This window comes from Phasianus colchicus, chromosome 2 (assembly GCF_987193195.1).
Source record: "Phasianus colchicus chromosome 2, bPhaCol1.hap1.1, whole genome shotgun sequence".
Taxonomy (NCBI): Eukaryota; Metazoa; Chordata; class Aves; order Galliformes; family Phasianidae; genus Phasianus; species Phasianus colchicus.
Window position 1 is genome coordinate 96,414,615 of NC_143437.1, and position 60,948 is coordinate 96,475,562.

At 41.8% G+C, this 60,948-nt stretch overlaps 1 long non-coding RNA gene across 4 annotated transcripts; it reads left to right on the forward strand.

The window, feature by feature from the left end:
- Nucleotides 1-36,617: 36,617 nt before the first annotated feature.
- LOC149919204 (uncharacterized) lies at nt 36,618-57,769 on the forward strand. 4 transcript variants are annotated; one of them, XR_016464526.1, is made up of 3 exons: nt 36,618-36,716; nt 39,248-39,402; nt 45,528-57,769. It is a non-coding gene; the product is annotated as an uncharacterized LOC149919204 (long non-coding RNA). The 4 variants fall into 4 exon arrangements; XR_016464528.1 differs by lacking the exon at nt 45,528-57,769 and adding an exon at nt 42,879-45,519 and having other exon boundaries at nt 39,248-39,416; XR_016464527.1 differs by lacking the exon at nt 45,528-57,769 and adding an exon at nt 42,879-45,519.
- Nucleotides 57,770-60,948: the final 3,179 nt, after the last annotated feature.

Genomic DNA, 60,948 nt, shown 5'->3' on the forward strand with positions numbered 1-60,948 from the left:
GCCCCATTTGGTTTAAAGGGAGCTTGAAAGGGGTTTACCTCAACAGCTGGAGGTTTCCTCCGGGAATGGTGGTGTTATTAGGTAGTAAACATATGTTGCAGGTGACATTTAGAGGAGGAATGGAAGGGAAGGTACTTAAAACCCCTCTTGTAATTTCTGCTTTTTTCCAGTTATATGTGAAAGAATTGTATATTGATGCAAAGGGAGATGCAGGGGAAATAATAAAGCTGACACCTCCATGTTGATCATTTAGATTATCAAGTTTTGGCAGCACAAGAGATCATCTTGCAGTGCATATAATATAATAGTGAATTCCCCATAGTGGGATCTTTCAGTAGGAAGTACTGACATGCAAAAGCTGAGATAACTTTTCCTAAGACTTTACCTTCTTACCACGTAAAACAGAAGTTAAAAGGGTACTGTGGGAGAGTATAAACAAGTGTGTTTATTTGTGCCTGTGAAGATTCAAAGAGAGTGGAGACAGTAGTTGTATGTGAGAGCTGCTTCAAAAACATAGGATGAAATCTTACCCTTACTGAAGGCAGTGGGCTCTCTGATGAGAATTGGAGAGGAACGCTGCTGCTGGTGCTACTTAGATCACTAGTGAGAGAGGGAAAGGGTTTGCCTTTACTTGCCAGCCTGTTCCAACATGAAAGCAAATTTCCCCTACCACAGGTACTCAAGGTCCAATGGTAGTAACTTCTTTTACTGTTCAAAAGATTTATTTTAAGATTACTAGCTATGATAACTTTGCAAAGCAGTGCAATTCTTGAAGAGTGTTCTATTTTAAAAGCAAGGAAGTAAACAAAAAATTCACATGAGTGTAGTTTAGGTTTGAGTCTCAGTGAACAATACTGGATGTAGAAAGCTCAAGAAGGAAACAAACTGACAAATTTTGCATGAAGGGGTTGAATTATTCATGCACTGATCAGTAAATGAGGTTACAGTGCCAGGAGTGCACTGGCCCGCACATAATAAATATAATCAGTGGGTGTTACCATTTTTCCTGTTTTTTTTTTTTCAAGGGTAAACAACTCAGCAGCATTCTAAAACTAAAGCTTTTGTGATGAGATGCTAAAGCTTGCCCTACTGGTAGCTACCAAACAGTCATGGAGTGATCTGGAAAGTGTTGAGAGGTGATGGATTGTTACGACACATTATGCACAATTTTCTGTGGCTCAGGGGACTGATGCTGGGAAAAATCCAATGTTTTCCAGAAACCAGGGATATTAAGTGCACCCATACACTTCTCTGAATGTGTACACAGCATAGGTGTGACTAGGCTATGCATGTGTTTGAAAGCCTTTGAGTGTCTCTATTTGATTGAAAACCATGGCCAGTACTCCCTTATGTCTAAGCCTAGGGATCCAACCAGTTTTAGTGACTGGTTGTGGAAAGTTATCATCAGAGCAGTGGTTCCGAGCACACAGGTGAATAGAGCAGTGTTGTGCCTGGAGAAGGGGCAGGTTGGTGTGTAATCATTTAGGTAATGCTACTATTGCTTGGTCAGGCAGTGCTGATGGGAAGGAGAGGAGCCTTTTCTGTTTTCCTTTCTTTTATTTGTAGGTTTAACCTTGGTGACTTGCATAAACTTCACTTTGTGATGGTTCAAGTGTCCACTGGATGTGAGCAGCAGAGAGGAGTAGTGTGTTTCTAATGAATCAGCATATTTTGATTTTTGTTTGTCTTTCTTGTTTTGTTTTTAATCTTTGTGGTTTTTTTGAATGTCATCAGAGAATCTTCATTCAGGTCCAGATCAGGGATGTCCATGTCCCACCATAGTGGTGGACAGGGAGCCGGGGAGTTTAGCCTGGCTCGTGCCATTGTGCCATGGTTCCATGGTTTCCCCTTGATGATTAGCAGTTGTATGAGAGGAGCAAATTAGGGGAAGTAAAGGTATCTGATATATTCAGATAGGCTATCAGTGTGGAGGTAGGTGCCAGGGCTGCTGTTGCAGGTGCAGGATTTTTCACCAGAAGCTCAAATCTTGAGGGGAAAAACAACAATAGATATGAGTGAGCAGGAAATGTGATTATTTGTATTACTTTCCATTGTGGAATGAAAACTTAGACAGTTCTGTAGGCAAGTCTCATTTCTGGATCTTCTGAATAGTCATAGCTGTATTTATACAGTAACACAGAGGGCTTGCATATTGGAGGGCAAAATGTGTGCACATACACACTGCTGTTCCCATTTGAGACCACTAAGTCCATTAGATAACACTGCTGCTGCAATAAACCCTTATCAGCCAGCTGTGATTTAAGGAGCTTTACTCTCCTTTTGCTGTAACTACAGCTGGTGGGTGGAAGCCTTGCCTTTCCCTGGAAGTGTGCGTGGGAATGGTGAGTTGATCCAGCAGTGCTGACATATGCAGCTGGAATGCCAGCTAACAGTGGTGTTTGTGTGCTTGCTGTGCTTTGCCTGCATCATCATGGTGGTGATTTCTCCCATTTCCTTTTTTTAAGGTAAAATATTAAATGCTTTTGTGCTGTGAGCGTCAACTTCTCTTGCTGGTCTAGTTGTAGCACTGAGGTGGACACCCTTAAATTACAAAATAATCAAAGTTGATGAGTGGAAGGACTTTTAATGTGCTAAGAGAAAGGCACTTTGTTGGTAATAGTTTTGAAGAGCCTACCACTCGTCTGAGTTACATAGAAAAAAAAATATTGCTGCCACAAAACGTGGAAGGTTAAAAGGTTCTTTTTCTCCAGAAATCAGATTCGCATAAGGGGATATTATGCTTCAGCTGTCTGTGCCAAGTCTGTGTCCTCAGATTCCTTTTACTGAGAGACGAAGCATTAGCTGGGCCTGGATCTGAGCCTGGAGATGCTGCCAGTCTCATCCAGGAACAGCAGCAGATACAATGGGATGACACCAGCTCAGGAAAGCTGTTTGCAGGCCTAGGACAGGCACCTGAGCTGGGCTTTTGATGGGATTGACTGGGAGCCTGTGTGTGGATGGGATGCCCCTATGGAATACCCCCACAGTGGTTTGTGGGAGCCCACTGAGTGAATCGCTGAGTGAATTTTGATTCTGTATGCATATTGGCATCAGCTCATGTTGGTTTTCACCATTTTGGGGTGGTCTATCTGTTTTCCCTCAAATCTTCTTACCTTACGAAAAAATAAAAAGCTGAAATACGAACATCTTGAAAGAGGTTTTAAATGAAGAGGGAATTAATAGCTGAGTAAGTCCATGAATAATTATACGTAGCAATTCCAACACGCAGCTACCCTTGGGAATTAGGTAACACCATCTGTAGGAGGGAGAGAGGGCTGAGGGGAACAGAAGACAGACACACAGTCAGGCAGGGATTTAGACAAGGGATGAGACAGTTCTGGTGAAATCAGGTAGCATCAGTCAAAATACTTCCAAAAGCTCCAGGGAAGTAAGTTGGTGTGATTCACAGCTGATGAAGACAGAGCTGAGGCCGAGGTGCCAGCCCACCCTCTCTGCTAATGCAGAATGCAGCACTGCTCAGCTGAAGGCAGCACATGTTGCACACCTGTTTTTTGCCTTTGAGCACCAGGAATACACTTAGGAGCAGCTATATGAAGGTGTCTCATTTTTCTGGCAATGAGTATACGGGCAGGAAAAATAGAAAGGAAGAGGAGGTATGGAATGTGTTATTTTGAAAAGCTTCTCAAACACCTTAGATGTCTGCAGCTTACATGTGAGTACTCATTCTTTATTCTACTGGGATTGGTAAATGTTGACCTGAAATGGCTGTGCTTCTAACTCCAAAGCAGTGCTCAATAGTGGTGAAGCATGCACTTCAATTTCTGCCTCAGAGGAAACTGAAGAAATAGCTCTGGGTACAAAACCAACATCACACCATCAGTGACAGTGATTGCAAGTGGTAAGTAGAATGAAAGGACATCAAAATCCTGAAGAGCAGGATGGAAACTCAGGAGCTGTGCAGAGCTGCAGAGCTCTTCAAAATGCTTCCAAGCTTTTCAGAAGTGCTTCAGAAGACTGACAGTTTCAACAAACGTGCTGTGGTTTTTTTTTTGTTTTTTTTTTTTTGTTTTTTTTTTTGTTTTTTTTTGTTTTTTTTGATTCAGAAGCTGTGATCAACACTGGAGAAATACAAAAGATGCTCTATCTTTAATGCTATTCATAGATAGACTGGCCAGGCTGAAGAAGTAGGCATAAGAGCTAATTTGTTTGTTAACGTTGGCTTCAACGTGAGGCTGATACATCATTCTTCTTCTGAAGCCCCATCATCACAACATCCAAGTGTCCCTGAAGCAAGCTTTAGTGAATATATCTGCAAAGCAGCACTCTAATCATCCACTGCAGATGGGGAGCTGAGAGGAAGAGACTCAGTGATTTAACAAAGGTCATGGAGACAGCTGATTTAAATCCTGGTACTGAAGCTTGGATTGACTAAGAACCATTAATGATCTATGTAATCATATTAGTTCAGCTGAGAAGTACGCTTCAGAGTGAACCTCCTGTTTGTCCCCACCTCTGGGGACTTGGCTGCAGTCGATGGATAATGCTCATTGGATCACATGAACTGCCCTTCTTTTGCACTGACCTAACCCCGGAGTGGGTGTCCAGTCCTCAGAAGCAAAATAAAACCCCTCAAATGTGGATGTGCTCTTCCTGTGCTTGCGCTGTTTGCTAATGAAGATAGCCCCAGTGGCCCACAGTGCCAACTCCGTAAGTGCAAGCTGTCTTTGAGGATGAAATGAAATCCAGACATAATGAAATCACTGTGAAATACACCAGTTCTGCCTCAACTAACAGCTGGTTGTTGGAAGCACAGCATGTTCCATGCCTTTGATCTTGCTGAGGGATCACCAGCAAGCAAAGCCATGTTCAGTGAGTGCCAGGGCTGCTCCTGGCAGAGCATGGGTTTCGTGTTAACAGTGATGCAGAACCAGTGATCTGGTGAATTTGCTTGAGCAGAGCCTAAACCACAAAGCACATAAATGAAATTAGTGTATGTTTCCTGGATAAATGCCGTTTAATCAATATGGAAACCAAAGCTCTGCCAATTTAATAGGATTCATAAAGATGATTTGCTTTGTGTAGCTTGGAGCTGAAGTCAGGATGTCTGGGCTTTAGCCATGTTTTTGACAGTGAATATGTGGTCAGAAGAAACCAAACCAAATTCAATTGATACATTTTTGAGCATTTTTGCATGTTGTACCCAGATATGATATGCTAGATACCTACATATAGTATGATACATCTCTGAGGAAGGGTAGTATTTCCCCCATCTCCTTCACATTGCTTATGTTGTATAATTCTTGGATCCTTTTGAATGGCAAATAACAAACCCTGATTTCAGAATCAGACTGTGATGTTGCAGTGCTTTAGATACCATCTTTAGCATGATGCAGCTCTAATTTGCAAAGCCTTTGAGCAAGTTGTGGGGGCATAAGGGAGCATAATCAGCTGCCATTGGGCTGGATTTGAAATCTTACAGGAGCAGAGGCTTTACTTGTCCAGCTCACCAAGTTTTCTCCTTTTATAATTGGACTTTGTGATCAGGGAAATGGTTGATGTACTTTTGCTAGACAGCAACTACAAAGAAAAGTAATAGGCTGCCTAGGGCCAAAGTGACAGTTTTCTCCAGCTAAAATGCCAGTGTAACAAAGGGATCAAGATTTCCAAAGTCAGACTGTGAAATTATGGTTTCGTGATATCGTTGGCAAGTTTCCTGATGACTTCAAGAAAACTGAATTTCACCCAAATCTTTCAGTACAAATGGGAACTTCTTGAGCAAAGAATGTTTAATACTGTCTGTGCCTGTGCTGAGTGGACTTTTAGATCATGAGATTATGTTCTTTATTTGTCTGTCAGCAGCTGCATAATTTATGGCCACATCTTCAATTTTATTGTGATTGAAGCCTGTCTACGCGGCAGTGTTAATAGCACTGCTGGGAGAAGGCCATAATAAGTACATCTGCCCAAAAGGCTCCTCATGGTACCCATAGCCATAGCTGATGTGCAAGGCAGCACTGAGAGCTTCTCTTTTCTTTCTCCTTTTCCTTTTCTTTGCTACCACAAACAGCAGTTTCAGATTTAGTTCCCACAGTATGTTCTCAACTAATTGTCCTGAAGTAGTAGTCCCATTGAATTTCTATGAGAATTTAACATTAAGACATTAGATGTTTCTGTCCTCTCTGTAGCTTTCTTGTCCTTGCACAGAGATGAGTTTGCAGTCAGATCCAGTACACAAACAAATAGTTGCATTACCCCTGAACAAGTGTGCAAACTGTCTGACTAGAGGAGAGCACAGATGTGCCCATTTGTTTTTGCTTTAGGTTCTGCCAGTCAAAGCTAATCTAGTTTGCAGAAGCCTGCTGAGTGCAAAGGTGTACATGAATATAGGGCCTGTACATTATTACTCCAGTATTTCCAGCACTACCTCTGGAATCATCTTGAATTACAAGCTGTTTTTTGTATGTGATGAGTAGCATATTTCACTGAACCTTTTCAAGTGAGGCAGCATTCCTTTACATTTTGACAAATGGGTAGGAAGGAAGTGCAAAAATGTCTAGAACTTCTTGAAGTCTTCCTTAGTTACAAGTGTTACAATAAGGTGACAAGCAAGCAGAGAATATTTAGTCAGTGCTTGTGTCCAAGTACCACAGCATGTTAAAGCTCTTGGGATTGCCCAGTGAGAATATACTCAAGGAAGTGACAAACGATGGAGGCAACTCACTCTCCATGTGGAGCTTGTGTAGTGTTTTCATTAGGTACATAGCAAATGGCTTCTCTGCAGAATCCTGAATTGCATTGTGAGTTATTCTCAAGGTGTCTTGCCATTTCCGAATCACAGAATCATAAGGGATGGAAGGGACCTCTGGACATCCTCTAGTCCAACCCCCTGCTAAAGCAGTTCCCTATAGTAGGTTACACAGGGAAGCATCCAGGTGGGCTTTGAATCCTTCCAGAGAATGAGACTCCACAACCTCTCTGGGCAGCCTGTACCAGTGCACTGACACTTCACAGTGAGTAAGTTTTTCCTCCAGTCTTCTCCAGTGAGCATGTGTGTATATGAGTAAATCATACTTTGATAGTTATTGCTATTTAACTCAGAGAGGATTTCTCTGCTGTTATTTCTGCTGTCATTTCATCCAAGGAGGATGAACTGTAAAGTTCAGCGTGTTACAGGATGTCCTGTGGCATAACAAAGCAGAAACCACCACACTGGTGTGCTCCTCCCACCTGCATCCACAGTGATTCACCTCTCAAGGGTTGTAGGGGAAGACCATTGCTCACCATATCAATGATCTTATATGTTGATAGTTCCCATCTGTCACCAAGTCGTACACAGGGACAGATCTGCATGCATTTCATCTGCAAGTTGGGCTGTGAGGGTTAACTCAGGCACACTGCAAGACATTTCTAAGAGAAGTAAATCCTGCTTTTCTGAAGTCAGAAAGATTGTTTTTGAAGATTTCAAGCATAAAATGCCAAGGATTTTATCCTCCCCGTTAGTTCTTACAATACCAGCACAAGGCCAGTCAAAGTTTAGGTAGAATGATTAAGATGATTCATTGGTAAAGGCATTGGCAAGAGCCTAATTTTGTATCTCCCTCCTGCTAGTTTCAAATTATGTATTTTGAGACATTCAGATCACTAATTAGTCTTACAAATATTGTGTGAATTAAAAGCTTAGAAAATTATATTATTTACTTACCATGTTATTCATATTTCCTTTAAGCTTCTTGAAAATTAGCCTGCATTTTGAGGAGAAATTGTGAAATTCTACTTATTTTCACTTGAAAAATAGGATCCTTTAAAAACATTGATTGCCTCATTTTCATTTAAAAATGGCTCTCTCTGTGAATGAAAGCCAGTTTTTAAATGGAGTGTTCTGAAACATTAGAGTAATTATTGACAGGAGAAAATAAATATTCGCATATTGAAATGCAAACATAAAAGAGGAGCATTCATTCTTTCCCATGAAATAACTTAGCACATTCTTGCATGCGAATTGGCTGCGCCAGCCCGTGGTGAGACCACACACACCGAGATTCATCTGTGCAGAACAGTTTTTAAAAACTCCTAAGTGCAGGGTGTGGAGTGAGGGAGGGATGGGTTCATGAAGACAGCATGTACACAGGGTGTATTTTTGCCTCTGTGCAGGAGCTCTGGAGCATGTGTTCAGTGGGCTGCAAAATCACTCAACAAAAACATTTTCCTTCTTACATTTTGGGAAGCGACATTAGTCCCTTTTAGTCTGAATGCGGAAACTGTGCTTATCCTACTGAAATTGTACTTTTTAGACCTTTCAAATGCATGAATCATATCCACATATGGGGTTTCTGCCTCAGCACAGGGTTTCACTTCATTAATAGCTTCGTTATCTCGCTAGCACGTAGACTTTTCTCAATGTTAAAGCAGGTCAGGAGTCATGGTTCTTCTGTCAACCCACTGGAGGTCTCTGCTCTATCTGAGTCGTTCACTCATTCACTCCCAAGATGGCATAGACCCAGGACAGAGGGGGTCAAGAATGGAATTAATCACAGATGAGCTGGAGCTGTCCCTTTCTCAGCCAAAGGAAAGGATGCTATATGGAGGTGCTCCTGCAGGTCTCCCGCAGCTGGAGAGGGCTTTACCATTACTATTACCTCAGACCAATATGCAGTGGTTCTTTGCTAAAAAATTGTTTTGTTATTGTTTATGCATTTTTTTAGAAGAGAATTTAGTAGGAAATATTCTGTCTGGTCAAAACAAAGCCATCCTGCAGAACTGTGCAAACCTTGATTTGAAGTTGTGGGGTCCAGAGCAGGGTTTCTGCTGAAGACAGGGAAAGCCCAGTGGTTAGGGATTTCTGACTCAAGTCTCTGCTTTAACCTGTTGTTGACTGTCACTTATTGATAACTTGAATCTAAATCACAGAATCACAGAATCACTGAGGTTGGAAAAGACCTATAAGATCATCCAGTCCAACCATCCACCTATCACCAATGGTTCTCTCTAAACCATATCCCTCAACACAACATCCAAACGTTCCTTGAACACCTCCAGGGAAAGGGACTCCACCACCTCCCTGGGCAGCCCATTCCAGTGCCTGACCACCCTTTCAGAGAAGTCCATGTCTTGGACTGATGACCAAAACTAAGTGGCTAAGGAGTCAGAGGGACTGTCTGTCCCTCTCTCTGTGTTGGTTTTATTAAAATAAAAGCAGCGAGAAGTCTCAGGTTTGTCCCAGTGTGGAAGATGTCCACTGAAATTAATAACTGCTGAATCTAAGGTCTAAAGTTCACTTGACCAGGGTGTTCTAAATCAATTTAAAAAAAAATAACTTTAATACAAAGGTAGCTTTTCATCACTTTATGTCACTAAAAAATTCAATGTCAGGACACTCCACAACAGAACATACTGAGACACTTGTCTCCTAGGAGGAAGGTTTTCTACTGTATCTTCCTATTCCTGCTGTACCCTTGGCAAACTGTCCTGTTAGCTCTGCAATCCAGTGACCTCATTGGCAGTTGCAGCTGAGTTGCCTGCAGTGGCATACAGCAACCACCAGCAGACACACTCAGAAAAAACACTTTGAAAGTTCCAGGGGCCTCCATGCCTCCCCTAAAACTTTTGCATCTCACAGAGCTGGGAAGACAAAACCCAGATAAGTTACATATATATACATATATATGTACGTATATTTTGCAATCACCTGGCAACAACTTTTTGTAAAAGTAATAGATGTGCGTTGACTTTCCTGATGGCATATCGCTATGATGTATCACCCAGGGACACCAGCAGTGGTGGCCTGTCTTCTCCAGCTGGCTCCTGTAGGCCTCAGTCTCTCAGAAGAACTGCTTAGCAACCCAACAGATGGTTGTCACACAATTAATTAGGCACAGACATGGGAAGATGGGGGTCTGGCAGGAGCCAGCACTGCCAGCATTTCCTCTCATGAGCACTTGTTTAACAACAACTCAAGTTGTTTTCTCACGAGATAAGAACTGGCGTGGTTGTGGGTAGGCTGGGTTTGGGTAGTCTTGCAGTAAAACTTTTCACATGTTTTAAGCACTCTGTTTGGGACAAGCTGACACCACTTGAAGTCCCCAGGCGTGGGTGGGTTGGCAAGGCCCTTACTTTGTTGACACATTGGATTATATAAGCAGCCGGCAGCTTTCTTGAGTGTGCATGGGTGTGTGTGTGCATGTGTAGGAGAAGAATAGTGATGGTCCAGACCAGAGACCGTGATGCATATGCATCCCATAATAACTTCCATACGCTGAACTGTCATGTTTAGCTGTATGAGACGGGGGGGCGGAGGAGGGAGGCACAGCTTGATTTTTACCTCCAGCAAAATTCCACACTGGTGTGCGTGGGTGGACCTGCCATTTAGTTGAATGCAACAGGGTTGTACTCGTTTCCCTCAGTTCCTGGGTGGTATCTCACTGGCTGGTACTGGTGATAACGCTTAATGGGAGTAGGTTTAATATCAACAGAACCAGAAAATAAGCTTCAGAAATTGTGCTTCTTATCCATATCAGTGGGATTTTAAAGTAAGCACAGGAGGCAATTCCCATCTGAGTGACTAAAGGTGAGGGAGAACCTACTTAGCTGTGTCTCCATGCCCACGGGGTATGGAGTGTCTGGTTGGACTCAGCGCCTGATCTTGATGATGAACACAATACTTAGAGGTGCTTTGTCAGATGAGGCCTCACATGTTACAGGGTTTGTGGGTGCCCTGTTTTAGGCAGCTGGGCCTTGTTTTCATTGCAGGTACTGTATGGGCACAGCCTGAGTTGGAGGTGAGAGGATGTTCAGCCAGGGACTTGGCACTGCCAAGCAGTGGTCTCAGCACTGATGGAAATGAGAGACTACTGTGGAGAATTCTGCCCTTCAACTTCTTGGGCTCAGATTCTTTGAGCTTAAGTGAGGATTTATTTTCATCTATCTGCCAGGCTCATTGTGATTAAATGGTTTTGAAGGTGTTTAAGGGATTAGAGCATTTTCAAGGTGGAAATCACCAGGCTTCATTACCTCTCTGACAAAATCTTTGAGGATCAAGTGTGAGAATAACATGGGATTTTGCTGCAATGCTCTAAGAAGCAAAACAAAGCAACGAGTCAGAAGCCTGGAAATTTGAGATGAATGTAATATTTCAGAAGTACCTTGTGGTGAAACCTCCCAGATCTTCTTTGGTAATGAAAGAAACCTAAGGGATGATGTCCCCACATGTCCCCAAGACATGATTATATGGATGTTATATTTGTTATAATGTTATATTAAGGGTAATGCATTCTCAGGTAACAGTATGTCCTGGTAGAGCAGCTCTCCTTTGGCTCCTTTTTCATGGCCAGTGGATGTGCATCTAGGGTCTGTGTTTCAGAGCTGGGATCAATCACAGATGCAGTTCACAGCAAAGGTACCCCACCCCTGAAAACCAAGCCCGTGGCAGCTGAGCCCAATGTACCTGGGGTTTGCTGGTGACTGCAATGAGTCTTGGATGTGAATCCCTCTAAGCTAAACTAAAGAAACACGCTTAACTGAGAACTGCCTCTCTTTGGTAATCTCAGCACTGAAGCATGAAGTCATCATGGCAGGACCCTCCTGGAAGTCAAAGGTATGCCTTTTTCTTGCCATTTTTAGATTGTCTGAGATAGATAGGAACCTCCTGAGAGTAATTCATCATGTACTAGGAGAAACATCTCAAACAGTTGATCATATTGCCCAATTTTCTCTCTACTACTGTGGAAGAAGCCTAGATGAACAATTTAGGCTGAAGAAACAGCTTTTTAGTACAGAACTATCTGAGATGAAGCATCTAAAATCCTGGCCCTGAGACTGTTCATGTTGATAAGTGGTTCATGTAGATGAGAGGTAGCAGAAGAATCTTCAGCAAGTTTAAAATCTTTGCCAGCACTCTCAGATTGCCCAAACCTGATAAATGTTTTACTTGGATTCACGTTGATCACAGTGTCAATTCTTAGGCTCCATGAAACACAGAAAGCAGATGATTTAAAGGCCTTCTACAAGCTTGTGTAGAGGAACCTTATTTGTATAGCTTGACTTTCTGTTTGTAAAATATCTACAGTATTTGTTCACAAAAGAGGAAGAACTTGGGAGAAGAAAAGTTCAGGATAGTGATATTACTCATACACATTTCTCGTGGACTTCTTAATTTAAAAAAAGCTACTAAAGGTATTTTAGGTTACTCAGGAGGTGTGTGGAGGAGGTGTACAGCTATCCGGGTTACAGGCCTCTCACACAGTGACAGTGCCAGTATCTGGAAAAACAAGTTTAAAATCTCCTCTTCTACTTTGCCCTGCCACACAAGTCAGAGAAACACCAAAGTTTTTTGGCTTCCCTCCTGCTGGTCTGCACTTGTTATAACTGTGATTTTAATGGAGGTGGCTGGTTATAAAGATTTTTTTGTCACTCCTTCTGATTCAAGCCAACAATAAAACCTTGTTAGCTTGACAGGGACTCAGTCTTGAGTTGATTGAAGAAGTTGTATTTATTGATAATCGCCCCTAAGGTCTTCTTCAGCTTTCTCAACCCCTCATTATGAAATAGGCATTGTGAGAAACTCAGAGACTCGAAAAACCCCCATAATTGTTTTATACTCAAGAGATTTACAGCAGACGTTTGCTATCTTACATACCCCACATCATATTCAGAAGAGATGCTACATCCTTCTGCGACTCAGTGTCATTTTAGATTGTGGTTGGTATTGATTATATTTCACATCATGTTCTACTTTAATAATCCTCTTTCTTTGGGATCTTGTGATTATACAATAGCAGAGTTTATCCAGTCCTTTTTTTTTTTCAGCACAGAATGGGGATTTTCTTGTGATATTACACTGTGCTTAAGAGAGCTGAGCAAATGGATCTAATCTCCATAACATTAATTTTTCTGCACATTGAGGAAACAAAGCAACAATTAATCTGCACATCCGAGCTTTTGTTTAGTTTGTTTTTTTTTCTTCTGTTCAGATATCCCAATTTATGTAAGGAATTCCTGGGCAGGGGGAGGAGTGATGCAGCCAAAGGTCTCTAGTTAACTATGAGTCATAATATATTTAGCAAGGGATAATGCAAATGCTGAAAAAGTAGAGGAAGGGAGAAGAGGGAGAAAAGTGCTTTTCCTGATAGGAAAGCCATTAATCATTTAGCTCAAGAGACATCGTGGTTTGTGCTTCCTCCCTGGACTTTCCTTTATAAGGAGGAGCTCTGGAAGATTCAGGGTAAGAGAAGAGGGGATCATTAGAGGATGCTAAAGGCTTGGAAGGTGGTGGACCTGTTTGAAGTCTAGATATCAAACTGAATGCAGATGTGTGTCCGAGGGAGCAATGCTTGGGAGCAGAGCACCCTTTCCCATTCAATGCAAAACTTGTTTTCCAGACCTTTTCTGATAAGAAAAGTTGCTGCTCCTGATTCTTCAAGCAAACCTTTCCTTACTGGAGGGAAAGGCAGGTGGCAGCTGCTGCCTGGGTGCATGGCAGGAACATGAATCAGGGACCAATGGAGCTGAAAGCTTCAGTGCTTAGAGGCTGTGCTAATTGTGTTTTCCTGTCTTGTTCCCTATGGTACAGATGAGGCCAGACACACACAACCCAACCCAAGCACTGCACTGGCCACACATCTCCATCACAGAACCAGTGTGACTGCAAGGACACTGTGTGCACTTGGTCTGGTTTGTGTCCCTGTGCAGCCCCCACTGGCCATGTCTCCTGGGCTGAAGGTCAACCTGACTCTGCCTGCACTGCCTGTGTGATTTTTTTTTTCTTTTCCCTTTAATGTAATTGTATTTCCATATAATACCTTTGCCATATCTAACTTGTCTGCTATCCAAACAATGGATCCTAGAAGCCCCAAAGGACAAGGAGGCAGAGCTGTGATGCAGGCCTGGGAACAGTGTCAGTCCCTTAGTCACCCTAGGACTGGTCACCCAGGAGTGTGAGCCACAGCCTGGGATTGATGGCGTGCCTCTTCTTAGGAATGCAGCATCTGTGTACTCTCCCAAGCCAGGGTTGAGCTCAACACGCAGACAGCGTGATCCTGCATCCCTTATCTGCTCTGTCAGGTGGTCATGTACCCACGGGGGGATGTCTTCTGAGGAAATCCAGCAGCAAAGCTCGGGCCTCTGTGTCCCAGAGGAGCAGTCATTGCTTGCTTGCATGCTCTTCTGGGCATCTCTTGAGTATCAAGGGTGTATGGGTGCACATGCTGTACTTTTCTGGGGCATAGCAAGAAAAATAAGTGCCCAAAGGAGGTGCTGTTGCTTCTAGAGTTGTTGCTGTATCTCACAATAGGGTTAACAGAACACAGACTCATTTCCAAGGGATAAGAGCTGAGAATAAACTCCTGAAAAGATCTGCAGATGAGGCTTAATGTGGTTGTGGATGCTGCGATTAATAATGCAGTAGAGAGATGGATCTGAGACATCTGAAGGAAAGCTACTGAGACAGGCTCATGGATGTGTGAGCAGAGCCACCATCAGACTGCTGCCCAGCTGTGGGCCAGCACCACAGCCCTGCTTTGCACTGCAGGATGGCCATCAGGGGCTCAGCAAGAACAGCCTCAGTATCCTAAAGCAGGTATCTTAAAAAAATAATTATGTCATCACATAATTCACATTACTCTAAGTATTTCTTCTACTGTCCTGCATATGTATATCCTACATATACTTACATTTTGCCATTTTTCTCGTTTTCTTGTCTGCCCAATATTGCTTTCACATTCTGTGCTCTGCAGATGTTCTTCAGCCCATTGCTGATGCTTTCCTCTCATTCCTCTCCTGCCTCTAGGCACAAACTGCTTAGCTGTGCTTGGTACAGAGGAGTCTCTGTAGAGACTCAGTAGGGTGAAGATGGCTCTGGTGTCTCCTGTAAGCTTAGCCCACAAAGTGAGGAGTTGAAGAGGGAGATTTTCTTGCTGCTACATTGCTCCATTAAATGCCGTTATGTTATCCATCCATTCCATTGCTTACATTTGTCCTTTCTTCAGCCCTGCTGCCTTTCAGATGTTTCCTCCGAATCCTTGTTAGAGCAACCTCTCTCAACTGCTTTGAGTAATGGTGACTTCATTTTCATCTCAATTATTAAAAATCTGATGCTGTGTAATGACGGTATTTATCAAACTGGTGTAAACAGAGTAAAACAGAGTAAACCAACAGTTAATCTGCAATTACAGTGAAAGCAAAATTTGCCCTTCTTTTTGGCTGAACTGAAGACAACATTTGGACAAAAGCTAAGCTATGTCAGGCAATCCTTATGCCCCTCCAGAGCTGAAGAGATCTGCACCAGCACGGATCAGAAGCGGAACAGAGTGGCAGCTTTGAGAAGCTGTTTTAATTACTCAGGGATTACACAGCTGTGCTAAAATAATGGGGGAAGGATGTCCGCAGAAATGATCCTGGATTGCTTTCAGTATAGCTTGTTCAGAAGTCAGATAGGCAGCGTCTTTTTTCTTGGCTTCAGAATGGGAAAACTGCAGTTTGAAGGAGATACCACCTCAGTGCAGCAGAGCCTGATTAATTGAGAAAGGCACATCTGTCATTCATTTCTGTCTCTCTTACGAGTCCCTGACGTCTTTATGGAGAGCTGAACAATGGAAAGGTGTGTTCATCTCTTTGCTTTCTGTTCTCTTTCCCACCTCCCTCTGCTGTTGCATCCAGCCCTGACTTCACTGGGCAGCACAGTGGTCTCTTACTGAACCAAGCAGTTTGGGCCCAGCTTGTTTGGGTGTGCCCTGAGCCCTGCAGAGGACCCTTGGTCCCCAGCTGTCTTGGAACTGCCGAGTGTCTTCTGCTGTGTGGTGATGGTTGGGTACAAGCCCACTGCTGGCTGGGGTCTGCACCACTGACATGCCCTGAGAGGCTTTTGAGTCTCCCCTTTGAAGATCTCCAAAAGTCACCTAGACATTGTCCTCAGCACCCTGTTCCTTTGACCTTGGCTGGGACTTTTCTGTACGAACCTCTTTACATTCCCCTCCAAAAAGGGTCATATCACCACTCTAGTTTCTTGCTGTGCAGGGGTTTGATATTCTTTGGAGAAAAGGGGATATATGAAAATACAGCTTGCATGGGGGGCGACAATTCACCTGGGGACAACCTCTGCAACTGTAATAGATCTGAGCCAGCAGCTTGACATGGGCTTCACTCCATGGAGTGGGGGGGATGGGACTTGCAAGAAGACAAGTTCAGCTCAAACCTTAAATATGACTGTGGATATCATACGAAAATATATATTTTTTAAAAGCACGAACATTTCCTTACTTATTTCAGTGTTGTGATCTTTTAGGACAGGAAGATTAATCTAATTTCTGGGACACAGAGACAAGAGCTAGATGTTATTCCCAGCAGCCAAGGATGAAATATCAGGAGCTGTCAACAGCTGAACAGAGCTTGAAGAGATGATGGAAGACTTGTGGTCAGATATGGGCTTTTAATGATGGGCAGCCTAGGCAGAATGATATGAACTGCACTTCTTAGATGGCTAGAAAGGTGCCAGAGACCTTGGAGACATTAGGAATGGGTTTGTGTGTGTACTTTGCTTTGTCAAACACAAGGATGTAAAAATACTGTATCCCATCTGAAAGCTGCCTTGTTTTAGAGTGACATCCAGCATCACTGCAAGCATCTTTAGATTGTGAAGAAGTCTGTAGCAAGGAAGCAATTGTTAAGGGAGAACTAATGTTACTGAATAGAATCTGCATTTGTGGAACAGAATTAGGAGGCTCTTTCTTTAAATAAAATAAGAGGAACTATTCACAGTAGACTGCATACAGAGCACAAGCAAGCTAGGTTGGGAGTTCATGGTAATACTAAATACCTTGCAGTACATGAGCTGTTTTTCACCAGGGAGACTAGAATCCCTGATCAGTATTAAGAGCCTGTTGTCCTTTGGCAAATACAGAGCAAACACAGATAGCAGGTAGCCAGCCCTGGAAAATGTTTGTTTATTCTGACACAGTGAGAGATTTATACATAATTTGTGGACCTGTACTTAATCAAATCACATGAACAAGTAGGCAAACACGTGTGGTCATGCTTGTGTCTTTCATCAAATGTGGTTGATAAAGAAAAGAATTAGTGTAAGGATTTGCATTGTTGGAGGGTATCATCGTGACGGTATCTATCGTCACAGTGAGCAGAGTTCCAGTATTGTGTTTTAAGGAGTAATTGTGTTTTAAGGAGTAATAATTGACTTTTCAGGTACAAGAAGTGAAGAGCCTGGCTCAACTGTAGAGTATATACCTCTAGAGAATGACACAGAAATGTCATGAATACTAAGGACTGTGAACAAAACCTACTCCCATAACCGACAGCAAATTTTTGGCATCTTTCACCTTTCAGGGGACAGCAGATCAACACACAGCTTTCACAATGTTCTCCATTTGTGATGACTTCATTCTTTTATTTATAGTCTTCCATGGTGATGGAGCCCATGAACTATGTTCCACAAACTCTGTTCCACGTTCTTTGACTCCACCTATGGGCAGCATGGATGGTGAATGCTTCCTGATGGCATCCTTACCCAATTGCAGGAAGCCTGCTGCTTAGCAGCTGGAGGTGAAGCACAGATCTTCCTTCACAGCATGGAACTGGCTGTATGGAAAGTGAGGGAGGACACAAGCACCTCATCCAGCAGGCAGGATTGTTCAGCCTTCCCCATTGTCCTGTTGACAAATCTGTTCCCAGCGTAGAGAACCTGAATGAGACCCAGGGCAGCTTTTGACATAGTCATGCTTTATGCTCTGCCATATCTCTGCTGGCAAGGCACCCAGCAGCTTGGTTTGGCAGTGAGAGTCTCATTGCTGTGCTGGAGAAAGCCAGAGCTGTCACAGAAGTTGATGTATTTGGGTTTCTTTAGCTGGTGACAGGCAAGTGCTTAACAGTGTGCTGTGCCTGCTCCAATGCTCTGCTCTTTGCTGCCTTGGCTCTCAGTGGAGCAGCCAAACCCACAGGAGCTCATGTCTTGCATGGGGTAAGGAGCTCCCAGCATAAACCAGGAGGGTACCATTGCTGGGCAGTCAGGCAAAGACAAAAAAAGTCATTCAATCTGTGCTATCTGGTCTAGAACCAGAACAAGGCTCCAAACCCTTGGCAGCCTGACATTGCTGGCAATAGTGAGGCTAGAAAAGCCCTGGCTTAACCTGAAAAGCTGTGCTAAACACCCTGCAAGATCATGTATGTCCCTGAATCAGAACCTAATTCTCGCAGGCACTGAGGATCTCAGTGATGCTCTGGGCTTCCACTCTTGACAATTTAGATTAGGATGAAATTTTCAGGAGCATCCATTATAGATTTACAGTAGGAAATCAAACATATATTCAGGCATCGAGATCCACTGGCACACTCACACTGTCAAAATTCTGCCTCCAGAATAGGAAGACCATCTCCAGAGTGCCTACTGGCAGCAGCCTCTGTTCTGTGCTAACAACTGCTCTGTTCTGGTAGCAGTTCTGATAAGCATTATAGATCTATGCAAGCTGCAACCATGCCAGAGCTCTTCTAACAGATTGAGAGTACAGATTATTGATTTCCAGCATCTGCCTGCATTGTTTGATTTATTGATAGAGAAGTCTGTGTGAATTCTGAGCCTGAATCCAGATTAAAAACCAGAAATATGTCAGTCCGTATCCCCAGTGGTCCCAGAAGAGCTGGAGGAACACTGTCAATGCAGCAGTCCTGACATGATTTGACCAGAACAGCTAACTTGCCTGAATATAATATCTTCAGCTAGAGTTGTATTTATCAGCCAACTCCAGTCTTGAAGGACTTGGTTCTTAAAGAACCCTGAATTGATCGGTTGACCACCTAAACAGAATTTAAATTCCAGATGGGCTCCTTTATTCAAATGACAGAGGGCCATTATGTGCTAGAATTATTACCATGTCCCCTGCATATGCCTCCAAGTGAATCAGTGGAATAGTGATCACATTTATAAGAAAATTTGCTGCTACAGACTCCTCTAATTCAGTGCCGTAGTCAGGGATCCAGACTGAGTTACATTCCTACACCTACCTGAAGATATGCGGACTTCCAGCCTCACCACCAGACACTCACGTTCGTATTTCATGTATAATATTCTTCCTCGATTCCTATTTGTTTTAACTTCCATTGCTGCAGGTTCATTGCTGTAAGAAATGTACTGATGAGGGGCCTGAGTTCAGAGACAGAACTCCAAGCAAACGCAGAGTGTTGTAGGATGTAGCAATGTTTTTTGTCATCTTTTTTTTTTTTTTAACAGGCAATTCTTCCATCTCAGTTGCTGTGTTTCAGTAAAGTGGAATGCTCTGCTGCAGTCTGTGCGTGTCTGATAAGCTGCAGAACTAAATTCTGACTAAATGTGGTCATAAATGATCCCGTGACACTTCTACAATTACTCTCTGCTAATGTAGCTTTCTACTCAAGTTCCAGCCTGTGAATGCTGTTCTCCATCCGCAGCACTTGCAATTGCAGATGTAAAGAAGATTGTTCAGTTACTGCTCTCACTTGCTGTGTAGGGCTATCAGTCCTCTTAAATCACTGCTTAATATTTCTAAGTGCAGATTCAAGCCAATTGCATTCACATAATCTGTACACAGGTTTCGTCACTCATCCTTATTAATGCCCTTGGCTTCAACAATATGATTTTTTCCTTTTCTAGCCACTGCTGAAAATTTTGTCAGCATATGAGGTCTGAGCATGTGGATGACACCCTAAAACTCATTTTCCCATGTGACCTTTTGGACTGGAAAACATCTTGCTGAAATGAAAAATTAATGCATGGCTGAACCTCCAACATATTTTCTGTGACACCAAAGTATATTACTGAGTTGATTTTCTTGACCTCTTTTCAAAGGTAGTCTTCAGAAAAGCATGACACTGTAACAGTGTAATTTTCCTCTTGCCAAATCAAACCTGTGGCTGAATTGTGTTGCTTTTATCTACCGCTCGTTTTCCCTGATATTTCACTTGTGGGCTCTTTGGGGAAACAGAGCTAGGAGTAGAAGTTGCAGTTTGCAAAGACAAGAGCTTAGAAGCAAGAACTGAAAACATAGCTTACCTGACTGAGTATTGCATCCAGAGGCTTGTGGATTTATCAGTTATATCTGCGAAGGCCGATCTGATCTGCAAGGCCAACACATTCATGTGCTATCGTCACAACTTTTTGTTGTGTAATTGTCTCAATTGTGAAGACACCCCCCTGCCAGCATTGACTTTTAGCCAATTTCCCTTCGCTTTTGTATTCCCAGGCCCTTCTGGTCTTATTTATTCCTTTCTGATAGGTAGAGTGGGAGAGAGATGAAAAAGAGTATATTCCAGAATAGTGTACAGTAGGTGTCCCATGATGAATCATCCTTCCTGCCTATCTACCTCTCCTAAAGTGAGTCATTAGGAGAAGAACACGAGCCCTCTTAAGAGCTAGGCTTTTCTTAGTAAGCCAATCACTTGCTCTCATGTATAAGATCCATTCTTTTTAAGCTGTTATTGTGCCAACATGAAATAATTGCTGAGATATTTCAGGTTTTCGTCTAGTGCAAATATAAGAAAGATCCATAGTGTTGATGCCCTGAGAGAAAGGAGGCTTATGACTTAGAAGAGAAACCATCAATTTATTCAGTAGTCCAAGCTTCATTTTGTTGTTTATTTGTTAAGAAACATTCTGTTTTGTCCATAGTTGCACAAAAAAATAACTGGTGACTGGCCTTCCACTGAGATCCTGGCAGGAAGGACTTCTGGTCACACTGACAGCTTCCTAATAGCATTTGTGTCCAAATAAAAAGGCAAAGGGTGTTGTACCTCTCTCTGAGTGGCAGCATTTGCACTGCTTTCCTTACTACTCAGAAAAATCTAGAGCTGTGTTCCTGTCCTCTGAGAGCCTGGCTGTGCCACCACAGCAGCTAGTGATGTGATGTCTTGAGTGCAGTGAGCCTTTCAGACCATTTTAGATGCCAGAATGGCAGATCCTTACACAGTCAATAGAGAGAAAGCATCACAGTTCTTATATTCTCTAGCGGAGGTCCTGGATGTTCTAGAATTGCTCCCGCCTTTTCTCCTTGTTTCTTTTGGAGTTTCATGTGAAAGTCAATGATTCCCTGCTGTTCTCATGTCTCCTTCAAAATGCAATCACAAATATACGGTATCTTGAAAAATATTTGGAGCAGGGGGAGGTTTACAGTGCAAAGAGCATCAATGGTAAATAAACAAACTGTTGTGAAATAACTGACTTGAAAAGTAAGAACAGACCTTGTAGAGAGTGAGGAACTGCATGGTGGCACCTTTAAGACTTTGCCTTCCTTTTCTTTCTTTCTCTAGCTGTTACAATAATCAGAAGCTAAATCCATTTTCATAAATACATCATGGTATCATGTGCAATGAATTCATTACAGTGAAATGACATACTCTTGAAGGAACTCAGACGAGAAATGAGAATTCTTAATGAGCTGAACCCTTTCATTCCACAAGTCCCAGCCATGATGGCTCTGAGCATTGCGGTGTGGCTGCAGGAGATCAGTACTGCACAAACGAGCTAGCAAGGCTGAAGATCTGGGTAAAATTTTACTTCAAGCCTTATTTGATTTACTTATTATTTATTAATCCACCAACAACCTCCTGTTTAACTTTGTTCTCCCTGCAGGTAAAGCTTGAAATGCCCCACTGAATGGTGGAGTTGTACAATGATGGCATTCTGTAGCAAGTATGTTAAATGGGAAGCTTTCAGTGTGTTTATTGAGCTTTTCATGATAAAGGTATCTGATGCATCTAAAAAACTGTTTTAGCTCTTCATCCTTCTTCAAGATAGTCTTACTGAACATTAAAGAAAACTGTGTGATGTTTATTTTTTTGTCAAATTTCTGTGGTAATACTGCATGCTACTGCAGCAGGCAGTGAGGGGAATATGAAAATGTTTCACCAGTCCAGTGCCCAAAATCTCTAAATCCCAGAGGTATTGCCAGCTTTTGGCAGAGTAGAGGCTGGCATGAAAAGCCGTGGACATTCCGCCTACAGTAACAGAGCTCTGGAAAAGGAATCTGAAGGCTGGACACTGCACACGTGGAGGAGCAGATACAGGTCACCATATGGGTCCTCAGTCATTCGCTCCATCATCGCTGTTTGTTGCAAGAGCCAGAGCCAAGCTCTCCATGACACGTCTCCTTCTCCACATCCATCCTTGCTAATTCCTCTATGTTTCTCTTCCTACAGAGGGAACAAGTGCACTTCTGCTTAACATTGTGGCACTGAGGGGATGTGGTTTATTGAGCATAGTGGCTGGTTGGACTAGATGATTTTAGCGGTCTTTTCCAACCTTAATGATTCCCTGATCTCTTCCATAGGGCAGCAGAACTCAGTTTTCCTGCTATTGAAAATACTTCTAAGTTGGCCCTGGCCAAAAGCCTGGCTTGCATTTACACTGCAGCCCTGTTTTGTTTGCTTGGCTTTCACACTCCTATGACCCACCCACATCAACAGAGCATTACCAGCCTCCTGGTTATTAGGAACCATATTGTAAAGCTGTATCCACATTTTTCAAAGTTTTATCACTTGTGGAATTCTTCCAAAGAAATATGGAAAAAACAACAACAACCGAAAACCCCAAACCCACAAGCCACATGGTAGGATCATGCATCAGTAGATCTAACCTTTGTCAGAGTTTGTTGTTCAGTTTATGATTATTCTGTGTACGGGACGGATCATAAAATGTTCCCTTGACATCTCAATGACAGTCTGGTTTGAAGTAAAGAAAGATTTTAATGGAAAATATGCAAACACCTCTTGAAAACATCTTTGACTCTTGTCGTCCAAAATCCCTCATTTCTTTCCTATGGGGTAGGAAATGTTGCTATTTGCAGTTTTTGGATACCATAATCTGGCTGATTTCTTTTTATAACCAAAATAATTGTATGTCTGATTTGCCAAGAATTTAAAAAATTCCAGGCAGCTCTCAGTATTTATGTCACCATAGCACCAGTTGTCTTGGCAGGGGTTGGGGATTTTTACAGTGCATGCTGTACAAGCAGAGCCTTCAAAAGGGATCTGCATTGGAGCTTGATTCTTTACTTCTGCAACCCATTTCTGCCATATTTCATTCACAGTGAGAAAATGTGAGGTACTGAGACAGATATCACCACTCAATTAGTGAAGACTAGTATTAGATCACCAGCTGAAAGTATATCTTGTTCTGTTACAGTAAGGTACAGCTAACAGGATCTTTCTGCTGGGATTATATGCAGGGATAGGATGGTTCCTGACGATAGCTGCTGATGTAAAAACACATCCTTTCTCAAGTACAAATGTAGAAGCAATGTGATGCCTTAGGAGAAGAACCGCTGTCATGCAAAGTTGAAGCAGTTGGTGGATGCTGGGGTAATGAGAGATGACAACACCTAGACAGAAAATTAAATATTTTGTCGAGTGAGTTCAATGTTAGATTCATAGCAAGCTTTGGAACTCTCTCCACTTATCCAGATCTTCCACAAGCTTCACTTTGAATGAAGAAATATGCTACGAAGGTGATACTTCAGCACTTTGATATCAGTGCAAGGGAACCCACCAAAAGGGCATGCTGGTACCCCTCTTTGTCCCAGCTGGACTTCTCGCTGTCAGTCAATGAAGTGACACAGATGAATTCCCTGGTGCCCATAGAGTGTGCAAAACGCCATCATAGTGCTGTATTTTACCCGATTGCTGTGGTTTGGTTCTCTCCCTTCAAGTCTTCTTAAAGATCCCAACCAGCACATGAAGGGCAAAATACCATCCCCTTTTCTTCCTTTTCCCCAATGCCATGGCCTAATTGCTAACATAGCATTTTTGGCAACTTTCAGTGCCAGGCTCCTTGTTTGGTATTACTGAAATCTTTCCATTTGAATTACTTTGGTTGGTGTTTAACTTTGCATTATATGCTTAAGTAACAGGCTGAGCAGAATGCTTGTTACCTTGGGCAACCCAAAGCTGACTGCTGGTAATTTGGTTTTATTCGTTGGCGATTTGTTCCTAAACAGAGCTAGACAAACAATTAGTAGGAGACAGTTCATCCATTTAATTTACCCCTTTCATTTTTTTCTTTCTATTTTCAGATTGCTTTTTATACAGTCTTAGATTAGCTTCTCAGTTGGTCTAAATTGCTGATGGAACTATACAGATTAAACTCAACTAGACTAGACTTTCTGACTTTTACTAATACATTAATTACCCAGAAAAGCTCAGTGTCCACAAAAGCAAATGTCTGTATCTATGAGCCAATTAAGATCTCTTCCTTGCATTTTGAGCTGTGACTCTCCCTTATTTTCTCATATGTTGCATGTGAATGGTCAGCTAAATCATGCAGCACTGTTTCTGCTCCTGGCTGAATGTCTACAGCTATGCAAGCCAGAGGGCTGATTCTTCTGGTGGCAGTGATAGTATATGCACATTTTTTGCATATTCCTTTTGTGCAGGAGCGTGTACCTGGTCCCTGATCACATTCTTCCTGCAGAGATGCTATGGCATCAGAAAAATGTGATGCTCAGTTTTCCTTGATGAGATAGTGCAGAGGTGTCCAACCTTTCGGCTTCACTCTGCATTGAGTGAAGAGGGACGGTCTTGGGCTGCATATACATAAGGTTGCTCCAAAAGTAATGCCTCTTATTCGTTCTCATAGAAACAGCAACCTATACAATGAGCACATTAACACTGATTGAGCAAATTCTCAGCTACAAAACACTGTTTTTTAACATAGTCATCACCGTTAGCTTTGCATTTTTGCTGGTGATGAACAAGAGCCTGCATGCTGTGCTCACAACAACCTGTACCAGCGGAGGTGACCCACTGTCACTGTTACCAGTGCTGAAGCACATCATCCACCACCTCACTGTGCTCACATCTGCTGTTTGGTCCCCACAAACATTCAGTTAAGTGTTGATGAATGTCAATGAATGCCATTTTTTCCACATTGAGTAATTCAGTTCCACGCATCCATGTCAGACACCGTTGTGTCAGAGTGCCCCTCTGCTGCCATCTGTCACACAGCAGCAAAATGTAATGGGATATTTGTGGGAAGGTTCAACCTCTGCTGCCATACCACCAACATCCACCTCTGAAGTCATGGACCAACATCATAAAGTAGAAGGCATTGCTTTTGGAGCAGCCCTCATAAAAGATGTAATATAGATAATGTATATAAAGTGACAAAACTTACTTTAATTTTTAGTGCTTTTTATTAAAATGCATACAAAACAGAGCTATAAAAACACAGAACTGGTGGGTTATGTGGCCCTGTTCTTGTGAAACCAATGCATCTGGCTGGTTCAATGTCTGTGGATGCAATTCTCAGTGAGCACTCACAGTGTTCAGTAGAGACTTTTGATGAAATTTTACTTCTCCTGTACTTCATCCTTCAAAATAGTTGTTCACAATGTACATAAAGCCAAAAAGTTACGACACAAATAAGGCATGGTTGAGAAGTGAGGGATATGTCTCTCTGGCAAGAGAGGTCTTACAAAAGTCTGGTAAAGAGACATGGTCAGATTTTTAATTGCAACTCCATACAGTCAGTTTGAAAATTCACAAGTAATGTATTTATATTGAATGAAAATGGAGTCACAAATAAACTTCAAAATTGATGATTTTTTTGTCTATCTTGAAACCTATTCTCAAATTCCATTAACAAAACAGAAAGCGCAGCTTCATGTTCTTTGCTGTTCACAGAACTGTTTTTAGCCAGTGTATCAAAATCCATGAGCATTCATGCCATTGCTTGATCTGGCACTGCACTGCACCCCATGCCCTGGTTTCAGCCTAGATGAGGTTAATGGTGCAGTGATGTCCATTGGTGCTGAGGGGCTGGGCTCCTGGACAGGAGAAGCTGCCATTCCCCTTTTCCTCACGTATAGCAGCCATTGCTTGCTCAACAAAACACAAAGAAATAGAAATGAAGCTGGAGAAAAGCTCAACTTCAACTGTTCAACTAGCCCCTATTTATTAAAAATAAATGAGGAAAAAAAAAAAAAAAAAAAGTCTACTTACCAAAGTGTTTTAAATCCCTTTCAGAACTGCTGGTCATTAACCATTTACCTGGGACTTAACAACACTATTTACTAATCAATAATGAGAACCATGGTAACCTTGGCTCTGCAGAGCTTGATATCTTATGGGAACCATGCTAAAGAAACACCAATTCCTAATCTTTAATACCTGGTTCTTTTCTGCAAGATTTCAGAGAAAGGTAAATTTTCTGTTTTCCATATTAATAATCTCCTTTAAAAAATAAATCTGATTTCACCACCATTTTTATTTTTATTTTTATTTTAATTTTTTTTCCCTTTCTCTTTTAACAGTTGTAGTGTGGCAGGAGGAGCGCAGTACAGATGGAGCAGAAGAATGATACAAGGTGCAGTGACTATAGGGTCATCAGGCTGCACCTGTATCTCTGTAGCATTATAGCCTAGGAATCCAACCCAGTACAGCATAAAAACACTACATTTATTGTTCCAGGAGTCTATAGGTTCTCCCCCAACCCATTTCTTTCTTAGGAAGAAAGTATAAAAATAAAAGATCAGACCATCTGCCCCCCTAGTAAAGCCTCTACCATAGGTTTAGGGTTGTCATTCACCATTAGAAATGGCTCTAGAGGTATTTGCTTTTATTTCAGTGAAAATTTCTGGGAAAAAAGCTGCTTATCATTGTGTCTCTGAGTCACATACCAGTTTTCATTAACTGAGTTTTGATGGAAAATTTTCAACCAGCCTTAATCATACCTACCAGCAGGTCTATAAGGATCTCCCTGAGAGTTTGTGCCAGAGCGTCATTTTAATACCAGGAAACCGACTGAAATGCTAACTAAAAATAGAATAATAAAATGTTCAAGTACAAGTAAGGTCTGGGCAGAAAGGCTTTTGCAAAGAAAATCATGGCTTAGTAGTCTATCTAAAATTCCATCAGCATATTAATGAAGTGAGAGCTAAAGCAGAACTGGGTGATGTCATTTGTTTGGGGGTCCAAAAACCATTTGACAAAATCCTTCATGATTTTACCATTAAAATTACAGGCAATTGGAATAACGCCAGCTGAAGGGTATTTTGGCTGGAATTACAAAGCCTTAACTGAGATTAATTGCTTGAATTTCCCAATTGTCTTAGGTGAAATGCAATTACGAAAGCAATAGGTTGAGTCTTGCTCCCAGCTTTATCAAGAAAGTGGATGGCTGGTAAAAGGCCATCTAATAGGAGTTTCTGGTCCCTCTCTGATCCCCTGGCAGGACATATGCTCACCTAGGCTATAGGGGCTGGGGAAGATGTGAACGGGGAGAAACTGCTGTTCAGGCACAGAGTTCTGGGAGTTTCTTTTTCTTCCATCCCTGTTTAGGAGGAGGTGTCTGATGAGGCAGAAAGAAACCTGATCTTTAAATGCAAATGAACCCCCCCAGTGACAGCTGAAATGGAGGGGAGGTCAGTGGGGATGCTGACACATCTGCTGCTGGTAGTTCTGCCAGGAGATGGAGAGTTGTGAGCAAGGTTTGAACCCTTAGGCTTTACTGAGGAATAGCAAATACAGCAGGGAAGCTCGATGAGGTCCAACAGGGTGGGGTCAGGTAAAATTGTTGCAGATGAAGTTGTCACGTAAACTTTATTGTAAGACTTTAAGAAGAAATTGTAAAATGGGCTTAACAGTGCTTTTTTTCACAAATGTGGTGAGCCTGTGGAAATTGCCTCCATCTATAGCTGGGCTTGAATGGAGTCAAAAAATGTCTGTGAATAATAACATACCGTTATAAGTCCAAGTCTTACAGAGCCACAAGTAACTCCTTTTAGGAATGTGGTTTAGTGGAGAAAAATTGGCTGCAGGTGGGAGGCTGGACTAGATGATCATAGAGGTCTTTTCCAACCTTAATGATTCTATGATTCTCCCCTGTGTCTGAGTGGGGTGACTTTATGCCATAAAATAACCTCTCAGAAATGGAAATAAGGAAGAAAATTTAATTCTGTCTTAATTCCTGCAACTTTTCTTTTTGGTATCTGGGTGCTGACAGCAACCTTCAGAATCTAGCCTGAGGGAGCTACAGCTGAAGTTTTGATTCATCAGGGAAATGATCAGTGTCTGTGGGCTGGTATTTGCTTAGTGAGGTGTATAGCCATTTTCCACAAGCCCACTATCAACTATCCCCATGGGCTGAGTGTAAATGGTAGAAAATGCTAAAGTGAAGCCTAGCAAGGCTGTGGTGCTTATCTGTACCTGACTTTTGGTAGCTCAAGGAACATACAGACCCATGTGCAAGGAAATGCCTACAAGTGTGACATGCAGGACCTGCCACTTGAGCCAGCTGGAAGAAAGACCTAGGAATGGTTACTGATTGTATGCTGCCTCTGTAGTGGGGCATAAAAATAACGTTTTTTAAATCTCTCCACGTGTTTACATGGGAGAAATGGATACTCACCTCCACCTTAAATGGATTTATCAGAGATATGTCTCAAAGCCCAATCTCAAACTACATATAACCTAAGGTTAGGGTGGATGTAAGCACGGCAGGTGGAGGGGAAAAACTGAGTATAGGTTTCGTAGCTCCCTGGTGAATGGCCTAGTAAAAGCCCAGCAAGGCATAGAGCTGGTCAAGAGGTCTACCAAATTCCTGAGAGGCCCTCGCTTGGCCCAAACACTGAGCTCCAAAGGCAGGATTTTTGCTCTGAATGTGGGTCATGCAGAAATGCCTGGACAGTCTCCTACTGCTAGTTTAGGCAGTTCCCTTGCAGTTTGGTAATCTTGTTCTCTAGCTCCTAACTCTCCACCTTCATTGCACGGAGGAGCCCCAGTTCCTGACCTAATGGAAAAATGTCAAGCACTGACATTTCAGCTTCAGAACACAACACAAAATATTTTTTTCTCTGATCCAGTAACTGAAGAGTTACTTTTCCCCTTCCCAGTTAGCTAGCTGATTAACATGGGTAACATTTTTTGGAATTAAGTTCTAAATGTTGGTCTGTTTATTCATAATGTAGCTCATTTTGCTGCCAAATGTTGCTAGAGATGTTTGGCAATGGTCTGGGTGTCTAGAAAAACTTGATTTTTTTTTCTTTAAAGGAAAGAAAACAAGTATTTGTGAGTTTTAAATGAACACGTACAAGTAGTAGTATTTTTGCAACGTTACAATGAAAAGTCATACTTTTGATAAGTGGTTGTTTTTATATATATATATTTTCAACCAGTCCTAATTAGCCTATCAACAAGGATGAGCTAATTATCAGAAGTCATTTCATCCTACAGAAGTAGGATAAGAGAATAAATTAGCAGTGCCACTGAAATTAATGTAACAAGGGAATTGTCTGGAAAAGTCTGGAAGACACAGAACATTTTATTATGTCAGTAAACCAGGAGTCTTGATAATACACTCTTTTTTTTTTTTTCTTCTTTTTTTTTTTTAGATTTTAGATATTTAACAACAGTATGAACTTTCCTTACTTTCAATGTGTTGTGCTTAGGCTTTTGCCAGAGAGTGAATCTGATCTCTCAGCTCAAGCAAAAATACTTATCTCCCACAGCACCAGTAGCTTGCTTTACCACTTAGTGCTGAATTAAAAGCAAACTGCAGTGTGAACTATGCTCATAGATTAACATACTCAGACTGGATATGTTATGACATTTCTGAATATTTAGCCTTTACATATGTGAATTCAAAGTGTAGGTTTTACATAATTAGATGTAATTATTTTCTCTCACCTGGTACCTTCTGTTTCCAGTACTCTGCTATCTATAGGACATTAGTGAGGATAACTCACCCTCAGCTGTAATTTATAACAGAACATGGAACAAAAATATGTCTGGATGTGTGATTGAACTGTGTTTGGTGAGTAAAGAAGCAATAAGAACAACAAAGTATATCAGTCAGAGAACTGACTGAAATGATATATCATTAATTTGGATTTTAAATGATGGTAGCTTCCATAAATGCAAGGTCTATGCTGCAGAGAGACATATAGAAACACCTGAATTCAACTCTGTCACTTGAAGATGCAAATACAATCATCAAGATATAGCTGCATACTTTTTTTTATCTACTTTTCCAAAAAGCACAGATTTGGGGGAAAAGATTGTCTTCTTGTTTCATTTCTCTCATTTCTAGAAAGCTAGAAAGTTTAACTTTCCAACTTGCAGCCCCTATTCATGGCAGTGATCTGCAAGATGAGCAGAGATGAAATAGTTGATCACTGTGTCCTTGTTATAAAAATTCAAAAGTGTGGGGAAAAGCAAAAAGAATGAAATATTGCAAAAGAGTGAAAAAAAAGCCACAAAACAACAGCATTAAAGCTCAAGAAATAGATGACGTCCCTGTCTCTAAATTTGAGAGACATGGAATTGATGGATGAACCAGGTGGTGAATAAGGAATTAGCTGGATGATCTCACTCAAATTGTTACAGACATGGTTTGATATCCAAGTGGGGGCCAGTGATGAGTGATATTTGGACTGGCAGTATTCAACCTCTTTGTTGTGACATAGACAGTGGGATTGAGTGCACCCATTAGCAAGTTTGCTGACACCAGGCTGTGTAGCACTGTCAGTATGCTGGAAGGAAGGGACACCATCCAGAAGGAGCTTGACAGGTCTAAGAGCTGGGGCTGTGTGAACCTCATGAAGTTCAACATGGCCAAATATAAGGTCCTGCAGCTGGGTTGTGTCAATCCCAAGCACAAATACCGTATGGGTGGAGAATGAATTGAGAGTAGCTCTGAGGGGAAGGACTTTGTGTTGAGAAGCTCAGCATGAACTGGTAATGCATAACTGCATCCCTGAAGGCCAACCATATCCTGGGCTGCATAAAAAGAAGTAAGGTCGGTCAGCAGGGAGAGGGAGGTGATTCTTACCCTCTGCTCCACTCTTGTGAGACCCCTCCTGTAGTACTGCATTCAGCTCTGGGGGCCCCAATGTAAGAAGGACATGACCTGTGGGATCAAGTCTGGAAGAGGGCACAAAGATGGAGAGAGGCTGTGGGTGCTGAGCTTGTTCAGCCTAGAGAAGAGGAAGGTCTCCCAGGAGACCTTATAGTGGCTTTTCAATACCTAAATGGGAGTTTCAGAAAATATAAGGAGGGCTGTCAAGGGATATAGTGATAGGACAAGGGGTAAGTAGCAGTTTTAAACTAAAAGAGGGAAATTTAGGTTGGATATAAGGAAAACGTTCTTAACCATGAGAGTGATGAGGCCCTGGCACAGGCTGCCCAGAGAAGCTGTGGATTCCCATCCCTGGAAGTGTTCAAGGCCAGGTGAGGTGGGCCTTGGGGCAACCTCATATAGAGGAATGTGTCCTTTCCCATGGCAGAAGGCTTGGAGCTAAAAGTTCGTCAGGGTTCCCTAACCCAAACCAATCTATGGTTCTATAAAAAGGCAGAACACAAACAATAATGATTTTTTAAAAGTAATGAATGATGTTTACATTCATGCTATATTAGGCAGAAATAAATTTACATGAAGTAAATTTTCACATAATCATGGGCCAGATTCCTACATTATGTTGTTCATTCTTCAAATTTTATTCAGAATTTCACCTAAGTACCAGGTTATCTGAAAAATTGTGTCTGAGAAATCAGTAGCTGTTGGCTCCTTATGGCTGTGATGTTTGATTTATATGGCAGCTACCCCCATAATGTCTAAACATTAACTGAGTCTTTGATAGTTTCACCCACAGAAGTGGCACTTTGTGGTAGAACTTGCATTTACTTTCTCCTTTGTTTGAAAGTTTTGATTGCTGGGTTTGTTGTCTGTGAAAACATTAGTAGTTTCCAGTTCCTCTGTGGAAGAAATGATGTGATGGATGCACATGCAGCAGCAAAATACGCTGGCCAAGATTTCACCCAAGAAGTTCTGGCCCCCATCCATTTTAGATGAATGGTTTGTTTCCAGTAAATAAATGCAATCTGGAAGCCATCTGTCCTCTTAAAATGAGCCTTTATTACCTCCTGTGTCCAAGTGACTCGTTGGTATTAGAAAAACACCACCCCTTGGTAAACTCCTTCAAGCAATGAAGTTTCCCAGTGTCTAGAATCTTAGAGAGATATAAGTGAGACATAGAAACCATGGAAAAAGAATGCAAGCAGAAAGAAAAGATGTCTTGTTTACACATGTATGTGTGTGGAAGCTTGATGGCTGTCCATCTGATTAACATACCACGTGTGATCTGGTTGTACATGGCACTGTTGGCCTAGCAGGGTATGGCTGCTGTACCACATGAGGTCTAATACAGATGCACAGGTAATCCCAGCTTGCCTGGATACTGCAGGGTGAGGAGGTCAGGTAGGACAGATCTGTACATAAGTAGGATAGGAGAAAAACACCTCAGGCTTTGGAGGCATGAATGCAAGGGAAGACCCTCACCAGAGTGCTTTGTGTGATGTGATGTGGTTGGAGCCCACATGTGCCAGGATCCAGGTACATCCACAGCACTGCTGCCCAAATCAGAGAAAGGTGGGCATGGAAACCCCCTTGGGAAAAGGGTTACTTGGGAGTTGCTGGCTCTTCCATCTGTATGTTTAAGGTGTAGCAAGGCATTTAAAGAAAATAAGTAATATAAAGCATAAACTAGGATTCCTGAGTGTTTGTTTTTTACTTTTTTTTTTTTTTTTTTGGTACCTTAGAATATATATCACCCTGTCTTACCATTTCCTCCAGTTTTGCTGTGAAATCTATCTGATGTGGCACAAGAAGAATCTGACAGAAATGTCAAAGTTCAAGTTAGACTCCCAGGTACTGTTTTTTAGGGTCCTAGGGAGAAGGAAGCATATTCTGCCAGTCACTGGAGAGTAAGTTCTGGTGCTTGTGCTGACAGGTGCTGACTTTTGGATGGGAGTAGATGGCAGAGAGACGTCCATTAGAACTCATTAAACCTTGAGTCATCACAGTAACAGTGAAGGAAATGTGTTGAAGTCCAGCTCTGTCACACTTGGAAGAAGTTCTGCTAGGGTTGCTTGGAACATTGGGGAAAAAAAAAAGTAAATTATTGCCATTTATTTTATTCAGTTCTGTGTCTTTTCAGGTGTGTCAATGAGGAGGTTAGCAACTCTAATGCACACTCATCTGTGCCTTCTCCTTCATTCAGAATGGGAAGGTTTTGTTGCCAGTAACAGCTAGTAGGACTACAGAAGGGTGGAGGAGACAGGAGAAGCAAGTTGCTAAACTATGCTGTGCTGGATAGGAAGATGCCTTGTGCAGTGATCCATGGTTTAGACCCCATCCTCTGTTATCTTCTCTCTTCTCTCTTTTTTTTCCCTTTTCTCTTTCTTTCCATTTCCCATTCTTCCCCTTTCTTTTCCCTTTTTTTTCTCTTGCACTTTCACTAAAGCCATATGTGGTCAACAAGTTACTACCTCTGTTCTTTCTCTGCATTATGAATGCAAGAAAATTGTTTAAAAGTCTCATTTTCCAAGTGACACACTGTGAATGCTTGGAAAATGCTAATTACTGAATGATAAAAAGGGTTTGCATAAATTATATGGTTTTTTTTTTTTTCCTAGGAAAATCTAGCTTTTGTTCAAATCTTCTTTATTTTCTTTGAAGCTGCAAACCATTAGGCACATATTTGGATAGTGCATATAGATATTGTACTTATAACCAAAATATAATGATTAAAACACCACTTACTAAACAAAACTTGAAGCTTTTTATATAAAAACCATTTGGATCACACGCATGCACAAGTACCAGTTCTCAATGTGGTGGGATAATGAGCAATCTAAGGCACACAGTAAAGTGCAGATAATGAGACTCCTACTTATTCACATTTCATTAGGAGTATAAAGGATCTAAATCAGCTCTGTTGCTACTCATTCTATAAAGCATTGTCATCACTTTCATTTAAAAAAGATCTTGGTTCACTATAATTACTGTATAAAAGCCCTAGATATTGTTTCCAACAGATCAAGTTTACTTTCCTGAACAAAAATGGGTTTGGGCATCATAATGAGCTATATATCACCTAGTCAGGTTTATTCACTCCCTACAATGGCTCATCTTACCCTGAAGATAAAAGAACTGCTGGCTGACCTCGTGCTTCAGAGTTCATGGGCAGGGAGCCACTTTTGGAGGATGGTTGACCTACTCCTTGGAGCTACAGCATCTGTTAGCATCAGCCAAAATACCACCATACAGATAGATATCTCCATGTCTGAGCAGTTCTTGGGGATGGGAAGGTCCCATGAAGTGCTGGGAATGTGAGGAAAAGGAGGTCTTCATCTCCCTGAGATGTCACTTTGTGCGCTGTGATGCACTGTGGGCCTGATCCAGAGCTGCCTGGTTGGTGCCTTAAGTCACAGAATCACAAAATCACAGAATGGCCAGGGTTGGAAGGGACCTTAAGGATCATGAAACTCCAACCCCCCTGCCACATGCAGGGCCACCAACCTCCTCATTTAATGCTAGACCAGGCTGCCCAGGGCCCCATCCAATCTGGCCTTGAACACCTCCAGGGACGGGGCATCCACAACCTCTCTGGGCAGCCTGTTCCAGCACCTCACCACTCTCTCTGTAAAGAATTTCCCCCTGACGTCCAACCTAAATCTCCCCTCCCTCAACTTAAAACCATTTCCCCTCATCCTGCTGTTATCTACCCTTTCAAAGAGTTGATTCCCCTCCCCTCTGTAGGCTCCCTTTAGGTACTGAAAGGCTGCAATGAGGTCACCCCGCAGCCTTCTTTTCTCCAGCCTGAACAAGCCCAGCTCCTTCAGCCTGTCCTCATAGGGGAGGTGCTCCAGCCCTCTGATCATCTTTGTGGCCCTCCTCTGGACCCTCTCCAACAACTCCCTGTCTTTTTTGTACTGGGGGCTCCAGACCTGGACGCAGTATTCCAGATGGGGTCTCACAAAAGCAGAGTAGAGAGGGACAATCACCTCCCTGTCCCTGCTGGCCACCCCTCTTTTGATGGAGCCCAGGATACCATTTGCCTTCCGAGCCGCAAGGGCACACTGCTGGCTCATATTAAGTTTTTCATCCATCAAGACCCTCAGGCCCTTCTTCACAGGGCTGCTCTCAAGGACCTCTCCTTCCAGTCTGTAGGGATGCCTGGGATTCCTCCGACCCAAGTGCAAAACTCTGCACTTTGCTGTGTTGAACCTCATCAAGTTCACCCAGGCCCACCTTTCTAGCCTCTCGAGGTCCCTCTGAATGGCATCCCTTCCTTCAACCGTGTCGACCGCACCACTCAGCTTGGTGTCGTCAGCAAACTTGCTGAGGGTGCACTCAATTCCGTCATCGATGTCATTGATAAAGATGTTAAAGAGCACCGGTCCCAAGACAGACCCCTGGGGGACGCCGCTCGTTACCAGCCTCCACCTGGACATAGAGCCATTGATGACCACCCTCTGTCTGCGGCCTTTCAACCAGTTTCTTATCCATCAAGTGGTCCACCCATCAAATCCACATCCCTCCAGTTTGGAGAGAAGGATGTGGTGGGGGACCATGTCAAAGGCCTTGCTCAAGTCCAGGTAAATGACATCGGTCGCCTTTCCCTTGTCCACCGATGCCGTCACTCCATCATAAAAGGCCACCAGATTGGTCAAACATGACCTTCCTCTGGTGAAGCCGTGCTGGCTGTCACGGATCACACGCCCTTTCCTCATGTGATCAAGCATGTCATCCAGGATGATCTGTTCCATGATCTTCCCAGGCACAAAGGTGAGACTCACTGGCCTGTAGTTCCCAAGTCCTTGCAGTGCAGCTCAGTTACAGGGAGCCCAAGGCAGATAGAGGATCTCTTGGTAGCACTCAAAATTCAGGAAAGGTTTAGTTCAGCAAGGCTCCATGTCAGGAGGTCTCAACAGCATGAAGTGCTACTCAGATAAAAAACAGTGCTGACAGCTTGGTATGTCCTGGAAATTAACTAGCCAGGCCTTGTGAATCTAACCCATGCACCTTACCAATAAGAGAAAGCAGAATGCCACATGTAGGGGAGTGATTATTACTTCACATACATTTTTAATTGATGAAGTACACAAGAGGTCAAGCACACAGCCACGAGCAACATTGGGAGTTCATTTCATGCTGTGTATATTTAACTTCTTTGAAGGCCTCTTCCAAATGGACTATTCTATTGAGTTTTGAGCTGCCAGGAATCAAATATTGATCAGTGTGACTTCTCAACACAGTATCCCAAATGTCTTCTGTCAACTCCTGTTAATTCCTCAATGAATTACAGACACATGCTACTATTTGGGACAATTAGGACAAAATTATTCTCCTAAGGAGTGGTGAGGCACTGGCACAGGCTGCCCAGAGAGGTGGTGGAGTCACCATCCATGGAGGTATTCAAGAAACATGGAGATGTGGCACTGAGGGATGTGGTCAGTGGGCATGGTGGGGATGGGCAGGTGGTTGTATTAGATGATCTGAGTGTCTCTTCCAAGCATAATGATTCTGTGAATTATCTGTTGTTTACACCTACATCAGCTGCTTAGATTAAAAAAAAATAGACATCCTAGTTTTATGCTTGCAAAGATTACAGAAAATAACTTGCTTTGTCACCGATGTCCATTTCCCTTTTGCACAGAAAAGTCACAGCCATTCTGGTTTTGCCATCCTGAAGAAATCAAGTGAAAATAACCCAGTGTTATGAGGATGAAATAGTTGCTGTGTGAGATGCTCTGAGGTTCTCAGTACATCACTGAAGGAATGAGTGACCTTTTGGTGAAGGTACAAGATCTGCATAGGTTCTCTTGTGATGCAGAATGGAATGCGTAAGGGCTTGTGTGATTGTTACGTGAGGTGTCATAGTATCTAATGCAACAAATATTTGTACCCTTCTACTGAACAGTTATATTGGCCCCTTTCCTGACTCTTTTCTACTGTGAGTATTATTGGTTTGTCCCAGAAGCATGTTCTTGCTAGCTCATGATTGCGTATCTTTACTTTCAGGCACTGTAATACTTACATAAATGTAACCTTATTGTTTCCATCCTTCATCAGACCCATACTTCTCAAGTCTTTTGAGTATAAAAATCTAGAGCAGACTCTTCTGAATGCTGCTAGCCTGACATTTAATAACTTTTATATACTTTCCTGGCTAGATATGCTCTACTTAAAAGCAGGATATCTCTCGCTTATTTTCATTCAGCATGATAGCCAACTAATACTGGTTCACTGGTACTCTTCATCTTGAACCTGCATGATCGGCATGAATTATTAAGCTTCACTGCGTCTATATGAGAGACATACTCGAAGAGTGGCAACCTTACTTTTGCATGAAGGTCATTCAAAGCAGTGAGTGAAGGAGAGCATTGTCCAGGGTCTCGCAGAAAATCTTTGGCCACTGAAATTCACTAAATTGATCAGTAGAACAATGTGCAGAGAGATGAATTTTATGTCACAATTCTTCTTGGAAATTGTTCATCATAGCTGAATAATTGCTTTACAATACAAAAGAAATTTGTAAGAAATTACGTGAGAACCACTTTGGTTAGTAATATAGCGTTATTTACCCATCACATTATTAAGAAATAGGATATTTTGGGATTATAATGTGGGAGAAGGAAAAGATTTTTTCTTTACTTTACTACTAGTCCATTTTTAAATTAAATTTAATTTTGTTAAAAATTCATCCTTGCATCAGTGCTTCTGAGTAGAGGATGAAAATATTTGGGTCGTGATCCTTGTGACATACCTTCATAGGCTTCACTGACACTACAAGACCGGTTGACTGGTTGGATGAGCTGGCAGCTTTAGTCAAAGAAGCTTTGGTAAAATGCTGTTGAGTCTTCAAAATATGCTGTGAATGAAACTGATGGTGAGAGTCCAGCTTATTAAAGAATACAGACATGTTTCCTTTAATGTGTGTCTTTAGAGAAATTAGCCTCTAAGAGTGTTAAAAAATCCTTTATGAACACACTTTTTTGGTATTAAAGAGCTATTTCTAAATAGTTCTTTTTTTTTTTTTTTTTTTTTTTCTTTTTCTCCAGGGAGGAAAACAGGAGCTCTTCCTCCCATGCTTTGCCATTTAACCCTGTAAACCTATTTAAAAACAGACACAAAATGCTGATGGATCTACTTGGGAGGATTTTTTTCTTTCCCTCCTGCTTTGTACCACTGATAATGGCTTCTCCAAATGTTGCCATTAGTAGATTTGTTCTATATTCCTATCTTCAAAGCCAAGTTTCAATCATGAAACAAAATGTTTGCATCCAGTCAAATAAGGAAAAAGCAGTTTGATTTTTGCAATGCTGCTTCCATTGAGCTTATTACCTCAATATTCAGTACAGTTTCTGAGCAGTCTCCAATGGCAGCATGCCAGATAGAGTTCTCTTCTTCCAAACTGCAGGCTGGCTGATCAGGTTGGTAGGGATGTGTTAAGGGGCTCTCAGAAGGGAAAATGCTGCTGATCGCTGCTGTTCCCCTTTCCTGTAAGCTCCTAGCTCTCCCATTCAGACTCAGATATTCACTCATTTTTGACACCCCAGGACTGCATACTGCCAATGTGTCTTACACTGTATATATCACGCTGAGATCAGATTGACTCATACAATACCAATATGCCTTGACTTCATGTATATCTATGCTGGAAATTGGTTTGGACCGATACAGGAGCAGAATGTGCTGCAAATTATAGTGACGATCCTGGGTATGCATTAAAAGCATTTCAGTGTGTTTTTCTGAGGCTTACTCTATCCTGGTCCTGCTTCTTGTTCAGTTTTGTCCAAAACAGGTCCAACTTGGGCACTCAAGATGAAGCTATGATATGAATTACAGTGCAGTAAGTGGAGGTGACTGGGAAACTCCCTTCAAAGGCACACCTGTGATACAAGCTAAAACATTACAGCAAAATGCACTGCCATGGGCAGAAATTTCAAGAGGGAAAATTCTGGTCCAAGGGAAACTAATGGCAAAAAATGATGATGGCTTCAGAAGCCCAAGGATTTTTCTGAGGTTGATCTTCAGATGGAAGAAAGGAATAACTCAGGGCCAGGGATGCAAGAAAGAATAAATGAGAAGACACTGAAATTTCAGAGAAGAAGATGGATAACAACAGCAGAATTGAGTGGAAGAGCTCCTGGGGTAGTTATGCTTTTAGTTGCTGGTTTGGCTTATAAAATAGATGTTGAGGAGAAATGATAACTGGCAAGCTAGGAAGCAGACTCTTTGGAAAGTTAGCTTACCGATTCTTTTGTGCTCAGCAAAACCCCATTGAAAAGAGAAGAGCTGATCCACTAGATTTTGTGTCAAATGCAAACTTGGTATTTAGACAATGAACTTTAGAAATGCTATCTTCACATGAATTGCAGTAATGACCAATGCTTGGCATTATGTGCGTGCTTCTTAGTCCCTTAGGATTTTCAGAGAAACACACTTCCCAAATTATCTTCTCATGCCTCCCCTGGTTTCCAGGCATCACAGCAAGCAGGAAAACAGCAAGTCATTGTCATCTGTTCGGGTGGAGAAAGGATGTGTGATGATGCTTACACCGTGCCCATGAAATTCAGAATGAACCCTCCCTGTGCTCTGAAAAGACTACAGTAAAGCAAAGGAAAAAAAGCAACCAGGTATTTAAACAAATGTACGTTACGGCTTCATAGCCTTTATAGTCTGTTTAGAAACTTCTTGCCAGACATAACATGTTTAATTTCCATACCAGTGTCAGCTTTAGATAACATCTCTTCTGCTTGATGCCCTGAGATGATATTAATTGCTGTCAGAATGCTCATCTGTATTCAGCTACTTGGGGACAAGGCAATGTATCATTCAGAGATTTTCAATCAATGCACGTATGTACAAACTAAGTGTTATTGCAGGAAAGCTCTATAGCAGGCATGAGTGTGGGTTTAAAGTTTGTTTGCTGGGAAGGTAGTAGGCAGTTGTCCCTTCTTTTACTGTGTGAGACTGAGTATAGATCAGAATCTGAGGTAATTTTACATGCTCATTGTTATTCTGAGTACTTACGTAGTTGGTAAGTCATGTTAATTCATTGGTAGACAATGAATTAAAAAACATTATTTCCATTTTTACCATTTAAAGATAGTATCAATACTTCTCTTTTTAGCTTATTCTAGTGATTACCTATTAATCTCTGCTTTTCCTGGTAAGTTATAATTGCTCTTTTCAAATCCTTACTTGCTTATCAGCTAATTTTTAAGAGTGAGTTATGCTAGCAAGGTCAGATTCCAGCAAATTCTTTACTCTGAGCTGCTTTCAATTCTACTTATGTTTTCTTATGATGGATTGATTATTATGCTTTCATACCTAGCAAAAGCTTCAAAGCCTGCTGTTTCTTTCTCAAAGAAATTACAAACAGAAATATCCCAAACAACAAAGAAAATCATTGCTTCGTATTCCGTTTCTCTGACTTCACTTGATCTCTCTTGCTTATGCTAAATAATGGCTTTTTTACCAAGGAGTACGAAAAATGTTCTCTAGGTCTGAATATATTCTTTTATAGTCATCTGATGACTCCAATTCTGAAATCTCGAAATACGTCTTAGTCTTAAAAGGTACACTGATCAGAGTGCTCTTTCTTTTGTTTGCAGTCAGCCTGTGTTTTGTTCCCTGAGCTTCAAAGAGTTGGTTTTATTGTGTCCTGACTTCTTCTGGATCTGGATTTTGATCTTGCTGATAGTGGTGTAAAAAGGAAAAACTTGCCTGAAATCATTGTGTCTGTCAACAAAAATAAGATCTGACTTGGATTTTATTAAAAGAACTATATTTGCTCTGTGCCTCACACTCCAATTCTCCATTGGTTTTCTGACTGCTCCTAGATCCCCTTGAAGAATGTCCATCTAGCAAACAAACTGCCTGTCAGAGCTAAAGCTTAGTTCTGTGTCTTATATTTTTTGCACTTACAGCTTCTGTTTCTGGGCTTGCCCTCCCACCTTTCCATGCATCTGTAGGTTTTTCACTGTCACATCTCATTTTTCCCTTCATCAGAGATCTCTCTGTCCTGAGCTACTCAGCTCCTTCAGCTGTTTGATTCTCTAGAAATGACTCTGGACTGCATCCATCCTTCTCTTCTAGCACTGAGCCTTCTTACTGTGACTAATCAGGACATTATCCATCACATGAAAAGATGGCTTGCAATCTGTGCTTCCCCATGGGTCATAACAGTGGACAAATAATATTCCACAGGCAGTGATAGACTTTCTTCTTGTTCATTCTACTTTTGTCTTTTTGACACCCTGCAGGAAGGAATGACACCAGGATTTTTGTGAAGACAAAATGACCCTTGTTAAGGTTCACAGGCAAGTGAGATAACATCTGTGTCAAAGCCTTTTTCTGATATTATTTTGTATTTGCGAACTTTGTGCCCATAAGCACCATGTGACCAGCTTACACCACAGGGCTTAGGTGTTTCATGATTTTGTTCTCCTGACCTGTTTCATGAACAATTCCAACCTGCAATGCAAGTAGATCTCTGGTGAATTTGATGTGGCCTTAATCTTTGGCAGACCTCAATGAAATTTTGGTGAGACTTTTTTGAAGTCTCTGGGTAAAAATGTGGCAATGGCCAGGGGAGGTTCAGGTTGAATATTAGGAAAAATTTATTCTTAGAAAGAAGGATGAGGCACTGACACAGGCTGCCCAGGGAGGTGGTGCAGTCACTGTTCCTGGAGGTGTTCAAGAGCCGTGGAGATGTGGCACTGAGGGATGTGGTCTGTGGGCATGGTGGGGATGGGCTGATGGTTGGACTGGATGATCTTAGTGGTCTTTTCCAAACTTAATGATTCTGTGTTTCTCCTGTGGATCTTTATTTATCATGACAATAACCAAATAATCTTCTACCTACTTCTGTAGTGCAGGAAGAGCTGCATTACACTTTGTTACAGGAACACTGGTCTCAAAATTCTCCTCTCACCTCAGAGTCCAGCTGCTCAGTGCTCCCCAACAAAGCTGACTTCCTGCTGGCCAGTCAGTGCAAGTGTTTGTGCAGAAAGACCACATCAATAAACTTTGTTGTTGTTTTTATTGACTCTTCATGATATTTGACTACTGAAAATGAGAAGGAATGTCTATCTCCACGAGACTAAGTAGCGAGAGGAAGAGACAGATGAAAACTGTTAAGAGAAACTGAGCCCAGAACAATGTGGGACAAAGCATTTATCTCCTGGAGATGCTTCTCTAGTGAAAAAGTGTTATGAGAAAAATTCCATCGTCTACAGAGAATCAGAAATCATTCAGAGAAAATGGATTAATGCACTTTTCCTCTGCTTTTTTAAAAGAAGCGAGCAGTGGAAACATTTCATTATCTCCATGAGAGATTCAAATGCACTTGTGTGTGCTGCAGGGATAATGGCATTTCCTGGGACCCTGAAGGTACTTGGTCTCATCCCATGCCTGGCTAACAGTGGATGCTTTCAATTATCCAAGCACAAGGAAAACGTTTGTTTAAATAAAAAGGAGGCCAGTTCTGTGGAATTTCTGTGGAGAAACCTTGCAAGATTTTTTATTTATTAATGGTATTCACCTTTGACATTCAGATGTCAGCCTCATGAGGCAGCAGATGCTTGGGATATGTTTTCACCTGGTGATGCTGGAGGTGAGAGAGAGTTTTGAAAGGACTGCTGGCAAAACTAGTGTCTGAGTTTTGAAGTTCTGTATGCACTCTGAATATTACCCCATGCAGCTTGAAATCTCAAAGAAAAGTGAAAAATGCTATCATTATTGATCAATGGGACTGTATTTACAAGTTTTGTGTTCCCATTTTCCTGGAAAAATGACAGTAAAAATCACAGAATCTCAGAATGGTTTAGGTTGGAAAGGATCTTAAAGCCCACCCAGCCCCAACCCTGGCCATGGGCTGGTTGCCACCCACCAGATCAAGCTGCCCAGAGCCCATCCAACCCAGCCTTGATCGCCTGCAGGGAAGCTCTTGGAAAACTCTCTAAGGGAAGTTCTAGTCTCACTGAAGGAAATGGGAGTCCTCCCAGTGGCATTATCTTCATGGTGGGATGGTATCTTCCCCAACATCAATGGTGTGAAATCCTGGTGTTGCAGTCCCTCAAGGTCTATTTTATACATCTCTCTGCAGTGTAGACTGAATGTCCCAGAGAACTGCACATCCTCCCACTGGATGAAGAGGACCAGCAGACTGGGCACCTAACATTGGAATGGTGGATGGGTGAGGGGTCCTGCTTTCACTAGCTGGGGCCAGAACTACAGAACAAATCAAACCTTTAAGAACTGTTCTTGGGGGAGCTTCACAGAGGTGAAAAAACCTGTGCTGTTTGGAAACTTAAGAACTTACATATCTTCTTTTGAAAATCTACTGATTTCCAGTCAGCGCTATACAGGTATAACAGATCTGTTGTTGAATGTTTCTTAATTAATCTGGTTTAGAATTTTTCCACCCATGAAACAGAAGATAATATTTCACCTCAATGAATTCATCCCAAATTCCATTGATATTAGGACCTCCTCCACATGGTCATTTGCCTCACTATGAGCCAATTTCTGGTGGTATTGATTGTTTTTAGTCTGGAAAGCACAACATAAATCAGAGAAAATTCTAAAAGGAATTAATGTTTGAATTTTCTGGAGAAGTGGGGGAGAATTTTCCATGCTTATTCTTATGTGTGTTGTCAGACTAAGTTGACAATGGGGACCCTTCTCTCAAAAACAAACAAACAAACAAAAAAAAAAACCACCAAAAATCTGAACTAATTCCATTGCACTAATTCTATTTGTTGACATCTCAGCCATGAACTGAACAGATACAGAGAGAAAATGTTCCTTACTTCCCACAGCAGCAGCGGAGGAGTCAGGCAGGGTCAGAGCACAGTGGGACTCTTTATAAGGATAAAATCACCCGGGGTTCTCTACACAAAGCTGTGAAAGGTGTATATGAGGGGATATTGATTCGTGCTATGCAAAGCTGTTGCCCATAATCTGTTACCTGACACTGACCAACACAGTGATTCAATAGGACTTGGGTGATCAGAGGGCAAATTGTTCTATCTTATATGAAGCAGAAACATGAGTCCCACTGATTTCTGATAAGGATTCAGTTCTAAGTCTGCAATCTCTATAATGTGAGAGGAGTACAGAGTAAATATTTGCATCTAAACGTTTCCTCAGTCATTCCGAATTCCCTCCAGAAAACTAGAGAGAAAAAGGCATTTTTTTAATGTGGGAGAAATGTGATGTGTTTGAGGATCTTCCCTTCTGAGGAAGACCACCTCAAATGAATGATTCCTATTGCTGATTATAGCCTCCCCATAGCTAACTGGGATGTAGAAGCAGTCATGTCCAGATGGCAGACTCCTGAATATCTTGTATTTTTTTTGAAACTGGTGACTGGGTTACCTGAGGGACATAACAAGACTGGGGACATCTGGTTTGAGGATGAAAGGAGGAAGAATTTTCCATAGCTGTTCCTAACCGTATGTATCCTATGCATAATATCCTTCCTTGGCTTTCTAATTTGTAACAACTCCAGGCCCTTAACAGGAAGTCTTTATTAAGGGAAATGAAGTAGTCCTAAGCTGTGGAAAGGACAGAAGCAAAGTGCAGAGTAACAATATCCTTTCCAACTCCCTTTACTGCCATATATCATTTTCTGTTACCACTGTGGAGATCACAGAATCACTGACTCATTTGGTTTGGAAGGGTCCAACTCCCCTGCAATGAACAGGGACACCCACAGCTCTATCAGGTGCTCAGAGCCCTGTCCAACCTGACCTTGAGTGTCCCCAGGGATGGCCATCCACCACCTTTCTGGGCAGGCTGTGCCAGTGCCTCACCACCATTATCATAAAAAAACTTATATCCAATCTAAATCTCCCCTCTTTTACTTTGAAACCATTTCCCTTTTTCCTATCACAAAAGACTCTATGAAAGAATTTGCACCTTTCCTTCTTATTGCCCCTCCTTTAGATACTGATGCTGTTCTTTCTTAAATACACGACTTTAATACACTAAATAAGAGGATTTCAAGCACATTATTATTCATACAGCATGCATCTAGGCTCAGCATCACATCTTGACGAGGAAAATGGTGGGATTTCCTATAGCATTGCCAATGTTGCCATAAGCACAGACTTCATCTCGCTGGCTTTGTCTGCATCCATCTGTGTTGCAGTCTGAGTACCAAGCACTGTGCTCAGCCCCAGCAGGGACAGCTGAGGTCAAGCTCTTTGTGGCCTCTGAATGCAAGGCAGCATTATCTAAATGCAGAAAGCTGAGGTTAGGAGCCATTTCATCTTCAGTTCCTACTGGATCTCCTCTGAATTTACTCAGTGCCTGAGAGTCTGTCCAGTAAGAACCAGGTTTCCTGATCTGCATGGTTACAGGGTAAGAAAAGACCTTCTCTGAAACTGCTCATCTTTCTGTTGTATGTGAACCAACAGCTGATCTGCAATCCTCATTTATGTATCTGAACACCATCTTGCATGAACTCAGACCTGACTTGTGTTAGTTTCACCTCTAAGGAGCAAAAGGTTTTGCTGTACTACAGTGCTAATTCTGCAGCACTTCTTTTCGAAGGAGATGAAAGAAGAGGAGAATAACAGTGATCAGAAAAGGAAAATGGAAAGCATTGTTGCTAACAGCAGAAAAACAACTTCACCTCTGCACCCAGGGCTGTCAGCACGCTCCTGTGCTCCCTACCCCTCCTGGACCAGGGAGCAATTCCCCCCCGCCACACTTTATATTTTCTTTATTATTATTTTTTTTTCCCCAGGAGGGCTATAAAAATCAATCCAAGTAAGAAAAGGAAGAGAGCTAACAAAATGATGAAAAGGAAGAGAGCTAACAAAATGATGAAGAGATATTGGCAACAGTCAAAGGTAGGAGAGAAAGTGTGGGTGTGAATGCTGGAATGATGAAAAAGGCGAGCTTGCCTTTTGGAAACAGGACAGTGCTGATAAATAGTCCTGTGTAAGACCATGGTGAGAAGAGGAAAGAACAGTGTGGAGATGGATAGCACAGATCAAATGCAGAAGGAAATCAATGCAAATGAAGAATGAATAAGGAGAGTAAGAAAAGAAAACTGAGTTTGGATAAGTTAATTTTATTTATACTCTTTTTAAATATAAAGAAGTCTTTCCCGGGAGACATTGTACATCACAGCTGAAAACAAAAAAGAAAACAGTGATGTTGATCAGATAAGGATGACAACTCCCACTGCTTGCTTTCAGTCCTCAGGACAAACATATGCAAACAGCTGTAAGCCTGAAAATCCTGCTGCAGAAATCCGCTCCTGCCAGAAGCCCTGCAGGTGCAGCAAGGAGACTGCAGCACCAATAAACAACTCTGCCAGGCCTGCTGGCTGTGTGTCCTGCTCCATCTTGTGCCACTGCCTCCTAATCCAGTTAGGCCTATAGAAATGGTTTGCAGCAAGATGAGGGAAGATATAAACAAAAGAAACCCCTTCTTTAAGAGAAAGTGATGGCTTATGGATGGGTTTATCCCAGTTCCCCAGCTCTTTCCTTCTCCTACTCCAGCCCTAGTGTACTGTTGCTTTTCCCTCGAATTAATACTAAACTGCTGCTACATTTATTTTTAAACATTGATATGAAGCATCTTGCCTCTATCACAATTGCTTAGTTTATGCTTTTCCTAGGACCCTTCGAATTAGCCTGAGCAGGTCCAGCTGGGGCTTAGCAGCAATTACTTTGAGTGAAGGAGTGATTGCTTCCTCAATCTTCTGTCAAACCAAATCAAGCTGGGCAGGGGAAAGAGAGGCTATTTTCTCATCAGGTAACAGTGGTTGGCTGAAGATAAGTGGAAACAATCAAAACTAAGCTATAGCTTTTCTGCTTCCTGAACAAAAAGTGGTCTTTCCTACCAATTTTTATTAAGTTGCAGGAGTTCTGCTCCATGCAATTATCTCCTTCCTTACTTGCTTCACAGAGACTATGGGCATCTGTGCATCCCATGAATAAGGGAAATAATGCCAGGGAAAGGAGAGGGACGTTACACCCACTTTCCTCTGGAGGAATAAGGGAAAAGGGGCAGAATTTTGCAACCACTGATAGGTTTAGGAAAGAGGAAAACTAAATACCACCCCTAAAAGAAAGCAAGACAAGTTTAGAAGCACAACTTCATAATTAAATGGCCCTGATCTTGCCAGCTGCTCTCCATTATGTATGCCATTGGGCATACACCATCAGCAGATGATGAGCTTCTCTGAGGTATGTCTCTGTCAGCTTTCCTATGGTATCAAGCTGATGGTTGTGGGGGTGCAACCTGATGGCAGTGTGTTAAAGCAACTGTTGTTCTTGCCCTGGGTAAGAAGCATGCAGTGTAGGCTGGTAGGTTGTTGCTGACTCTGCACAGTGAAGTAGAATCCCCATAGCTCTGAGCAGAGACTGCACGGTATTGATGGTACCCTAGCATGTTCTGCTGCTAGCTTGGAAGATGTTGGCTAGGATAGGTCTTTGTTGGGTAGGGCAGGTCACCATCCAGGTTCTGTTGACTTCAGTGTGTGGTCATCCTTGTGGCATATTAAATAGTGTGCGTTCCATTGATTATAATTGATTATGATATTATTATTGATTATAAAGCAAGCCCCCAAAAGGTTCATGTTTAACTAGATTCTCCTCCTCTTTTTAATTTGCTATTTTGTTGAAGAGACTGCGGGCATCTGCTGTCTCAGTACCTTTTGGCTTAGGCTGGTGAGCTGATGCTGGGAAGAGTGCAACTCCTAATTATAATTGCTTTTTGGTGTGACTGATTAACGCCTTGCCAAAATGATGGGGAGCTCAGATTTGTTGTGATAAGGATGTGAGCATATTGTCAAGATCCTTGCACTTGGCTTCAGTCTTGTCTCTCATGGTAATTGTGTGTTAAGTCAACTTGCTGCTAAGATTCTCCGCATGGAGTTGGAGGTTTGGGGTCCTGGATTTGGGCAGGTGTGCTCAGCAGACAAACCACACAGCGAGGATGGTCTGTAGGTCGTTGTGAAACAAAGTGTGAAATCAAGCAAGTGCCAGCACTAAAGCTGGTAGAAGCCTGCTATTCTGGAATTCCCAGATGCTCATTTTGTGGGACAGAATTCTCTGAAAATATCCTCACAGTCCATGCTGATGCCATATTGATGCAGGCGGGAAGGACTCTGCTGTTTAGCTTCATGGCTCAGCATATCAAGTGGTGGTGTAGGCTACACAGACCAGGAAGACAGACATAGTCTTATTTTGTTCTTTCTCTTTTTTTTTTTTTCCTTCCCTCCACTTATGAAAGAGGATTCTTTACCTGGCGTAGCTGCAGTTATCGCCTTTGCTTTTCACCATCCCTCGTGTCTTATGCCTTTCTCTGTAAGAAGCCATGAGGACAAGCAGCTAATGCTGTCTTTTAACTTCATAAACCATAGAATCATAGAATGGCTTTGGTTGGAAGGGACCTCAAGGATCATGGAGCTCCAACTGCCCCACTACAGGCAGGGCCTCCAACCTCCATGTTTAATACTAGACCAGGCTGCCCAGGGCCCCATCCAACTTGGCCTTGAACCATAAACATTCTTATATCCATCCATTCCTTTGGACCATGCTGTAGATATTTTGTACCTAGCCACATTTCTTCAATTTCTTATGGTTCCTCTAGTCTTTATTTTTGTCCTCTTCAGTGAGGATGGGCAGCAAGCCCTTCTGGTGCATCTGGTTTTGTGCTGCACAAAACTTCTTTGTGACAGTCTCTACTTTCACTTCATTGTATCACGTATGCTGTTTAGCTGACTTTTCTCCCAGCTGTGGTTTGTACTGCATTCCTCCAGGTTGCTGGTTTGTGTGTGAAGAGAAAGAACTGTGTTAGTTCTTCTAGATACTGGTTATCATTGTTTTTCTGACCACGGACAGCTGAATAGGAGATTTCTTTAGAGATTGCTTCAGCAAACTTTCAGTGTGGTCTGTGGTGACACTGAAGAAGATGCAGACAACATAATGAGCTCTAACAGTGTTGCTGCAGCTTCTGCTGTTGCAATTAAGTAGTCTCATCTTGTTATTCACTGTAAACAAAGTGAGCTTGGTGTGGGTAAGACTCAAGTTAAGCCTAACTTCTAATTGGTTTGCATAAGCACACCGAGTTCTTATTGTTGGAAATATCCAAATAATACATTATCATATAGGCTCCTAACATTTAGGAGGAACTGAAGCTGCTGACAGTGAATCTAATTGCCTGAAGACTGATTACTTGGATGTGGATACAGTTAGATATTACAGATGTTGGCCTTAGAGGTGATACTAAAGGCTGAGATGCAAAACCCTGAGCTTTTGCAAACAGTCTGTGGTATGAGACTCCATCAGAAGAAGGTTGGCCAGCAGGGACAGGGAGGTGATTGTCCCTCTCTACTCTGCGCTTGTGAGGCCCCATCTGGAATACTGCGTCCAAGTCTGGAGCCCCCAGTACAAGAAAGACAGAGAGCTGTTGGAGAGGGTCCAGAGGAGGGCCACAAAGATGATCAGAGGGCTGGAGCACCTCCCCTATGAGGACAGGCTGAAGGAGCTGGGCTTGTTCAGCCTGGAGAAAAGAAGGCTGCGGGGTGACCTCATTGCAGCATTTCAACACCTAAAGGAAGCCTACAGAGGGAAGGGGAATCAACTCTTTGAAAGAGTGGATAATGGCGGGGAAAGGGGAAATGGTTTTAAGTTGAAGAAAGGAAGATTTAGGTTGAATGTCAGGGGGAAGTTCTTCACTATGACAATGGAACAGGCTGCCCGGAGAGGTTATGGATGCCCCATCCCTGTTCTGCTGCTGCTGCTACTGTTTCGAAGTACCCTGCTCAGGTACCTCTTCTTCTGGGAGGTACAACAAACCAACGGAGTGGAAAACTCATGTCATTTTCCTTGTGAAGGTCAAGAAAAGTCATTCCTGAGAAACTGCAGAATGGGCAATAATGAAAAGAATGAAAGTGATGAAAAGAAAAACAAGCAAGTAGAACAGATGCTTATGAAACAAGAATGCTTTACCCTATGCCATCAGAAGAACCAAACATCTTCTGTCTAATAATGCAGTGACAAAATGGCACTGGTAGGAAATGAAGTTGTGTTTCCTTCCCTGTTGCTTGATGTGGGGATGGGGGGGAGTGAGGGGGAGACAGGGTAAGATGACCTGGTGTGGGAAGGTCTTGAGCCCACAAAGTGATCTTCACCTTATATCACTGTTTGCCTCCATTCAGCATCTGAGTTCCCCAAAACTGAAAGCTGTAGTCAAAGTATTGAAAGAGGCTGCACAAAGATATCAAGTAATTGAGCTGGCTAAGCACAGGTACGTAGTGCAGGAACATTTGCTGCTGTGGATTGCTGGCTGGGGTTCTGCCTGGTGCAGTGCAGCTGGGCTGCTCACAGATGAGAGTTACAGTGCAGACAGGTGTGCAGTAGGGCTGTGTGGGTGCAGCTGTTGTGCATTGTTTGGTTCTGCTACAATCCATCACTTCTGCCAAGCATTAAAGCTAGCAGCAGAGAAACAAAGTGTCAAAAATGTGGCTGGCATATTTCCCAATCCCCCCCTCTGCCCGTAACTCATTTTGACTGTAATTTGGGACAGTATTTCTTGTTGAAAATTTGCTTTGTTGTTTGCTTTAGTTCTTTGACCCGTTACTCGAAAAGCAGGAGCCTTGGTACACTGCTTGTTTGTACGCGGCAGGCAGTTGATGAAAAGTTCTCCAAACAAAACTCTTGTGCCTCCATAGGCAAATGAACAAGTCTAATTAAATCCTTTCCTGCTGTACCTCTTCCTTTTTTTGACAAAATTTAAAATATAGAATTTATTAAAATCATTGAATCATTAAGCTTGGAAAGGACCACTAAGATGATGTAGTCCAACTGTCAACTCATCATCCTATAAAATGCAGTGGGTCCTCCACTCCCCTCCCCTCCTCCTTTTCTTTTTTTTTCCTGGAAGCATTATGCAAACTTTGCTTAGACATTCTTTTTTTTTTTTTTTTTGCTCAGTTTCTCTTCAATTTTTTCACCACCTCTGTCCATAGATTGCTGCACTTACAGCAACTGTTGCATTTCACTCCAGGTGGTTGCAACAAGTGCCTGAAAGCCTATAGGAGAAGTATTTGTGCTTCAGTGAACTTGATTGCTGTTCAAACATCAGCCAACCACGTTGTTTGTTTTAAGACACTATTGTTAGCATTACACCATTAGCTACAAATGTGCTTGTTATGTTCTCAGAAATCTGAACAGTCATCAAGGAGAAGTCATGAACTCTGGAGAAATTTATCTTCTTCATGTAGAATAGGGAGAGAAAACTGGTTTGGCAGAGAGACCCGCAGTAACCCCAGGTGATGTTGGGAATGGAGAAAATCATAAGGAAAGTATCTTGTTTTAAAAGAAGAAAAGATGGGGTCAGGGGTATCTACCTTGTGAAAATTTGGCTGTAAATGGTTAAAGGTAGTAAGGAGCAAGCTTCCTTTGTTCCTTCTCTGGAAACAGTTGTAGTGCAAGATAATAAACATGACTGAAAAAGGCAGCAATACTTTCATTAAAGTTATTTTTGTTAGAACTTATTTTTCTGAAAATCCTGACCTGTACAGTTGGTGGGTGGTAGAAAACCAAAAAGGCTTCTCCCCATCTCACCAAAGTACTACGTAACACATTCAGTGTTTTGGAAAGCAGTAGTGGTGGGATGTCAATGTGGTAATAATACACATCACCCAGATGGGTCTGTTTAAACGTGATTATATTGCATGCATCACCGGAGCAGTCACACATGTTCTGATTCTGCTCTGGATGTGTTCATACTCTGCAGCTCTTCATAATATTTGGGATTGTGTTAAGTGGTGGGACTGATGTTCATCACACACTGCTTGTTAGTCTACCTCTTTCCATGGCAAGATAATTAGATGTAGGAGGTTTTCAGATACATGTCACATACATAACAAGAGGTCGTTGGAAAGCCTTTTGCAGATTGAACTGAATGATTACAGTTTCTTTTTTTCTTTTTTCCAGAAAATACTGCAGACTAAATGAAGTTCTGTTGCAGTCTGTTTTATAGCAAAAAATAACTGTGCTGTAGACACAGTTGAAAGACATCCCTAGTTGACTACAGTAAAGCACCTGCATAAATCTATCCAGATTATCTACTGAGATACTGTGCAGCCTCAGAAAGAGATTTGTTATGATCTTTCAGCATCACTTTATCTGGGCTATCTCTATTCTTTACAGTCTTGCAGTTTTTCCTCTGCTGTTGTATGCATTGGTATAAACTGCTACCCTATGGAGTGCCTGGAATGATGATGCCATGAATAAATTAACAGAGTTTTCATGGAAATACACAAGGAGAGAGTTTTATGGCAAGCTTGCTCTGCACTTACAAAAAAACATAGAACATGGTGTGGCTAGAGAAAACAAGGTGCTGGTAGTGTAGCCAGCATGCCCAGTTTGGATATGGATTTGTTTTTTTGGGGGGGTGGGGAGGTGGGTACAAAAGGTGTGCTATGAAGATGGTTTGACTTGGCAACATGTATTGTCATCATACAGGCCCATGCGAGGCATATCACTCCTCTGTGTAAGGCCCTTCTTCTTACCCTTCAAACTTTGTCAAATATGACAAATTTAGAGCTGAGTCCAAACTAAAAATTTTGCTTCGTTTCTATGAAGGCACAGATTTTGTCATCTCAAAAGAAATGTAAAAGAAACTAAACTTCAGTTTGGAAATATATAATCTACATGTCTTAAAGACCCTTCTTCTCTTTAGGACCAAGTGCCATGCACATTCCTTTTTTTTCATTTCTCTGTTGAGCATGTCACTGAAACAGTCTGAATGAGATGGTGTTCTCACTTTTTTTTTTTTTGCCAAATACCCAAATTATTAAACCCAACTTTGACTTTAGTAGAGCACCCATATGTTATGATACTGACTTTGCATTTCTGTGAGTCTATTGCATTAAGTAACACAACATGTCTCCCCAGAACTCCATCTCTGGCTAGGAGCTGATCAACGAATGTTAGTAAAATAGGTGGAATGAGTCCAAATGTTATATCTAATCTTCTCAGTTCACCTGAATAGTTAACTTTCTGTTCTGCAGCATTTAAAGGATTTTCACAGTTCACTTCCAAGCAAAACCAGTCTCTCTTTTTTTTTTTTTTTCAATCTTTATACAGCAGTAGTAATAAATTGTACAAGTCAGATCAATAAAAGAGGATTTTGAAAAAGGGTGAAAATAAATGTCATACTTCATAATTTCTTTCAAGACATCACTATCTTTATTATTGTCACACCTACGCTTTGCTAAAAATAAGCATAGGTTAGAAGCTGGAGTCAAATTCATTTTCTGAAATGTCCTTTCCATGTGATCTCAAAGAAATATTTGAGACTGATATGCATCACTGCTGTGCCAAGTTATGTATGAAACTTGTCCAGGCTTCCAGCCCAAAGGGATCATGACATTGTCACTCACTGTGAAAACGTCTGTCAACCTTTCATGAACTCATATCCTCCCAGCAGAGGAACAGTTGCCTGGTCATGAATTTTGGGGGTGAAATTCCTAGTGTCTCTGTTGGATTTCTATCTATACAAATACCTGCTGGGGAGGAGTATAGAAGAGAAAGCCAGATTCTTTTCAGTAGTGCCTAGTGACAAGACAAGAGGCAATGGGTGTGAGTTAAAACACATAAAATTCCATCTGAACGTATTTGTTTGTTTTGTAAGGTAAGGATGGTGAAACATTGGAGCACATTGTCCAGTCAAGTTATGGAGTCCCCATCAGTGGAGGTACTCAAAACCTGACTGGACACTTCTCTGGACAACCTACTCTGAAAGGGTGACGTTGGAAGAGATGGTCTCCAGCAGCGTCTCAATTGTAATGGGCTGAGGACTTAGGAAATGTGTATGTATTGCAGTGCTTCAGTACACTGACACGTATAGCACATTTCAGCATCCTTAAAGTTGTGTTATTGCTGCCTTGGAAGAAAAGTTCACATCTGCCTGGGAGTCTCCTTTCAATTGCTCATGGAATTTTTTTCCTATGAAAGATGCTGTGTATCTATCTTAACGCTTATACTTGAATAGACAAATATAAAAGAAAGAAGAGGAATTCTTGCTGAGCTGCAAGCTTTATTGTAATAGTATCCTGCAGTGGTTAATGAAAATAGAGGCAAGCCTCTTCCTGTCATGAATTACCAGGTTGAACCCTTCATCTGTAAAGAGTAAAGTTGTAAGGAGAACCTGCAGAGGTTATATTAGAGTTATAAATTGAAATCCCTCATGTGACAGCTTGGTGTCTTTCAGTTTACGGGGGCATCTAATTTATTGCATCAGGATTACATTCCTTTGAATGGCTGTGATCCAGCTGTTGAGAAGTAGTGCAAATGTATGCTTTAAAATGTTGTATGAAAGATCTCACCTAATTTAAGTGCTCTCTTGATATTAGTTCTGTCTTTTAGGGAGGATTACTGTTAGGTTACTGTTTGTATGTGGATGACTTTCTTTTATAAGTGCCCTTGCTATACCTTTATCAGAAAGCACAATAGACCTGCCCACCTCAACAAAGAGCTGTCTTTGATAGAGGAAGCTGAGGGAAAGTGGCATGTAGCAAAGGAGGGACTTTGAGATGTCAGAGCACTCCCTGAGGGTGGACAAACAGTGCTTCTCCCTTGACCTTTTCAGTGGTTTAAGCTCACACTTTCTAAAAACTTGTTTGCACCTTCAGTAACACTGAGTTTAGTTTCCTCCTGTCACTGGTAACCATGTCTCATCCTTAAATACATTGGTTTCTTAAAATGGAAATGGATGCTCCTTAGCTTCACTACCCGATCTGCAGGGCTGGTAATCATTTATTGGTATACCATCTTTAAACTACGAGATGTTTGTCCTTCTGTTTATGACTTGTCCTGTGATGTATTTAGAAAGTGCAATCATATTTCTTCTCACTTATGGCTAGTAAAACAAGCCACCATTTTTTGCTTTTCTGTGTAACAAGTTGTGGTTTCCTGCTCACCCTAGTTAACCTCCTTTTACAACAGCCCTGCTTTTAATCCCTCTCCCTTGTGTGCTGTGGGCAGAATTAAGCATATAATTGCAGATTAGGTCTCATTTTCTGTTAATGCAGCTTTGTCATCCTTGCAGGAAATGTCTGATGGCTTCCTAAATGTCCCTTGGACTCTGTTGAGATTAGTGGGGGAATGCAGAACAGGTCTCATAAGGCTGACATCAATAGCATAACAAAACAAAGATAAATTTTGAAGAAGAGAATAAGAAAATGAATAGAATAAAGTATGAAGTAAGGGTGGATCGTGCTAGATTAATCCAGCCTATCCTTGGGAAATGAGACCAAGCGCTGTGAATATGTGAAATTGAGTAGCAGGGAAAATTGTTAGGGAAGCAGAGGAGTCTGATGCTGCTTGGGGACTGCATGAGGGACAGGCTCATGGGGAGACAGCTGCAGTGAGGATGGAAGGTTTGGCAGCAGGCATTTGCTAGAGGGCTTTCCCAGGTGTTTTCCTCTGGGAAATCACATGTTAATGCTTTCATAACAACACAACCTTGGCACAGAAATGAGTGTGCTAATGAACTGGGCTTTTTGGCACCACTAATAAATAAGAATGAAAGATCGTAGAGGAGCAGACCTTAAGAATGAGTAAGGCAGGTGGATGAAACAGGAAAATACAAAAGTCAGGACTGCACTTATGAGCTACGTAAATATGCATGGAAGATTAAAGACCCTAGACCTGCTGGTGGTCTCACTCTACCAACACACCACTAGGATAACTGGAAGTTTTGATGGGGTGTCAGACAGTCTCAGTGGCAGGTAGTAAGTTGTGTTGCTCTGGTTTCTGTCTGTAATACTCCTGACTGTAATACTTCACCTTTCCTGTCTTTAAAAGATCTGTTCCTTCTTGGGAGGGTATTCATACTTGCTAATATTTCCCAGCAAGGTGGTGTCTGGTCCTTACTTTAAGTCATTCTTAGGATGGTGCATCAACCAAAGTATCTTCTGCAAAGCATCACTAAGCAAAGTAGCTTGGAAAATTTTCATTTGCACTATAAAGTCATCCTGAGAAAACCTGGACATTTAGTAGAGGAAGGAGAACTTGGAAAATAGAGTGTAAGTGCAGGTATTCTTCTTTTGACCTTAGATCAGATTCTCCGGCATTGCACCCCTGAAAAATATTCAGGCTGTGATTTCAGGTGGGAAACATTATAGGGAGGATGTGAACCCTCTTTGGGCATGCACATGTCATGTTCTTACTGGATTAGAAGGAAGGACCATTAATGGCTGTGAAAACAGCGAAGACTTGCCACAAGTAGTTGCAAGCACTTTGATTTTGGAGTTTTACTGGTTACCGTGTGTAGGATAAGACAAGACTTGCAGCAATGATAAGTAGAGACAGGACTTTAGGCAAAGGTTTAAGCAGAGCTGCAGAGGTGTCTGAGCAGTTCTGACTGAGCAATCCATGGACATGGGGGTGGCTGAGCCACCCGTTCCCCTGTCATGATTGAGGGGATGGCAGCAGGTGCTTTGGGATGGATTCCTCCATGATCCAAGGAACAGCAGTGGAGGGAAAGTCAGAGAAAAGGTTCACGTGTGAATGAGAACCAAGGCACAGCAGGGGAGGGATTCTGGCAATACTCCACCGTGGCTGCTGCTAGAAGACTGAGGAGTGTGATTAGGGTCAGGTACAGATCAGGGAATGACTGATGTGCCCCCGAGAAAATAAATACTTATTTCTGAATTTCAGTCTGTAATACTGTTGCCCGGGGCTGTTTTGTTTCCTCAAACATTTTGTGTTTATGCAGCACATTTGTATGCAGGGATGATCTTAACAGCAACCAAGAGGCAAAGATACACCTGTAATGTTTTTTCCAGGATGAGTCATCTTCCCTAAAGCCTATATCTGGGATGACTATCAGCATGACTATCTGATACCTGAAGGTGTCATTAACTCATCACCTTGTACCATACTCTCGTTTATGGATGTATGCGGAACAGTCTCTAGGATCTTCTGTCCTGGAATGAAGAGGGTGTGAAACAAAGAGCACAACCAGGATATAGACTGGAATCTAAGTGTTATTCATACAGTCAATAAAATGGCAGTCACACCTAAGTGATGACCATGACACTGTTTTGTTTCAGCATCTGACATCTCCTGACGGGAAAAGAAATGCACTTTCCTGTAAGTTAAGAAATTGTACATAGACCTGTTAAAACAGGAATAACATAGTTTGTGCAAATTTTACATATTGAAGTATGCAACAGGGACACATGATGATTCCGTTATCCTTTAAGATCTAAACTCTTAAATCTTTTTACCAAGAAATGTGTAAATGCAAAAGCTAATGATCTACAGATACAATGAAAGGATGCCATGGATTTTCCCACTATTTCTGTATAGGTCACTGGATGGTGACAAGAAATTTTAAATGGGTTTCCCTACATTCACCACAGCTCAAGTCACACATCTTAGCAGGACAAAAACCTCAGAATGATGAAAGAGAATTCATTTTATTACTACTTCAGCATATAGAAAAGTTAAGGCAAGGCACATTCAGTTGAAAGGTTGTTAAATGTTTTCTATTAAAAATAGTTTTAGGTGAAACTTATTCATTGCAATATTAAGTTCTTCAGGGATTTTTTCCCTTTCTTAACCACATCCAAAACAATAGGGATGATGGACAGATATGTTATTGCTGAGTGCTATTACCTTTTTCACAGTATCCTGAGTATGTTCCTGTTATAGAAATATAGAAAAAAACTGAGTTCCTGTGTTGAAATTTGACATGAAAATTGAGTTGAATCAAAAACGATTGGAAAAATATTCATTTAATAAGCCACTTATTCATATACTGGCTTCATGTTTTCATTTCAACTGTATTAATATGTTTCAGGAATCTTTGGATTAGGAGTCATTTGACATTTCTATCTTCAGCTTCTAGCAGTCTCCACTTCCTGGAACTAATAGAAGTTACTGCTTTCATTTCTGTTTGAAATTCAGCAATGAAGAGACCTTTTGGTATGATAACGGTCTTGGACAGATTATAAAAAACTGTAAAATATTGATTCTGCAAATTCTGAGTGTCAAATTTGTTTGAATCATCCTTTTAAAGAGCTTAGGTACTGATTCAATGTACTAAATGCCATTTTAAATAATAAATTGATGCTTTGGACAATTGCACATCTTAATGTAACTGCATATTTGATGACGGTAGATGAGTATGTATGGCAGTAAAATGCATGCTCTGTTAAGAGCAGTTCTTTAAACAGTTTTTAACAGCAGCTCCTGTTTCTACCCTATCTCTTGCCCAGAGGTGTGGTTGATGCCCCTACCCTGGAGACTTTCAAGGTGAGATTGGATCAGACCCTGGGCAACCTGATCCAGTTGTGGTGTCCCTGTTCATGCAGGGAAGCTGGACTGGAAGACTTTTACAGGTCCCTTCCAACTCTGAGGATTCTATGATTCTTCCCAAGAGATGTAAAGGTGCTAATAGTGAACAATCCTGTTAAGCACTACTTTCATTGGTAGTGCCAGATTCTCTCATTTCTAGCTCTTGCCTCTATCCCGTGCCTCTTTTTCTATCTACTATGATGTTGCTCCTTAAGCAGACACAATTTTTTATTGAAGTGATATCTCAGGATATTTCCTTCTGAAGCCCAACTGGAATTTTCTTAAATACTCCTTATTATCAGGACAAATAATATTCCTCCATGTCTTTTTCCATGTGATATGACAGAACAATACCAAGCTGATAGCACAAGTTGTTCCTTCAAGTCAGCACGAGATTCAAGTGAAGGAGATAAATTATTTAGTGCACTTCAAATTCACTCATGCAAGTAAGAAAGTTCAAAGCTTTTGATCCAAGGCTCAGAGGTTCAGTAGCAGTTAGAGGGTTCTACTGCCAACCTTTCTCTCCTAAAATCACCTTCTTGTTCCTTCCTGTATTCAGTGTTGCTTATAACATGGATTGGCTGGCAGTAAAACACTGCATGCAAGGCTGAAGTAGAACACCATGTGCATTAGACTCTTACTGTGCACTTATGGAGATCTTTAAGGGAGCACTTAGATTCCCTCCTCTTGGAGATATTCTGGAGGAGTTGCATGTTCAAATCCCACAGCTCCTCCATTTAAAAGGGGAAAGACCCTTGAAAAGACATATATTCAGTCTTATTAGTGTTGTCTTACATTCTTTCCAAAGTTATAGATTTAGGGACAGGAAAAATTAGGTTTCTGGATCTCAATAGAAGTTGAGACATTGCAGGGAGTAGAGATCACCTTCCTGGAGTCCAGGCTTGAAGCAAATGCAGGGCAGTTAAATACATCCCTAATTAAAAGTTGGAATACAATACAAACTAAGATTCTCTCTCCTATATGGATTCCAAGGAGGTTGGTTCAGAAATCCCCCCAGCTGAGGGAAGAACAGAATTTCAAAGTCAAAGCAGAGATCCAGTAGAAAGGGAAAACAAAATCCAAAAATATATAATAGACTGTTTGCTTACTCTTGCTAAAAAGTGAAGTGATTCATACTCTGATTTGTATGAAGCTCAGAAGAGGCATTCATTTTGAGGAGCCCTGGGATGAAACCCTTCAAGATCAGGGGCATGAAGTGTATGGAGCTTGATGAGTGTTCAAGGAGACAGCAGCTTAACTAAAGAGGAAAATGAGATATGGTGCCTTGGAACCAAAGACATTAAAGCAGTTATGTGGTCATGAATTCCCAAATCTCAGACCAATAGCGTTTGCTGAGAATTTAATCACAGAACACAAAGGTAGTTGGGCAGCTACATCCTTTCTGAAGGTGTGGGGCAAAGTTTTTATTACCTCTCCACTACCTTACTTGGATGACATTCTAGTTTAATTCCAGTCTCATTTCAATTTAAGAGGCACAGAATCACAGCTGTAACTGCTGACATTTACTCTTCTTCACAGGGACGCCAAGTACAGGGGCCGAATCCAGCACTGCAGCTAAGTCCAAAGTTCGTCATCTTCTGAAGTTTTCCAAGCTTCAAGTTAAACACGTGAACGTAGGCTGTAAGAAAGGGAAAATTCAGTGATGTGTTTAATCATGAACCAGATAGGATGAGCACTTGACTTCCCACCTAAACTCCCACTTAAACTGGTCCAAGGCATGCTTGTTTAGTGATGCTGAGACGTACAGCAGCTTGGCTGCCTTTGTGGAAAAGAAGGCACATTCATTCTCCAGAGATGGTGCCTCAGTACTTTTTGTAACATTTAAATCATTTTAAAAGGTCTTTAAGAAGTTATAGTAAGCCCTTGAGTTCTTCCACAGGCCACAAATTAATTAGCTTGCTCCTTAAATTCCAGCAAGCTAAGTGGAAATGCTTTAGAGGTTCCTTCCTTGGAAAACATAAAACATCCTCTGATTAACTCCCCACTTTGTGATAATGATGGCCTGCATTGCTTTAAAGAGCTTGATTTTTAAAATTTATTAAACTATCTGGTAGGCTTCTAGTTAGTGCTGGAGATTAAACTAGTGCTCTACTTGAAGCTAGAGGGAAAGGAATTAGTTGGCCACCAACAAGGATAGGCCCTTCTTCTATAAGGGAAGGAGCATCCAGCTCTGCCTGCTGACTGAAGTGGTTAAGGAAGTCTGCAATAAAAAACAATATAATGCTTCAGGCTACAGATGGGGAAGAGCCCAAACAACTGCTCTCATACCATCAAGACAGCACTGTTATTCATCTCTTTGGCTTTTGTTTCTAAGGTATGTTCTGCTTCGTGAATCCTCTGGCTGGCAGGTTTGAAGTGAGATCTCCTTACAGATGACATAAAGGAAAATAAATCTGTTTCTTAGGTAGCTGCTAAATGCAAAGGTCAGATGAAATCTTAAGGAACTTGAGAGACTACAATGAGAGAACATGATCCTTGGGTCTGATAAAAGCCATGTACTGCCCAGTCCCAGAGCAAAGAAATCATACTGGAGACAAAAGAATCAGAAAGGAGGTGAGATTTCTTGCAGAAGGCCCAGTTCCAACTGGCCAGCTGAGGTGGGTTCTCTGCAGGCTCCTGGGGGTAGGTCCTGTGGGGTGTAGACAACGTAGTCATAAAAACGGGGAAGTGTGACATTTCCCTGGCTCTGATGCTGAAATCACTTCAAACGGGGCTTTGGAACAACTCATTGCGGGTGTATTGCAGCAGGGAATTGCCAGCAGGTGCAGGACTGGTGTATCTGTGCCAAAATACACGCCATCACTGAAATAGGCA